The 57,188-nt window shown below is 37.0% G+C and overlaps 4 protein-coding genes and 1 long non-coding RNA gene across 7 annotated transcripts; 2 read left to right on the forward strand and 3 right to left on the reverse strand.

The window, feature by feature from the left end:
* Nucleotides 1–35: 35 nt before the first annotated feature.
* Nucleotides 36–6,607, reverse strand: LOC110856585 (6-deoxyerythronolide-B synthase EryA2, modules 3 and 4). 2 transcript variants are annotated; one of them, XM_022105070.2, is made up of 9 exons: nt 6,117–6,607; nt 5,746–5,890; nt 5,484–5,607; nt 5,313–5,421; nt 5,170–5,239; nt 3,419–5,104; nt 1,730–3,356; nt 350–1,665; nt 36–274 (listed from the first exon to the last, which is right to left on the reverse strand). In XM_022105070.2, exons 1-9 carry the CDS (start codon nt 6,257–6,259, stop codon nt 209–211), a joined length of 5,286 nt encoding a protein of 1,761 aa, XP_021960762.1. In that variant the 5' UTR covers nt 6,260–6,607; the 3' UTR covers nt 36–208. The 2 variants fall into 2 exon arrangements, with proteins under 2 accessions (XP_021960762.1, XP_035713031.1); XM_035857138.1 differs by having other exon boundaries at nt 36–288.
* A 2,280-nt stretch (nt 6,608–8,887) lies between these two features.
* LOC118437777 lies at nt 8,888–12,358 on the forward strand. The gene is made up of 2 exons (XR_004836337.1): nt 8,888–9,331; nt 9,846–12,358. It is a non-coding gene; the product is annotated as an uncharacterized LOC118437777 (long non-coding RNA).
* A 341-nt stretch (nt 12,359–12,699) lies between these two features.
* On the reverse strand, nt 12,700–22,030 carry LOC110856431 (phthiocerol/phenolphthiocerol synthesis polyketide synthase type I PpsD-like). The gene is made up of 11 exons (XM_035857127.1): nt 21,782–22,030; nt 20,589–20,733; nt 20,323–20,446; nt 20,149–20,257; nt 20,001–20,070; nt 18,256–19,941; nt 16,550–18,173; nt 15,146–16,476; nt 14,672–15,066; nt 13,789–14,222; nt 12,700–13,719 (listed from the first exon to the last, which is right to left on the reverse strand). The coding sequence occupies exons 1-11, from the start codon at nt 21,925–21,927 to the stop codon at nt 12,770–12,772; spliced, it is 7,014 nt and encodes a 2,337-aa protein (XP_035713020.1). The 5' UTR covers nt 21,928–22,030; the 3' UTR covers nt 12,700–12,769.
* A 1,427-nt stretch (nt 22,031–23,457) lies between these two features.
* On the reverse strand, nt 23,458–26,712 carry LOC118437835 (zinc finger protein 423-like). 2 transcript variants are annotated; one of them, XR_004836403.1, is made up of 6 exons: nt 26,182–26,712; nt 25,648–26,094; nt 25,546–25,567; nt 24,940–25,333; nt 24,256–24,508; nt 23,458–23,771 (listed from the first exon to the last, which is right to left on the reverse strand). XR_004836403.1 is itself a non-coding variant. In XM_035857226.1 (5 exons), the coding sequence occupies exons 1-5, from the start codon at nt 26,681–26,683 to the stop codon at nt 24,338–24,340; spliced, it is 1,536 nt and encodes a 511-aa protein (XP_035713119.1). In that variant the 5' UTR covers nt 26,684–26,712; the 3' UTR covers nt 23,458–24,337. The 2 variants fall into 2 exon arrangements, 1 of the variants encoding a protein (XP_035713119.1); XM_035857226.1 differs by having other exon boundaries at nt 23,458–24,508.
* Nucleotides 26,713–27,771: 1,059 nt separating this feature from the next.
* On the forward strand, nt 27,772–32,195 carry LOC110856622. The gene is made up of 3 exons (XM_022105114.2): nt 27,772–28,210; nt 28,371–28,396; nt 29,978–32,195. The coding sequence occupies exons 1-3, from the start codon at nt 28,121–28,123 to the stop codon at nt 30,429–30,431; spliced, it is 570 nt and encodes a 189-aa protein (XP_021960806.1). The 5' UTR covers nt 27,772–28,120; the 3' UTR covers nt 30,432–32,195.
* The last annotated feature ends 24,993 nt before the right edge of the window (nt 32,196–57,188 follow it).

Here is a 57,188-nt window from a genome sequence, read left to right on the forward strand (position 1 = left end):
CAGGTTCCTTGAGTTGAACACATGCTTTATCCAATAATATGTTTCAGGTACGCTCGTTTTCTCGAACTTCCCGCCGTGGCTATGACATTTGCTCCTACTATATTTGCAAATTGTACAGCTGCTAGTCCAACCCCTCCTGAAGCTGCATGAATCAGGATTGTATCGCCTTTTTTCATCTTGGCAACAATGTCCAGGCATAGATAAACAGTTAAGGCAACGGTAGGTAGATTGAAGCTTCATCATGAGTTAAAACCTTTGGTAACTTGCAGACCATCTATCACAGTTTAACTGCTTAGCGAGTTTTATCAAAGGATTAAAGTTTGTGACATATTAAAAAATGGTTGCTTACCTTCTCAGAGGTGATAACGTGTGAAGATAGCGCGACGTTTTGGCTATTATATCCAAACACCATGTCCCCAACTTGATAATTATGTACGGAAGTTCCAATTCGGCTAATCACTCCGGAGAAATCGCTTCCAATAATGTCTATGTTTTCAAAGGCTTTTGAAGGCTTTAGAACTGCGAAAATGTCACGAAAGTTTAGCGAATATGCATTCACTTTGACTTCCAGTTCGTTCACTTCCAGTTCCGAAATTGGTGGTATATCTACAAACTTTAGGTCTGAAATCAGATGTGAAGTTGGAAGCCGTAGGCAAAATGTGGGAGTACTTGGCAGATGAAGAAAGTTAGAAGGCTTAAGCTTCGTCAATTTTTGGGTTAGCCGAACTCCTTCTTTGTAGCAAATACTATTTCCGCCACTTTCGGCGGCTGAATTTTCAGAAATTTCGTGAATAATATTTTCAATATTCTCCTTACTTAAAGAATCCAGATCAATTAATTTACATTTTAGGGTAGAATTTTCGGATTTAAATGAACGAAACATTCCTATAAGTAAACCGGCCGTTGGCTGTTCGTCGGATTCCTCAACATTAATCGAGACACATTGTGTCCCCTTGGTTAGGAGCAATAGTTCCGACAAATTCATTGAGGATAACGTGATTGCTTGAAGTAGGTGAAACCACTTTTCAATTATCGACTGATCTAGCACAGTTTTCAATCCCCATGCAAAGATTATTCCGTCCGATATAGGAAAGTTCGATAAAATGTTCATGAATGCCTCCTTTGTGTTCCCATTCGTTTCAATATATTGGGCTGAAATGATTTCCTCCGCTCCAAGTATAATTAGTGTAACAGTTTCGCTGGATACGCTAAGTTGTTGCATTAAATCTTTTGTGAAGGTGTCATGAAATCCGAAAATCAGCCAGTTTCTTGGTTTTGAAAGTGGTTCAGAGACTTGTCCTCCCGTATAATTTTCTCTCCACTCCAGTTCATATACTGGACACTGGCTAATCGGATTGAGACTGGAATGAAGCTTTTCCTCTAGACTGGCCAAGCTTTGGGCAAGAACGTCAATTCCTTCCATTGATGCTAATATCTTGCCAGTTGAGTTGTACAAATGTACTGCTCCTGTCTCATAACATTTTTTGAGGTAGAAATGCAGGGACGAATCGTTTTCTGTATGTTTGTTCATGTTATAAACTGTAAGACGTCGAATGGCGACAGGAAGCATGATGGTACCTTCGATTGTTGCTCTTTTTTTCATGGACATTGCATGAAACTGTAGCATACTATCCAGCACAACAGGATGCAAGATGAATCTGGCATCTGGAAAACTTATACTTATAACCTGAGCAAACTATAGAACTAAATATGTTCGTTATGGATTTACCAAAGTCGGTCTGAACAAGTTTGGCTTTTGCATACTTGTTAAGTTTCTGATCTTCCCATCGGGACGTAATGCTTAGAAAGGATGGTCCAAAATTATATCCTTCTGTGGCGAAGTTTCTATACTGTTCTTCCATTGGGATTGATGAGGGTATTTCATTGTCCTCAAGTAATGGGAAGAGATCCTTCGCACATTTCAAATCCTGCGACCAAGACTCCTTAATCGTTCCTTGGGAATGTTGTAACCACGTGTCCGCATCTACAAGGGTAAAAATTTTAACTATGTTGCCCTCCAATACTGTATGATAAGTTGATTCCTTTTTTGTGACAAAGCTAGGGTTTTTAACACTAAAATTCTCAATCGTGAAGTGGTCCACATTTCTGGTGTCACTGTCTGGGGTCAGGTAACGTGACGCCAAAGTCATTTCTAGGAAGGCTGAGCCTGGCATTATAACGCATTGTCCGATGAGATGATCTCCCACCCATCGGTTTGAATCAACTGTTATTTTATTTTCAAATCTTTTGATATTCATTTCCGAAGCTTGAGGTTGTACCAGCTGTCTCCCTAATAGAGGATGAACGTCCTTCATTGAAGATGGGAAATAATCAGTTTCGTCTGATTTAAATGGAAACCAAAACGACTTCCTCTGGAAGGGATAGAACGGGAGGGACACTTTCTTCGCGTCATGTACTTGGTGAAAATTTGGAAAATCAATTGAAACCCCGCGAACAAACAAGTTTCCGATAGCTTCGAGGAACACCTCCAGCTCGTTGCCACCTCTCCTCATGGATTTGACGCATTGAGGAGCGAATGATAAATTTGAAATAATTAAACCTGAAAGGACCGGATGTGGACCGACTTCGAGGAATATATATTGTCGATCGGAATTATCCTCCTGGATTAGTTTTTCGATTGCTTCCATTGCTTGAATGAATTGGACTGGTTTTCTCAAATTCGAAACCCAATATTCTGGAGTTATGGTTGCCTTGTCGGTACCATCGACACAGGAAACGAATTTACAAGTTGGTGTCACGACGTCTTGTCTCAGGGTCATCAAAGTTTCTTTGAATTTATTGATTATAGAATCCAAAGCTCTCGAGTGAAATGGGTGGGAGGCATCTAAGATGGTAGATCTGACTCTATTGTTTCGACAAAATTCTGCAAAATCTTCAATTGCAGCAGGAGGTCCGGATATGGTAGTTTGTTGTTTCGAATTGCAGGCAGCAATATCAAGCCAAGCTGCGTTTGTTGTAGGCCGCTCCTTTAGAAATTTGCCAATTAGTGCTTGACATGCGTCGCTGTCAGCGCTAGCAGCCAACATTTTTCCACTTGGCAGTGTCTCAATTAGCTTGCACCGTGCTCCTACTATTTTCAATGCATCTTCAAGGGTTATCAGTGATGCGGCAGTGGCTGCAGCAAACTCCCCCAAACTATGGCCAAGTACAATTGATGGATGCACCCCAAGTGATACCCATAATTTAAATAGGGAGTACTCGATTGCAAAAATCGAACACTGAGAGTATAATGATTGCTTGAGACGACCGTTTGTTATCCCTTCTCCATAAAGTGCATCTTTAATGTCTAGTCCATACATTTTGAAAATTATTTGGAAACACAAATCGAATTGTTCCTGTAAATAAGTACAAAAAGTTTAGTAAGCATTATGACGAGTCTCATGGAAAATCTACTTACTTTAAAAACCGGAAATGTGTCATAAAGCTGGCTACCCATTCCTTTATATTGCGTCCCTTGTCCTGGAAATAGGAAGCATATCTTTGGTTCTTTCTGTACAATTCCACTTGACCAATTTTTCGTGTCTAATTTTTGCGCCAGTTCTTCGCTGTTTCTAGCAGTGATTGCAACTCTGTTGGAAAATTTTGCTCGCCCCACGTTAGCCGTGTAGGCGATATCACCTAATCTCATGTCTGTGTTGTACAACAAATGGGTCTTGTAATTGTCAACTAGTTCTGACAAAGCCGCTGCGGATTTCGCAGAAAGTGTTAGAATATTGATCTTCATTCCCGAACCAAATGTATGCTCATTACATATCGATTTAGGAGGTTCTTGTAAAATAATATGTGTGTTAGTCCCAGTAAACCCGAATGAATTTATTCCAGCAACTTTTGGCTTATCAAATCCAGGACACCAAGGCATACTACCAGCTGAAGGTATAATGGCAGGGATAGTTGTCAAATCAATTTCTGGATTTAAGGTTTGAATTGCGATTTGCACAGGAATCAGGCCATGTCTCATGGCCATTGTGATCTTTATGAGTCCTGCAATGCCGCATGCGCTTTCAGTATGGCCAATGTTTGCCTTCCCCGCAGTTATGATCAGTGGATCTGTTCGATCAGAGGTGGAGTAGGCGTTTGATATTGCCTTGATTTCAAGCGGATCCCCCTTAGCGGTTCCAGTCCCGTGTGCCTCAACAACTTGGATTTGTTCTGGCCTCATACCTGCATCACGCAAGGAAATTCGCATTGCCAACGTTTCCATTTCAATGGTTGGTGTCCCCACGCTTTTGGTTTCGCCTTCCTGTGCTGCACCAAACCCCATAATGACGGAATGAATCCTGTCCCCATCTCGCACTGCGTCACTTAGTCTCTTCAAAATAAGGGCAGCAATACCCTCTGCCCTCGCAAATCCGTTAGCAGCGGCATCAAATGTTTTACACCTATATTCCTTTGATAGGATGACGTCATTCTGGAAGGTGGGCTTGATAATAAGGTTTGCAGTGGTGGCGATTGCGAGATTGGACGCCCCACATCTTAGATCTTGTATCGCCTGACCTACCGCAACAAAGGAAGAAGTGCACGCCACCTCAGTTGTAAGGTTGGGACCTCGTGTCTTATAAATGTGTGCCAATCGTGCCGATCCTGATGCAAAGCTGTTTCCCATGTACCATCTGAGCTCACCGGTAGAAAGAGGTGCAAATTTTTGTATTAGCTCGTTATAGTCTTGTGTCCAACACCCTGCATAAATTCCGGTCATACTACCAGCGAGAGACTGCGGGTTGATGCCTGCATCCTCTAATGCTTCCCATGAAACTTCAAGTAGAAATCGTTGTTGTGGATCGGTGAAGTTACATTCGGCTCGACTCATTTCAAAAAAATCGCCGTCAAATTCGTCCACGGGAAAAGGTACAAAGCCGCACTCCATTACACTCTTCCCCATATTACCAACTTGCTCAGAAGTCCAACGTTCATCAGGATGTGGCCGTATTGCACATTTACCGTCAAGATATGTCTTCCAGTATTCGTCCACGCCGTTGGAATCAGGCATTCGACATGACATTCCAATAACGGCGACGGGTTCGGCAGCAGTTCCGGGTTTACAGTAAGGCGTTTGTTTAATTTTACTTCGAAACTCAAACAAGTCCTATCCAAAGAAACACGCTAGCATATTATAGAAAATTAAACATACAATGTATGTAAGTTTTTCACCTTCACTCTATCCGTTGTTTGTTTGCTTGATTCTCCAAGAAAAACAATTTTTGTCGATGGCTCAAGTTCACTGTTAATGTATTAAATTAAAATGATATTGAATCGTTGTTTATAAATTCCTAGGTACACGACATAAAACTCACAATTCTCCTTTTTTCATATCAGTGACAAATTGTTTCTTCAAATATACCGCCCTCGAATCATTAACCAACGCATCTTTTAGTTTATGAAAGGTTCGTCCAGATTCCAGCTCTAACAATTATGTTTGTATTTTAGCACATGATTTCTGTACAGACCATAGCAATATAAATTACCATTCTTCAAACAATTAAACAGGTACCCAGAAGCATTTGGGCAAAGGGGCAAGATAAACAATCCCGTTCCAAAAACAATTTTGGCAGGATCGTACGAAAATAGAGAGTCTGCATTTTTAAAAACCTGTGCAAGATTGTAGTTTATATGTATGTATGTATATATTGTAAATTTACCATCTGCATGAATAATTTAGAGAAATGTACATATATTTTTTAAACAGTATAAAAAGCATGCACACATACATTATTTTTATCAAATTACCAATGCTGAAGGGTCAATCAAACAAATCCGGTCAAAGTCCAAAATTGTTGCGCAAGTGAGCATGAGTTGACTCCAAAAATCCACTTTTAAGCCCGGAAATCTTATCAGTTGAACCATATCGTCAAACTGGTTAGCCAAATTGGTCCTAAAATCAGGTTAGAGACACATTAGAATTGTTCGATAAAACTAAATCAGTACTGCATTTGCTGATGGGTTTAGTTAAAATTGTGTGCTATATTCGTACGCTTATAAATTATTTATAAAAAAATCAAAGATCAGGTTAGCCAAAGTAATAAATAATTTCTGAAAATAATGGCTTTCACGAGAAAACGACATTTTAGTTTACGGAAATATAAAAACCTAACACTTACCAAGAGTCGATTCCAATTTCAGAATCGTACAAAATCAAAACCTTTTTAAAGGTTTTAGTTTCCTTGATGGATTTCAGCAAAATTAAGGCTTCTTCCACCTCACCCGTGTTGCGGGCAAATGTTGCGTACGCTTCTTTTTCCATTTTCCGAACAGCTTTAACTCGGTGAATATTTTTGTGAAAAATATGCACGAAAATATTTGGAATGATTGGTTTTGAAGTTTATTTCGAGTGAATTCAAAGTTATATTGCAAGAATGGCCCGACGTACTAATCGGATCCCGTATTTATTCAAAATTCCAAGGTTGAGCCGGTGACTTTTACACTTTTATTTAATACTTGCCAACTTAACCAAGGTCGCGAAAGGTGTGAAGTGTTATTTAAAAATTAAAATTAATTAAAATTTATGAAACTCAACTTGAGTAGAACGATTCATGTTCTTTTTAAATAAAAATGTGGATGAATACATACAATCTTAAAAATATTGTACTTCTTCTGCTAAATGTGCAAGCGCAGTTCGTATTAGGCAAACGATACCAAGTTCCGAGTAAATTTTGTTCTTTATCAAGTTACTCTGAATTTAGTATAGTTTACTTAATACAGAATTTTGAGTGGATTTACTTTTTAAAAGCATTGCAGTATTTTTTGGAGTGTATGAATAGGTCAGGATTTGGTATTTTTATTATTCAAATTTAAGGTACTATGTTTATTATTCAGTTTATATATTATTTTTATGTATTTATGTAACTTGCATTAAGCAAATTATATGCAAGGGTTCCGGATTTATGTTTACTCCCAGGTACGAATGATGCACCAAATCCATGTGCAAATTTGTAAATCACAGAGAAAGATATTTGTTTTCTGGCAAACATTGACGATCTGCATGAAATGATTGTCTTGCATTTTCATGCAATGCATTTTTCATGTGATGGCGCATCCCGTGCAACACTGGGGACTACGTCAACGTGTAATTTGTAAATTTTTAGTCACGGTCTCGTTAATGCTTTAATTTGTATTCTTATTCAACCCTGGAATTTCCAACAACACTGGAAATCGCGAAATATTAATACATACAAAGCAATGTAGAAACCCCAGGCTACATTGCATTTGTTGGTGTTCAAAAAAATTATTCTCATAGTTCGCGTGTAGTAGATTAATATCTATAATGGTGGACGATTATGACCACCCTTTACACAAACATAGTTGGGGTAGCTCCAAGTAAACAGTAAACGCACGGAAAGAAGTAGCCTTCGGTTTGACTTCACTTCGCCCCAATTATGTATGCCCAAGATATTGCGGGGACACTTAATTTTAGTGAGAGAATCACGATTCGAAAACATGTCATTGTAACCACACCCCCTGACCTCTTACCTCTGACCTCTGGTTGTCTGATTTACCGTAAAAGTTGATACGATCCTCCCGATGGGGTCATTATTTCGTTATCCCTCTGACGGACAAACTAGCATATGGACAGACAACCAAAGTTTGCGCATAAAGAAGCTTATACAATAAACCTTACCAAACGACTCAAGAAAAGTTTCCCTTCGAGTCCCCCTTCACCCCAGCCATTACAAGTACAGCGCGGGAATAATTTATTCCACTCTAATGCAATCTAGTGGGTGAATGTCTGCAAAAATTTCATTTTGCCCCGACCACACCCGCGGGGGGGGGGGGGGTGGCCCGGTTAACCCCGAAAGTTGATACTATCCTTCCCCTGGGGTCATATGTATGATGCCGCAAACCGATTTTCCTTCCTCCATTATCCTGCTGAGGACAGACGGACAGACAGACACAGTCTTCGCAAAAAGTAGCTGAAGCAACTTAACCAGTAAATCGGAACATCTGCATAGGTGGTTATCTTATATGGTATGTTGTACATACGTCGTAAAAATGTGAGGTGCTTAATTATTTGCTTAATTAGGCTAATCTGATGTCCCTCTTTGCGTAATTACTGTGAGCCACAAACTGTATGAACCAGACAGGTGGTAAAGCAAAACAGGGTCGGTGGGGAACCACGTGATAAAAACTTGAATATTTGCCATAATGTAGAATATTAAACATTCATTTCGTCTACGTTGGGTGTGTTGTTGTACGTTATGCAAATAAAGTCGTAAAACTCTGAGTTGCTTAATTAGCCTAATCTCGTGTCCATCTTTGCCTTATTACGTAGTTATGACGCACAAAGTTTGTGCATGAAACAGAGGACAAGAAACCACGTGAAAAATTGAAACTTACGTAATTTTGAAAATAAACCATTAGTAAATTTTGTTTCTATACAATTTTTTAAATTATGGCTAGGTTTCCAAATTTTGTGGTTATCCACACACCCTTTTTGCAATTTTTTATGTACTTATGTATTTTTAATTTTATGATTTTTAATTCGTTTATTGTGGCCAGTTTGTCTAACAATTGGGACACCTATGTATGTATCAAATTTGTGCTCACATTTATGTACGTATCTGTCAATAGTTAACAACATTTATGAACGGCCCCTCATTTATTAAAACAAAAGTGTATTCGACTAGCATGCACTTGTTAATGATTTTTAATTCGCTCATCTCGATAAGTTCACCGAACAATGTAAGTATGTAAATATGTTCGCATTTCCATTTATTTAAACATTGCATTCAATGTGTAACCGATAACAATCAAACATCACACCACCCAAAAAGGATGTACCTGAAACGTATTTATACACAATTGCCTAAAGTTGGCAAGCGTAACTATTTATGTATGTACATAAGTAAGAATCAGCAACAAAGTTTACGCCAGGTTTTGCCGTCCGTCTTCTTAATGAGGGAACGTTCATAAATTATGTCACGTAACAAATTCCGATTGTTCAGATACACCCTCATAAAGCATGTGGCCCAAATCGACCTTATCACGCTAAAATTCTACTCGCCATCTCATCTTAGCCGTGACATAATTTATGGACGTCCCCTCAGTAAATATTATGCAATTGTGTACGACCGGTTTTGCAGTCATAATTTTCCGTCGCAGTAAATAATCGTACTCTTATTTATTTAGTATCTACAGTTGTGTTTCTGGAGAAGATTTGGAAGGGTAAACATTCCTTTACAGACGCAACAAGAGTACGATTTTTCGCCATGTTCGCGCAGGTGGTGGTCGATCCGGAGGAGGGTGTTGCGGAAAACGCCCGGGCAAAATTGGCAAACGCACTCTGAATTTGCAGTCTGCAAAAATTTAAAAAAAAATTGTACGCACTAACGACACTAATTTTAATTTAAATCTAATGTCTTTTACAACTTTCTTTGAAAAATGGAGTCAAACTGAGCATGCTCCCGACAACGTATTACAATTATTTAGCATCGAAACTCAACAAAAAAACTTGCGCACAAGAAAATCTGTATAACTAGACGATTTCTGAAGTATGACGTCGCAAATTTCGAAGATCAGCTATTGTTTTGCACATATTTTGGCCTTGTTTTCACAAATTTCTATAATTTCTCTCGTTGGTGCTGAATTTACGAACCAATTTTTCGTAATCAGAACATGTCCATTTACGGGTAGAAAACAATATTCCCGCCAGAGTTAAAACTCTTGCTGGAAAACCGTATTGAAAATTTTACTCTAGTTCCCAATATTGCGAAATCTTCCAAAACTTCGCAATTTTCATATTTTGCTGTACTAAATTTACGAACCTTGACGTGAGGCTGGTCAGTAAATCGCATCTCAGATATACAATTATACAAATTTGCTTACTATTTTAGGGGATTCGCAACTCTCCAAATGGGTCACCCAAACAGCTTCCGAGTCAATCTTGGTCTCACATTCATACGGACAGGACGTCTTGTCCGAAAAATGGACCAATTCCACGTGCTCAGGCATGCTTGCCTTCCTGACGAAAGTCTTGGAGCACATGTCACAAGGAAATCGTGTCATTTGCAAACGCGGTCTGGGCGGCATTGGGGCATTGTGAAATTCCTTCATATCGCTTTTAAGCGATATCGATTTTAAGCGATTTGAAAATTCAAAGCATCCTCGCGACTAAACACGCTCAGACATAAGGTGCAATTCCTCTTAATCCCGCCATTTCGGCTATGAATGTGGTCGATTAAGGCGGCCAAAGTCGTGAAACGCTCATCGCATTCCAGACAACAAGCAGCTTTCGGATTTTGAGCTTCACATCTGTAAAAAATAGAGATTTTGAGGTTTATATCTGCATACAGAATTAAGATTTTTTGTAAAAACACTAAAACAGTAGGGGAGGATTTGATAAGACACGGTATGTGCGCATCACAATTAGCCTTGAAGATCGCGAAATATAGATTTTCACTCACCGCTCTCCCGCCTTTTTGGAAGCTATGAAAAAATTCTTTGATATACATATATAGTGTGCTCAATAATTTCGAGAATTTTTTCCCGCGTTCATATTACGATAACCAGTTACTTAAGATAAAAATTAAGTTGGATTCAAACTAGAAAGGTACATAAGTTTATGGCTAACAACATACTATATATGAGAAATTTTTGGCAGGTTGTGTAGTTTTCGCGATATCGGCATAGACAACCTGACGTGGCACAAAAATTTTCACCTTTACTACCTGGTTTTCAATATTTCAGAACTCAAAGGAATTATACGATCAACAGTGTATGACATCATGAAATATTACCCTGAGGTATCCTCCCTTACTGGCAGAAAATGATCCGGCCAATCTCCCACAGGAAGGCATAAACCACAATGAAAGCACTAAACATGCGAATTTTTAGAAATTCTCGCCGATCTCAAAAGAGTTCGAAACTACAATTGCAGGTTTCGCACGAGATTGTTCAAATGCCACTTTTAGAAGACCTTAGGGTTCCCCCAATAGGTCGATCCATATACTATATTTTGACACGTCAGTTGGAGAAGAATAAAGTAATCGGATTCCGAGTACTTATCCAGAGGCACGGTAGGAAAAATTACAAAAATATCATCTTAAGGAATCCTTTAGCAAAGAGGGTTATTTACCAGACCAGACTAGTTAGATAACTTAATTAAGAGCGTATATTTATGTAAATACGTTGTGTTGAAAAAGAAAAATATATTGTTTGTGTATTAGGATTATGACCTGTTGCTGAATAGTAGAAGGTTCATAATACTATGAACCAAACACATTTAGATTCATACTAATCCGTATTCACGACAAATCCAAAAAATTAAACGAAGGTTTATGAAATTTGGTAAATTTAATCGCAAAACTTTTAATTCGACAAGTGGATAATTCGTTTTTTACCAATATCTACTAATCACAAGCACAACCTTAACTCTTGTGTTCTGGCTTTGTACTTTTTTTCGTAAGTTTATCCTGCGTTCCCAAAAAACATGGGGAAGAGTAAAATCGGCACCCATTATTAAATTAAGGTGCAAACATTAAAAGAGGTGACTATTCTTTCCTGCTGGTCAAACAAAATCCCTCCTCCTGGAACTCGTTCGGGTTCATGTGATCGTAAAGTTACGGATTATTTCTCAACTTACATATGTACATGTAAAGCCCATTTAATCGTTAATTTAACGTCACATGATCGCCTTACGAGCTCACTGAGGAGGGATGATAGGTGACAAGTAGGCGTGAATTAGCCTCTTCTATTAATGTTCGTACAATACTTAGACCATAATTATCAAAGGACTCCGTTGATTATACTAGATTTTATAATTACAAAGGATTGTATTTGATTAAAATTTTCATGATTTTCTATAAAAGAAATTATTTTTCAACCAGTTTCATCTCATTGGAAACGAGCTAACAAGCTGATCAGAGTTAGCTTTAGGCTTTTAATTACAATTATTTGGTATTTATTTACATAATCAAGGGCAGGCTACATATGTACTATGAAGGTACACACATAGATTAGTTGAATATGATAGCATATGAATATATGCTTAGGTCACGTGTTCCGTTAGCTTTGGAGTATATGTAACAACAATTGCAATGCTTATATCTTATATCGAAAAGAGGAATAACGAGTTGCGGAAGTATGAAAGTGAACAGGTATGTAAACTGTACGACGTTAGCGTCTTTGGTTCTAAATTATGAAAATATGCATGTTTGCAACTGTAAAATCTTCCTAAGTTCGTGAATTCTGCATAAGTGCTAAGATAAAACACTAACCTTGGATATAACAAAGTTCATTGTTTTTGTAGTGCCGGTTTTTGGGAAGATCGTAAAGAAAATTGCATGACATGCATGGTTATAATATCGAAAATAATATTTAATAAAACAGCATTTCCCACCAAATTTAATGACATTTAATTTTTCAGAATTTTCATTTACATACTTATTTGTATATTTATGTGTATCATAGAATGAAATTTCTTTTATACATCATCACAAAACATATACTAACTGAGATAGTACTTAATTAATTTAGTTAGTATGTTTACCTACCGTGTACTCATGACCAAATTTAAGCAATGATTTATCAAAACAAATGGGAATTTATAGTGCATTTTAACAAACTTTAAATTTTCAATACTACTGATAAAATAGATATGTATCTAGTCCAATATATTAACTACTAAACCCAATAAAACTGATATCTGTGTCACTTAGGTAATTTTGTACTGTGCGTAATCCGATGTGCTTAATTAAATCATTGTAGGTTTTTTTTTACAAATTATTGCAAATTTTGAAAAAAAAACTTACAGTTTCTTTCAGATGTCTACCTGTTTTGGCGAGTCCTTAGATTCAACAAGTTTCGAGATGAAATTAACCAGGCTGTCAAGGTCCTCGCTATCAGCAAATTCGTTCAGACTCATCTGCACATTTGGGCCAAGTAAGGTGGATATTTGGTTCTTAATCTCAATCATCATTAATGAATCCAATCCAAGCTCAGAAAATTTGCGATTGATCCCACTGTTTGGCTCCAATTGAAGAACTGAAGATATCATCCTTTCGATATGGTTACGAATGACGGAACAACGATCAATTTTGCCATTGCAGGCTTCAAGCTCTACCCAAAACATTTCGGTGGTGACCAACTCAACTTTCTTTATCAAATCCATTTTTCTCTTTTGGCTGCCCTCTGAATCCAGTATATTTAGTAAAAAGTTTTCAATCCAAGGAATTCGTTGCATCAATTTGGGAACATTCATAGCAACTGGGCAAAGTTGGTTCGAATTTGACTTTAAGGCAATTTCTAAAGCATCCAGAGCTTGTTTCGTGGACATTGGGTGAAGGCCGGAAATATGTTGCCCGGCAGCAAGCCCGACTTCGGCCCAGTGACCAAAGTTCAAAGAAATCGCTGGAAGACCTAAAGCGTATCGGTAATGGGAGAGTGCATCTAGGAACGCATTAGCGGCTGCGTAATTCCCTTGTCCAGGGGTTCCAATTAGTGAAGAAATCGAAGAAAAGAGTACAAAATGCTGGAGATCTAAATGTTTAGAAAGTTCGTGCAGATTCCATCCTCCATGAAATTTTGGGTTGAGAACTTTGTCTAATGATTCTTTTGTCTGATTGACGAATGCGGCGTCCGATAGGACTCCAGCACAATGAAATATCCCTCTAAGTGGTGATTGGGGGAATTGCTCCTTTATCCAGGAAAATACGGATTCGCAGTCAGACAGCTCGCTTACGTCGCCACGCCTCCAAATTACATTGTAACCTAGATAAATAAATTAATGGCGTGGTAATGGAAAATGAAATGTATTATTCCGACACTAAATAAGCTCACCACGATTTTGAAGATCGTTAATCTCGTCTTGGCGTTCCAAAGTTGGAATACTTCTGCTCATCAAGATAATCCGATTTGCGCCACTTAAGAGCATCCATTTCATCAATTCCCACCCAATTCCGCCTAGCCCACCAGTAATGAGATAGCTGCTTTTGTCACTAAACAGTGTATTATCTCTACCAGGCATACTAACAACAACTTTCCCAACATGTTTAGCCTTTTCCAGGAAATGCATTGCGTCAATAATTTGCTGGGAATGGAAGCGAATGTAAGGTATTGGCTGCAATAATTCCGTTGTAGCATTTTTTAGATGAGATATTAGTGTTGAATTTTCGACTGAACATCTAACGTCTTCAATCGAGTATTTAACATCTGGTCGAAGTGAGAGGCATTCTTCTTCTGTCCAAATGTTGATTTTACTCATTTCGATGAATCTAAAAAATCAATCAAATACTGCAGACTTACAATGCTCATGTCAGACTTGTTGCACATATATCTTCTTAAAATCAGAGATAAAAAATTAACGAGCTCAACACAGACCAGAGTTTGTGTCGCACTTGAGCATTTCTGCGGTATTCACAGAATGGAAAAATTTTTAGTTTGGTAAATACGCGCATATTCACCATGCGAAAATTTACGGAGTTCACCTCCCCGCTGTCTGATTTTCATCAGTTTCAGTTTTTTTTAAGTTATTTGTCGGAGTTTTGATTTTTGGATTTAAAATATTTTTTTGGTACGGATCAATATTTAAAATATCTAAATTTAACAAACTTAAACTGAATTAACTTACTAACTAAATTTTCGGTGGTGGTTTTAAGAAAATCAATGAGAAACATATTTGACTGGTGCATTGATAGGAATATATTGCAAACATATGGGATACCTTCCCCCCTTCCTAAGACAGTTTAGTGAAGCTTCCTTGAATCCAGGCCCAGTCAAAGAGTTAAGAACGATATCGACTCCAGCTCGATCGGTTGCAGAATTTACGTCAGATTCGAATGACAAGTTCCTCGAGTTGAAGACATGTTTTATTCCAATAATATGCTTCAGGTACGCTCGCTTCCTCGGACTCCCAGCTGTGGCTATGACATTTGCTCCAACTCTATTTGCAACCTGTACAGCGGCTAATCCAACCCCTCCAGAAGCTGCATGAACTAGGATTGTGTCGCCCTTTTTCATGTTAGCAATAATTTGCAGGCATAGATAAACGGTCAAGCCAACAGTGGGTAAAGTGGACGCTTCTTCATGGGTTAAAAACTGAGGTAACGTGCAAACCATCTGTAGGAATTTAAACACCAAGCGGCTTTTAACAAGAGAATAAAATTTGGGCCATATTTCTAAAAAGTTATGTTTTTACATTTTCAGAGGTTGTAACATGGGATGATATCGCCACGTTTTGTGCATGGACTCCAAAGACCATGTCCCCAACTTGATATTTATCTACCGAATTTCCAGTTCGACAAATAACCCCCGAAAAATCGGTTCCAACAATATCTTCTTTCTTAAAGGCTTCTGATGGTTTTAGCACTGCGAAGATGTCCCGAAAGTTTAGCGAATAAGCACTAACCTTAATTTCAAGTTCGTTGTCCCCCAAATTTACAGCTGGCTGCATATCTATGAACTTTAGATCTGAAACCAGATTTGAAGTGGGAAGTTGAATTCGAAATCTGGCAGTGTTTGGTAACTGTAGGAAATTGGAAGGTTTAAGCTCCATCAATTTTTGACTCAGTCGAACCCCATCTTTGTAGCAAATACAATTTCCACTACTTGCGGCGTTTGGGTTCTCGTTGATTTCATGAATAATATTTTCAACATTTTCGTGATTGAAGAAATCTAGATCAATTAACTTGCAAGTTAGCATGGAATTTTCGGATTTAAATGAACGCATCATTCCTCCCAGTAAAGCCGCGGATGGTTTTTTCTCTGCCTGTTCTGCATTAATCGAAACACATTGCATCCCTTGCGTTAGAAGCAATAATTTTGACAAATGCATGGGTGATAAAGCTATTGCTTGAAGTAGGTAAAACCATTTTTCAATTATTGAATGATCGAACACCGACTTCATTCCCCAGGCAAAGATTACTCCTTCAGATTCAGGAAATTGTGAGAAGATGTTCAAGAATGCCTCCTTGCTATCCCCCATGGTTTCAATATATTCCGTTGTCATTATTTCCCCCGACCCAATTGTAATTAATACAACGGTTTCTCCGGCTATGCTGAGTTGTCGGATTAAGTCTTTTGTAAAGGTGTCATCCAATCCGAAAATCAGCCATGTTCTATGTTTTGGCGCACCGTCTGACGAAATTAGCTTAGTCGTTGGTGCTGAAATCAAATCCTTACGCCACTCCAATTCAAATAATGGGCACTGCCTAGTCCGATTTAGACTGGACTGCGGCTTTTCGTCCAAACTTGACAATGTGGTTGAAATCAGGTCAATTCCCTCCAATGATGCTAACGGCTTGCCCACAGAATTGTATAAATGTATTATTTCTGATTGACGACATTTCTTGAGGTAGAACTGTGAAGGCAAATCAGTTGGTTGGTTATCTTGATTCATGTTGTAAACAGAGAGGCGTCGAATTGTAACAGGAAGACCGATGGTACCCGGGGGGGACGGGTTTTCGATTGACATGATGAAAAACTGTAGCATACTGTCTAATATAACGGGATGCAAGATGAATCTTCCATCTGAAATATTAATTATTCATATTTCTAGAAAGTCTTATAAGTATGCAAATCAAGTTCCTCGTTTTGCATTTACCAACTATGGCCGGATCAATGTTGCCTTTTGCACACTTGTTTAAGTTCTGATCCTCCCAGACGGACGTAATGCATTGAAAGCATGGTCCAAAATTATATCCATCTGAGGTTAATTTTTCGTAGGGTACTACCCTTGAGCTTGATGGTGGGGTAATGTCTCGTTCAAATAGTGGTAGGGCATCTTTACTGCCATTCCCATCCTTTGACCAGGACTCGTTAATTGTACCTTGGGAATGCAATATCCACACACCCGTGTCGACCTGGCTGAAAATTTTAACCATAGCTCCCTCTAATACAGTGTGATAAATTGATCCTTTCTTTCCTAGAAAACCCGGGTTTTGAATACTAAAATTGTCAATTGTAAAGTTTCTAGTGTCATTGTCAACTAGCGTTAAGTAGCGCGACGCCAAAGTCATCTCGAGGAACCCTGCGGCTGGCATCATTGCATTTTGTCCGATACAATGATCTCCTATCCATTGGTTGGACTCGGTGGAGATTATATTTTCGAATCTCTCGACACTAATTTCAGATTTCTCAGGTTGTTCTACCCGTCTTCCTAATAATGGATGCACCATGTCCTTTATCGTAGACGGGCAATCATGAGTTTCATCAGATTGGAAAGGAAACCAAAACGACTTTCTCTGGAATGGATAGAACGGTAGGGATACTTTGTTTGTGTGATGAACTCGATGAAAATTCCCAAAGTCAACCGAAACTCCGTGAACAAACAGGCTACCAAGAGCGTCGAGGAATACTTCTAGTTCGTTGCCACCTCTCCTCATGGATTTGATACATTGAGGAGCAAATGCTAAGTTGGAACGAAGTAAGCTTGAAAGGACCGGATGTGGGCCGATTTCGAGGAAGATGTACTGTCGACCAGAATCATCACGTTGTATTTGCTTTTCGATTGTTTCGGTTGCTTGAAGGAATTGGACTGATTCTCTTAAATTTGAAATCCAATACTCTGAAGTTATTGTTGCTTTGTGAGTACCATCCACACAAGAAATGAATTTACAAGTTGGTGTCTCAGCCGTTTGGTTCAGGGTGACTAAGGAATCTTTAAATTTATTAATAATAGAATCCAAAGCTCTCGAGTGAAATGGGTGAGAGGCATCAAGTATTGCAGTTCTTACTCCATTGTTAACACAAAATATTGCGAATTCATCGATCGTAACAGATGGTCCGGATATGGTAGTTTGTTGTTTGGAGTTGTATGCAGCAATATCCAACCAGTCTGCGTTTGTAGTAGGTCTTTCCTTTAAAAATCTAGCAATTAACGCCGTACAGGTGTCGCTGTCAGTCCCTGCAGCCAACATTTTTCCAGCTGGCAGAGTCTCAACTAGCTTGCACCGTTTTCCAATTATCTTGATGGCATCTTCAAGAGTTATTAGTGAGGCGGCGGTTGCTGCAGCAAACTCGCCTAAACTATGGCCAATGACAATTGATGGATGTACCCCAAGTGATGCCCATAATTTAAGCAGACAATATTCTATTACAAAAATTGACCACTGAGCGTACAATGTTTGCTTGAGATGACCGTTTGGTATTTTTTCTCCATAAAGCGCGTGTTTGATGTTAAGTCCATACATATTGAGAATTAGTTGGAAACACAAATCAAAATGCTCCTGAAAATATGTAAGGAAATAAGGTTTAGTTAATGGAAGCATGGGAACGAGTATCAAGTAACACGTATCAAATTTAACTTACTCTAAAAACGGGGAACGTGTCATAAAGTTGTCTACCCATTCCACTGTATTGAGTTCCCTGTCCTGGAAATAGGAAGCAGATGTTTGGTTCTTTCTGAGTAGTTCCACTTGACCAGTTTTTCGTATCTAATTTTTGTACCAACTCTTCATTGTTTCTAGCAGTGATTGCAACTCTGTTAGAAAATTTAGCTCGCCCAATATTAGCCGTGTAGGCGATGTCATCCAATCTCATGTGTGTGTTGCTCGACAAGTGGGTCTTGTAATTGTGCACAAGCTGTGACAAAGCCTCTTCCGATTTGGCAGAAAGTGTTATAATATTTCTCTGCATAGTCGAATCCGTTGTATTCTCAATATATATTGATTTAGGAGCTTCTTGTAAAATAATATGTGTGTTAGTGCCAGTAAAGCCGAATGAACTTATTCCCGCAACTTTAGGGGTATCAAATGCTGGGCACCAAGGCATACTACCAGCTAAAGGTATAATGGCAGGAATAGTTGTCAAATCAATTTCTGGATTTAAGGTTTGAATCCCAATTTGTACTGGAATCAGGCCATGTTTCATGGCCATTGTAATCTTTATTAGCCCGGCAATGCCGCTTGCGCTTTCGCTGTGGCCGATATTTGCCTTCCCAGCCGTTATGATAAGGGGATCTGCCCTATCCGAGGTGGAGTATGATTTCGATATGGCCTTGATTTCAAGCGGATCCCCCTTAGCCGTTCCAGTTCCGTGTGCCTCCACAACTTGTATTTGTTCGGGCTTCATTCCTGCATCACGCAACGCTAGTCCCATTGCTAGTGCTTCCATTTCAATGGTGGGTGTCCCGACGCTTTTAGTTTCTCCGTCCTGTGTTGCACCGTAACCCATAATGACTGAGTGAATCCGGTCTCTATCTCGTACTGCGTCACTCAATCTCTTCAAAATAAGGGCTGCGATACCCTCGGATCTCGTGAATCCGTTAGCAGCGGAATCAAAAGTTTTGCACCTGTGGTCCTTGGATAGGACGACATCATTCTGGAAGGTGGGCTTGATAATAAGGTTTGCACCTGTCGCAATTGCAAGATTGGACGCCCCACGTCTTAAATCTTGTACTGCTTGACCTACCGCGACAAAGGATGAGGAACACGCAACCTCAGCTGTAAGGCTGGGGCCTCGTACCTTGTAAATGTGTGCCAATCGTGCCGATCCTGATGCAAATCCGCTTCCCATATACCATCTCAGGTCACCGGTTGGTCGAGGTGCAAACGTTTTTATTAGGTCAAGATAGTCCTGTGCCCAACATCCAGAATATATGCCGGTCATGGTACCAGCCAGACTCTGCGGATTTATGCCTGCATCTTCCAGTGCTTCCCATGAAACCTCCAGCAGAAATCGTTGTTGGGGATCGGTGAAGTTACATTCGGCTGGGCTCATTTCAAAAAAATCGCCATCAAATTCCTCCACTGGGCAAGGTAGAAAGCCACACTCTATTTTGCCCTTATCGCTTGTACCAATTTGCTCAGACATCCATCGACCTTCAGGATGAGGCCGAATTACACATTTGCCGTCCAGAAATGTCTTCCAGTATTCGTTCACGCCGTTAGAATCCGGCATTCGGCATGAGATTCCAATAACGGCGATGGGCTCGGCAGTACTTTCCGATTTGGAGTAGGGAAGTAGTTTAATTTTATTTCGAAAATCAAACAAGTCCTAGTTAATAAAGTACACTTATATATCAAAAAAATTCATGCAAAAAAATGCAAAGTTACCTTGACTCTATCTGTTGTTTCGTGGATGGATTCTCCAAGAAAAACAATTTTTGTGGGTGGTTCAAGTGAACTAATTAAATATTTAATTTAAATTGATAATAAATTATAATTAATAAATTCCTACTCAAGTATATAAAATAATACTCACAATTCTGGATTTTTCAAGTCAGCCAGAAATTGTTTCTTAAAATACACCGCCCTTGACTCATTAATCAACACATCCTTCAGTTTATGAAATGTGGGTTCAGATTCCAACTCTACAATAATATTCGAATTTTTAGTGTATACTTCATTACAAACAATACAATTATACATTTTCTACCATTCTTCAGATAATCAAACAGGTACTCAGAGGCATTTGTGCCAGGTTGCAAGATAAACAATCCAGGCCCAAAAACAATTTTTGCAGGATCGTGTGAAAAAAGTGAGTCAGCATTTTTCAAAACCTGTATGTATATATATTGTATAAGTAGTATATTGAAATTTGATTAATAATTACAGAAAGAAAGTTACTTAATTTGCTGATATATATTTTTAAGGTGCCATAGTAAAAAAACATGCATAAAGACAATATTTTAATCAAATTACCAATGCCGAAGGCTCAATCAAGCAAATCCGATCAAAGTCCAAAAGTGTTGAGCAAGTGAGCATGAGCTGACTCCAGAAATCCACTTTGAGTCCAGGAAAGCTTATCAGTTGTACCATGTCGTCAAACTGGTTGGCCAACTTTTTCCTAAAATTAAGTTATTGAAGTTTTAGAAGTAAGATGCCATAATTTTTCTGTGTTTGACGAAAACAAAACAGGGCTGAAATTTATAATTCATTTTCTCTTGTCTACAAAAAAAGACAGAGGAATGGTTAAAATTGTGGTGAGTTATGTTTTAAATTATGTTACTATGTTGTACATTCCTAGCAAAAATGAACTTAATATTTAAATTTTAACTTATTCATTAATTAACCGGATCTGCAGTACATTTCCTGTCGGTATTCAACACCGCAAATTTTAAATTGTTCCCGCACTTTTTTTCTACTTTTCAATTTTTAATTGAATTTCAGCTAAAATGATTACTTTTTCATAAGATAAATCAAAAGCCCAGAATAACAAAAAAATATCGATATTGCATCCCCAAATAAAAAAAAACACGTTTCTAAAACCTTTGACATTTTAAAGCTTCATGGTTATGTACATATTTTTAATTTTGACTTGACAAATGCGGAAAAGTTAAATTTTTGAAGATTAACTTTTTCGGAAGTCGATTTAAAGAATACTGAATTTTAATTTTTTTAATCGGGTTAAACTTGTAGCTTTTAGGACCTTTTGACATCTTGGTCTCTACACCCGGCTGGAGACCAGGGTATGCTACCCCGGGTTTCTGGGATATTGATGGGTTTTGTGTTAACAAATTTGAGCAATACCCGGGTAGTCAGGCTACTCGGGGTAGTCGGGGTTTTCAAATTTAAAAAAATTGCATAGTATTTTAAAGGAACATGTAACTGATAATTTTGTAAATTTATTAGATGCTAAAATTGAATTAATGAACTGCTTTGTTTCTAAACAGTTGAAAAAGCAGATTGTTTTCATAACATAATACATGAGGTATTAACTCAGTTTGCCCCAAAACCTCGAATACCCCGAGTACCCGCAAAACCCATGTAAAACCTCGGGGTTTTCAATATATGGGTATGGGTTTTCAATAGCAAAACCCCGGCTTACCCTGCTGGAGACCGGGTGTAAGTAGAATAGGGCAATAAATAGAGTATTTACGGTATGTAACACTTACCACGAGCCGATTTCAAGATTCCCCGAATCGAACAAAACCAAAACTTTTTTAAAAGATTTAGTTTCCTTGATAGATTTCAGCAAAATTAATGCGTCTTCCAGCTCGACCTCGTTGCGGACAAATGTTGCGTACGCTTCTTTTCCCATTTTCAGAATAGCTTCAACTTTTCGAATGTTTTTGTGAAAAATGTCCACGAGAATATTTTTCTGAGAGGGTTTTGAAGTTTATTATTTGAATGAATACAAGAATAGCCTTTTGTATCGAGCTTCTCCGCTATTTATTCAAAATTCCAAGGTTGAGAAACCGACCTTTGCACAGTACTTTTTAGAAGCCATGAAAATCCCCAAATCTTATTGGAAAACAATAAATTTAATAAAACTTATCAACCTTAAAGTGACAAGAAAGATTCATGTTCTTTTATATAAAAACTTACATGTTTACACTCTTAAAAATAACTTAACCCTTCTGCAAAGTTTGCAAATGCACTCTGAATTCTGTATTAAGCAAACTTCGCTAAATTCCATGTAAACTTTACCAAGTTTAAATACTCTGGATTTAGTATCGTTTATTGCAATGTGCATTTTCTTATTAAAAATGCTACATTATTTCTCAGAGTGGATATGTACATAGGCCAGGATTTAATATTTTTATTATGTGTTAATATTTAAGGTAGTCTATTAATTAACTTAATTTGTATTAAATTTGTAAGGGTTCCGAAATAATTTTTGCTCGCATGTGCGAATGGTGCACGAAATTCAGCAAAATTGCCAAATCGTATAGAAAGGTGGCATAAAGCCACGATCTATATGAAATGAGTGTCTCGTAGTTTCATGCAATATTCCAAACAAATGAAACACTGGAGACTACCTTAACGTCAAATTTTTAAGTAAAACTTTTAGTCACGGTCTCGTTAATTCGATGTCGGGGCGTAATTTGTAGTCTAATTAAAGTCTGGGGTTTCCATGGCCACTGGAAGTCGTTTAGTATACAAAGTAATGTATTTAGAAAGCAGGGGTTACATTTTATTTGGTTGTGTCACAAAAAATAATTTTCTTAGCTCATATGTAGATTAATATCTGAAATTCTGGATAGTCCTGCCCACCCTTCAAACATTTAAGGTTGGTGCGAGTGCAAATATATTTACAGTGGAAAACGCATATAAAAAAGTAGCTCGTCAGTCTCAATTCACCCCAACCATGCTCACGACAGTGTGGAACACTTGATTTCATTATATAAAATAAACTTCAGCAAAAAAAATCTCATATGTATCATCGCGAAAACCGATTTCGATAATTTCGATCTATTTTCCTGTTATCTTGATGACGGACATACATCCGGCTGTACGGACAGACGGACAAAGCCTTCACATAAAGAAGTTAGGTTGCGTAATAAATCATAAGTTCGTCTATAGTACAATGGGTGTGTCTGATTATGTTATACGTTATGCAAATACATAAAGTCGTAGAATTTCTTAATTAGTTGCTTAATTAGCCTAATCCCATGTCCACCTTTCCCTAATTAGTTCGACCCATAAAATTTGTGCAGGGGAGAAATAGAGAGTAAGAAAAAGGGTCTGTGGTATACCACGTGAAAAAATTACACCTTCATAACCGCTAATAGCCTTTTTCCAAAATAATGTCCTAAACTATTTCTAAGTTTCAAATTTTGTTCGCATACTTTTTTGCAACTTGTTTATTGTTTTATTCGATTAATTTTAATTCGTTTATTTTGTTAAATTCGTCTAACAATGTAGATGAATACATATGCATAAAAATGCTCACATTTATACATAGTAACATTTATGAACGGCCCCGTATTTATTTCCAAAACAAAAGAGTACACGAGCAGCATGCACTTGTTAATGATTTTTAATTTGCTTATCTCGACAAGTTTATCCAACAATGTATGTATTCCCATTTATGTATGCATACGTTGCATTCAATGTGCAAGCGATAAGAATAAAACATCACACCATCCAAAAAGGATGTACCTGAAACATAATTATACATAACTGCTTAAAGTTGCCAAGCGTAACTATGTATGAATCTTGCAACAAAGTATTTACGTAAGCAAATGTACGCCATGTTTTGCCGTTCGTCTTTTCAGTAAGGGAACGTTCATGAAATACGTTAGGTAAAAAACTCTGATTTTTCAGACACTCACTCCACCCATTCTTTTAATAAGTGTAGCAAATGGACTCTGTCAAGCAAATCGTTTACCCTCCCACCAATCTCAGTCGTGACATAATTTATGAACGTCCCCACCGTAAATGTTATGAAATTAAGACAGGTTTTTCAGTATTTATTTAAAGTCAGGGAACGTCCAGAAATTACGTGACGGAAAAACGACGATTTATTTTTCAGATCCTTCCTTTCCTCTTGTCACGTGTTACACCCACGTTTCCAAATGTTGCAAAAATGTTCGCGCAAAACTCTTACCCTTAACCATGACATAATTTATGGATATCCCCTCACCAAATATTACGCAATTCCGAATGGTTTTCCAGTCTTCATTTTATGTACATACGTTGGAGCTAATATTTATACTCTTATTTATTTAGTATCTACAGTTGTGCTTCTGGAGAAGATTTGGAAGGGAAAACATTCCTTTACAGACGCAACAAGAGTACGATTTTTCGCCATGTTGGCGGAGGTGGTGGTCTATCCGGAGGAGGGTGTTGCGAAAAACGCCCGGGCAAAATTGGCAATCGCATTTTGAATTTGCAGTCTACAAAAAAGAAACAAAATTGGTAAGCATACTTACGACAAAAATTTTACTTTTTCCAACTTGTTTTGAAAAATTTATAGTCAAACTAAGCGTACCCACGACAACGAATTATTTAGCAATTAGAAAATTGGCGAAGCTAAAAAAAATCTGTATAAATGTTGAGTGGATTCATAAATTTCAGTAATTTCTATGCTGGTGATGACTTTACGAAATAATTTTTCGAAATAAAACCGTGTCAAATTTCCTCAAAAAAATGATTTCCCAGCCACAGTTAAAATCCTTCCTGGAATACCATGGGATTTTCTGCTAAATTTCGTAGATAAAATTGTGAAATCTCGTAAAACTTGGCAAAAATTAATGATGCTATGTACATATACAAAATTTACGGACTTTGACGTGAGAGATATTTAAACTTAAGCAGGTTTTTTTACCGTTTTAGGGGAGTCACACCCCTCCAAATGCGTCACCCAGTCAGCCTCCGAGTCAATCTTGACTTCGCATCCGTACGGACAGGACGTCTTGTCCGGGAAATGGACCCGCTCCACGTGTTCAGGGATGCATGACTTTCTTGGGAAGGTCTTTGAGCACACGTCACAAGGAAATCGTGGCATCTGCTTCGGCGGTCTGGGCGGCATTGGGGCATTGTGACATTCCTTCATGTGGCTTTGCAGCGCACCCACGCGCCTAAACACGCCCGGGCATAGAGTGCAATTCTGCATAATTCCGCCATGTCGCCTGTTTGTGTGTTGAAGTAAGGCCGTCAAAGTCGTGAAACGCTCGTCGCATTCCAGACAAGAAACCGTTTTCGGATTTGGAGGGTCGCATCTGTAAAAAATAGGGATTTTATGTACGTGTAAGGCTCTGTCCGTAAACTTCGTAACGATGGGTAAAATTTGTAAGATAGGATTTTTCCCTAGCGTTGTAAAGTTTACGAATAACGCCTGAATAACGAATGAACTAAATTACCAATAATGCCAAAAACTTTAAAACAGTTGGATATTCGCCTTGAATATCGCTAAAAATTGATTTTTACTCACCTTTCTCCCGACTTTTTTGCGGCTATGAATAAAATTGTTAGATATGTATGCATAAATAAGTAATTTTTCAGCGCTACATATTTTTTAAGTACTTAATCTCACCGGAAATAATGGGAGCCGTAGTAACGTGATGTAAATCGTTCATATGATCAAGGTGAGTGTCATGCGTGGCAAATGTGACGTTAGGTTGACATATTTCGCACAAATATTCTGATTCAGCTGGAAAATTGGAATTTGCAAGAGCCGAGTCGTCCTCACCTTCAAACGCGGTTGGCTTCGTGGAGGCAGAATTAGGCGGGATGTTGACGCAGCCAGCGACCTCTCCGCAGGATTTATCGACTTCTCCACCGTAACTATCGACTTCTACGCAGTTATCGACCTCTTTTCCGCAGTTATCGACTTCTCCACTGTTATCGACTTCCTCGTAGGTTGGCTCAATTTTTACAGAGAATTCCTCTTCCTCCTCAACGAATCCAGTTAATTCTTGGTCGTCGTCATTGTTGGGAGCAGGAGAGCTAACCTCTCTTTTTATTATTCCGTGGGGAAATTCTATATTAAATAATTAAATGTGCTTATTATTTACTATAATTCAAATTTTACAATATTGCACAATCGAGTACGTAGCTTATTATTTACCACAAATTTTTCCCAATTCATTTCCCACTTTATTGAACAGTCCGTTCCTGCTGGAAATCACGGCACGGAGAGAAATGGTAATATTTTCAATCTGCATGGACAACTTGGCCAAGGTGTGGATCGCGGAAGTGCAAAATTTGCAACAAAATATTGCCGGATGATCTTCAGTTTGTAAAATGAGGGAAATTTGATCCTGATTTAGGACGAATTTGGCAAGAATTTCCATCTGTTGGACGGCGAGAGGACGCAGATTTGTCGATTCGGCGCAGATCGAACAGGACGATGTTAATAATTCTGGGGATGAGTTATTCTTCTCAAATTTCAGGGGAAAGTTGTGATTCGTATGGGGAATAAAATTTGACGTGTCGAGCAAAACCCGGGAGGAAAGTAAATCCTGCAAAATGTGCCCCGTCCCGTTTTTCAGAGAGCTGCAAAATCCGTCTGGTTTTAACATTTTGCCGGAAAAACAATATAAAATGTTTTTAAATAAAATGTTGTGCATGCATATTTCACATTTATTGCAATGTAAAATGAATTGTTGATTTGAACCTAGTATCCGTTTCGTTTAATCCAACACGTGATGAAATTTTGTATATATCAAAATTCGGATTGGTGACAGCAAATTGAGCAAAATTTAATTTTCATCGGATTTTACTCAAGTCTGTAGACTTATTTTGCTTTTGTGAGCTGCTGATTTGATCGTGTTTTGTAGTTAGAAGGCCCTCAAGGGTCGCCTGAGGGAATGTAGTTCATATTTTGTTCCACTTTCTCCTCGGGTACCTTTTTCATACGAGTTTACACATATAGCCTTGGGGAATGTAGTCTGCGACTGGGTATATACATCTAAACTATATAAAGCAGGCGAGTGTATCGCTGCTGGGTCGGTGGCTTAGTTGAGAAGTTAGCCTCTCCTTTGCTCTCTCAACTCTGCAGAGAGGACAGGAGAGGCTAACTTCACTAATGTTGGGGTAACGGGCTTACCTACGGGCCTATTTCGCACGTCGATTGATGGGCTTCTACACTAGTAAATAAATAAATCATACAACGCTCCTGAACGGCATACTTGCACAAGTTTATATTTCTGCAGTTACATACATGTACACATTACAAAATCCATTTTCCAAATTTGCAAAGTATCTACATACATATGTACATATGTATGTAATTTATACTTAAGGCTCAAAAATTGAAACTTTCATTTGAATTAAAATATCCCGATCTTTCATAAATAAGTTGGGCATTTGTTGGCAACCCTATGTTGGTTAGTAAAACAACATATTAAATGTTCTGTATTTGATCATAGTTCCATCATCATCATTAAATAAAACATTTGCATGCATGCAGACACGATACCTCCCGTTCCAGCTTTACCTCATGTAAAAGCTAAACTCACACGCGAACAAAGGGTTAATATCATCCACAACGTTTGCATCCGTCTCCAGGACGAGGCAGGATTAAGATGAGAAGTGCTATTCTGAAGGATAAAACATGAACCGTTAGGCTGCAAAATTATTTAGCGGCAGTATGACAAAATATGTTTTTAACTGATTATTTAGTTATCTCAATATGCAAAAAATTGGCAAATACTGTAGAGCATCCAATGGGTATGTGTACATGTTGTGCTTCGTTAATGAGCGTCCTTCGGGTTTTTGCGAGTTTTCTCGACTCAACCCGGGTATTTGCCACTTTCTCTTTCTCTGCAGTAACCTTGGTTTGCTCACTTTCTCCACAACTTACATTCATTCCCAGTTAAATTACGTTACATTGCTACTGGTTGCATGCTGTGCTGCAGAAGTATGCAACTGACTTTCTCGGTTCCTGAAAGGAAAAGAATGGCAGTAGAAAGTGAGGCGGTATTTCGTTCCGCAGTGGAACTTCTAGTGCGTCCAATATTTTTAACAAATTAAGAATTTAATTCATAAAGCTAAATTAAATCAAAATGGGTTCAACCATTTCCATCGTGAACGAAACCAACTGCATTCTCAACATTGCTTTGAAGCAGGTCACCCCACTCTACTACGAGAACAAGGTAATAAGTTATCCAGTTTTATGTAGATTATTCATGTAATGTATCCAGTTGAGAAAAAACTTTTTGGTTTAAACGTCACCACAAATTTGCAGAATTTGAATCACCAACTTTACAGAAATTTTGGCTAGGCTAAATTTTAAAGATTCTACTTTTATTTCAGGTTATGCCTGGCCAGGTTGTCAAGCGGTGAGAAAAAAACTATAATACACACTTAAAATGATGTTAGCCCTAAAATGCAGTCGCAATGCCATATATTTTGCTAACTATATATACTAAATCCAGAGTAACGCTGACAATGCAAGTCTTTTACGTGTACAATTCACAAGGGACACTCACGACCTGTCGTTTGAGTCCAGGGCACCCACTATGTTTTTTAGAATCTACTAAGACCCCAGATCAAGGATTCATTCTTATTTCCGTGTAAAACTTATATTTGGCGCCATGGCGTGGCGCCAAACTTAAAAATTTGCATTTTCGACCAATTTCAAACCCCCATAACTTTTGCAGTTTATGTCGGATTTTCACAATTTTATGCTTTAAATGATCAGAAAAGTCGAAATTTAAGAGAAAAAAATAAAAATAAAAAAATTTTAATTTTTGAGATATTTTTAGCATTTTTTCGACGAACCCGAAATTTCGAAATTTTGCGAAAAGTTAAAAGCGATAATTTTGGAAAAAATTTCATAGAATACTAAAGTTGAACTCCTTGTCATGATTTTTGTCAAAAGTTTTGAAAATCTGTCCAGGATTTCAAAAGCTATGGCGGTTTAAAAATGAAAAACCATTAAATTTGGCGAATTTGGCGCCACGGCACAACGCCAAATATGAGTTTAACACGGAAATATGAATGAATCCTTCATCTGGGGTCCTAGTAGATTCTAAAAAAACATAGTGGGTACCTTGGACTCAAACGACAGGTCGTGAGTGTCCCTTGTCAGATCTGGCTGGGACCAATTTTATTTTGTTCACCACAAAAAATAAGCATACCCGTATTTTTTCATTTTTCATAATGCGCTAATTTGAGCGCGAGGCGCGAATTTTAAAACATTTTTCAGCCAAAACCTCGGTTTTTAAAAAAACCGTAAATTTTCGAATTTTAGCGCGAATCCAAAAATTCGAAAACATATTTCTTCAGAATGATTTACTTGACTTATGAAAAATTCAAATATCTCGAAATTTGAATTTCAAAATTTTTTGCTAGTTTTTGAAATTCATTTAAATTATGAACTTTTTCAAATTTGTACTTTTTCAAAAAATAATGTATTTGGATTTTTCATAAGTCAAGTAAATCATTCTGAAGAGACATGTTTTCGAATTTTTGGATTCGCGCTAAAATTCGAAAATTTACAGAATTATTAAAAACCAAGGTTTTGGCTGAAAAATGTTTTAAAATTCGCGCCTCGCGCTCAAATTAGCGCATTATGAAAAATGAAAAAATACGGGTATGCTTATTTTTTGTGGTGAACAAAATAAAATCGGTCCCAACCAGATCTGAGTTGTACACGTAAAAGACTTGCATTGTGAGTTGATAAAGTTTACTCTGTATCTTTTAAATTTTACTTAATTTACATATTTCTAAAATTGGTAACATAATGTTCAAAAGTTATCTTTCCTGCAACAGGTGACGGTGATTTGGTAAAGAGCAAAGTTTAGCCTGAATTTAGTATAGTTGAAGTACATATTTAGCATAATTCAGCGTGCATTTAAATTGTTTTCGAAAGATTGACACCATTTCTAAGAGTGTGTCCTCTTTTTCCTTTTCCGCAGTGAAGTAGGAAAAATTTGGTTCACCGTCGAGGCCACACTTTGGTCCGGGTTTAACGACTACGACGATGTCTTGAAGGACTTGTCCCTTTCTACGGCTCCGAAGAAGGCGTTTGGCGCCTTCTTTGAAAGGACCGCGATGTTTAAGGAGATCTCGGAAGCAGCTACGGACTTTATGATTGAGCACAATACCTTGGAGGCGGACGAAAAAAGCGAAGATCCCATCGCCATGAGAAACGTTCTACTTCCGCCGGGAACTTCGGGAGAAAACCAAAAAATTGTGGCCGATTGGATCACAAAGTTTGTCGTGCAGGAACACGGAGTATACGCAAGTGCGGACAAAGTCATAAAAATTGTGGGTGGTCCGTCCGCAGTTATAGATCTGAATGGGGGCGAAACAGGAGAAGGGTCACAACTCTTGGAAAATGTTAAGCCATTCAGTATCATTCTATGTTAAAATATTTACAAGTGTTCCATCAGTTTTGATCATAATTAATAAAAATCTCAATCCCAAATCTTGTAGCTAATGGGGATTTTGGGACTTTTGCTTTCGAAAAATTTTCCTTGTAGCGTGACATTTACGTGACATTTACTCTGTATGTATATTAACACAAGCAGGACCTTTGCTATATGTACATATATACAAGTCACTACGTTTTCTGTGAACACTCCATTTTCCACTTTTTAGCGACTTCATCTGTGAACGACCTGTTTTGTGGCACGAGCTTATATGTACGTCTCTAAAGAGATGATAATTAATTAATTTCATACAAATGCTTCCGATATTTTCTCGAAGTGACCAAAATTAAGAATGATTGATCCAACTCAATAACAATTTATAATTTTCAATTCAATTTTATTTCTTCAAACGGTGACCGTAACCTACATCTCTAAATTAATATATGTACACACTTACATTTGTCCTTCATTAGTTACCGATCGGCATCTAATAAAGGAACATATATTTATAGGAATATGCATTAATATCGTAATGATATTCATAATTTTTGAAATATGTAGATTCGTTATGCAGATATGTAGATATGTTCAGATGCACAGGATAGAAATAATGAAAGTCTTGTTATGCTTAACAATTTTAAGAACAGATGTTATCCTGAATCGTTACTTAATGATACTAACAATAGGTTGGAATTATTAGATAATTACAGTGTACTACAGCCAAAGAAAGCATTAACTATAAGTAATTTTATTATTCATCATCCCGAAATACTGCACAATTATTACGTCAAAACCGAAACTAATTCTTTATTAGTAAATACCAATACAAATTCCTACATTGTAATGCCATTTTATAAAGCATTATCCAGATTAGGTAGTATCACCATCGAGTTCATTCGTAAGGAGGGAGAAAAAAGCTCCCATTTAGGACACAAAGAGATTTTAACCAAAATGAAGATTCACACAAGCTACAGTAAAGTTGGCAGCATTTATAACTACATAGTGAAACAGAAGCAGAATAATCAGTGATTGCCTCTCTGTCCTCACCATTACTTACATATAAACCCGTATATATGTATACATATATAAAATAGGTAGTTTTTTGACAACGTACTGAAGTAAAATTCAAAAAATTGAAAATACAATGTAAAATCAGGTAAATATATTTGTACTTGTAATAGCGATTAATCATAAAATATGTAACATAGATTAATACTTTTATTCTGTAACTTCACAAGTAATTTTAGCTCCGAACAGTAGAAGTGGATAACTTACGTCACTAACGTCGTATTTATATCATTATTATTATAAGGTAAATAGCTATATACTAGTCTTGATTGGTTACTTATATTTGTAATTTGTACCATCTATATTATAATTTCGAAAAGTCCGTCCCGTGAAATTTTCCGTGACATCCCAGCATTCTGATTGGCTGCCAGCTTCCTGTCTCCACCAATCAGGGAATAGATCCAATGTCTCAATATGATTATGATTATGACTATGGTTATGAATATGGTTATGAATATGGTGATGAATATGGTTATGCATATGATTCTCAATATGACTATGAATATGATTATGAATTTGATTATGAATATGATTATGGATATGATTATGAATATGATTATGAATATGATTATACAATTTATTACAATTTTGGGAACTATCCCACTATATCTCTTATCTAAGCATTATCAGACTTATCTAGCATTACATATATTAGCTAATAGATAACAGCTTTCAACAGCTTTCTACAATTCAAGCGAAAAGTGTAGTGCATTTTTTCAGCGCAAAAATCAACCTGGATTAAGTATTGGGTACTAAATTTATCTTCTAATTGGCATATACATAATTTGTGACTGGGTCGTTTTTTCAGAATATTTTCTATGTTAGCAGAAAAATTTGGCAAACGAGTAAACCGTAGTTCCCAAAGTATTGACAGGAATGCATATTTTCTAAAAAAAAATTGAATTTCTTCTTGCATACTTTTTCTGGAACATGACGATCGGGTCGGTCAAATCGATCGCCTTTCCTTTTTCCTTGACCAGGACGTGTTTTCTGACCATGGCCCAACCCATGTGGGCAGGCTGTCTCTAGGACTCGAGCATACTGCAAGAAGGAAATACCCTAGTGCAGGGGCGGATCTTCAGAAAACGTGTCTCAAAACACGTGTTGGGGCATGCACATGCTGTATGATTTGTTGAGGTTTTTTTTGAAAATTTATATAAAATATCAACTTGTCGGAAAATATTGATTTAAGGCCCCAGGTCATCAATTTCCAGGTCATAGTTCACAAGGATAAAAAATTTACCCATTTATCCCCTTTAAAACCTTAGTAGTTTTGATTTTTGTTAAATTAATGAATTGGGGATGACTTGAGGCCTTAAATCAATATTTTCCAACCAGTTATTATTTTATATAAATTTTCGAAAAAAAAACCTCAAAAATTCATACAGCATGTGCATGCCCCACCACGTGTTTTGAGACATGTTTTCTGAAGATCCGCCCCTGCACTACGGTATTTCCTTCTTGCAGTATGCTCGAGTCCTAGAGACAGCCTGCATGTGGGAGAAGAAGAAGCCGCGCTCGGCGTTATACGGGTCCGCGTGCGTCTCGGAGTACTTGTGGTTAACCCTGTGATCTCTCGCCCACTCGTAGATGCATTTCTGTAAGGCACAATTCCCTTGGCCAAACAATTAATTATGTACACACATATTTGCCTTGACTAACGTTTTTATGTATTTTATAATACACACGTGTGTCCGGCAAAAAAATGTCTCAAGATATTTGACAAGATATACATACTTAGGATACTTCTTTCAAAATTCTGGCAAACCAGGTCAATTTCTTACAAATGTCAGTCACTGTGACCAACAGCTTGTCGAAGCCAGAGTTTTGTTCATTTTTACTTTACGCTTTTTCAAATTAGGAACACATCTATGTATGCAATACATACATATGTTCAAACATTTGTTTAGTACCTAAAATACATACTTTCGTAGTACATATATATTTACATATGCATGTATGTATGTATTAATAACGTGGTCATCCGTAAAACCTCAATTTATAGTCCTATTCTAATTATAGCCGGTCTCCAAATATAGCCGGGTGTAGGGACCAAGATTTCTAAATTTTAGCCGGGTCTCTAATTATGGCCTGTCTTGTTCGCTGTGTCCCCGTTCATCACCCGTTCAAGAAAATGCTGTACATTTGGTGAATGCACGAATGAGGTCAAAATTTACAAAACTTTTAATTTTATTCGACCAAGAATGCATTTAATCATGACAAAAAGTCATTTTATCATATTAAAAATTAGCGCGGAACAAAATTTGGCTGGGTCTCTAATTATAGTCGGGTCTGTGACGCCCAGTTTTGGATTTTAGCCCCGGCTATAAATAGAGTATTTACGGTACATAAATGTGTTTGGTTATTACAATTATATTCCTGTGCAATTTCAGTCCATTGCTGCAATTCAAATGCAGTGCAAATTTAACAAATTAGCTCAGCTTGTTTCTAAACCCATTTCGTCTTCTTCTCCCCCTCCATTAATCTCGCCAATTTCATCAATCTCACTTATGATGTTGTTAATTACACCTTCCAGTTCCTCTGGTCCAGAGAAGAGGGTCTTATCTGCCGCTATGGCAAGCCCCATTTTTCCATTATAACTAATACTCACTACTCCAATGGAGTTCGATCTCTGCAGTAAACCAATAATTGGCACGATTCGCTCAACCGGATTTCCGCATAATTCGTATCGATCCTCCTTAAAAGTGGAAAAGTTGGAATGCATTATAGTTCCATAATTCTGAGGAAAACAGTACTTCCGGAACGTTCCACTGAGGAGTAGTCCCATGACTGTGAAATGAGAGAAATCCGAGGAGAAGAGGGGAGTTGAAAAGGTGGCGGAATTGGTGTGAAATTTGGGCCAATCTTTGATTAATTTTCTTCTCCGATATTGGCATTTTCAGAACAGACATGTTTTAATTGGTAGCTTTGTAAGAATGAAAATCTGGCAGCGTATACGAAATAAATTTGCTAACAGTTGGTAACAAATTATTCCCATGGTGGTCACCGCTAACACGTAATGCAGGTTATTAAAGGGTGTTGATTTAATTCGTCCCGATTTTTCCTAAATATTTGACACCTTATGTATAGCTCAAAGGCATTGAAATCTTGGATTCTATTGTTAAATGCTAATGATAAATACTCATGATTAGGATTTAACTATCATCGTTCTGCCGTTCACATAAAAATTTTAACATGTTTCAAAGCTATGCTTAAATGTGATTTTGTGACCCCAGAAAGGAATAATCGCGACAAATTAAATCAACACCCTTTACATTAAAGTGTAAGTAGCTCAATCTAAATAGTGCTCTGCACATACAAATTATTCGTCAAGTTTCCCGGGTGACTGAATACACTGGGTAGAACATACAATGATGTCGCGTCTTGGTTTAAATTTGCCCCTCTTTCCTTCACAATTCTTCTCACGGCACCGGTCACCCCGGCGAACACGATGGACGTGATATTAGTCCCGCTACGGCGGGAAATCCGTTTCAGGGTGGCCATATCCAGGGCGACTAGATTTTGACACCGCACCATTTCCCCGCTCGGAAGCTGGACGCTGAGCGGGTTGGAGTCGAACCCTTTCAAGACACGAAATATGCTTTCCGTCGGAGTAACGAATATCAATTGGAAGCAGGTCCACAGGTTCTAAAACGATTTTGAAGGCTTCGAAGGTTTAAAATGTTCCCTACATATGTACATGTACAGGAAGGTTTAAATGTCACGCTACATGCAATAGAAAATTTCTAAATGGGAATAATTCGTAAATTTTCATTAGTTACCAAAATTTTTAGAATTTATCGAATAGTTTTGTCAAAACTGATGAATCACTGATGACAAAATTCTTAAAATATTGAATTTGACACGCAAAATTTCGATAACTAATAGAAATTTACAAATTTTCCATTGAAGCGTGACATTTAAACCACCCCTGTACATAAAATGTTGGTTTGTAGTTGGGGCACGGACAGGGGGACGTTTTGTAAAGCTACACCAGGATTGTAAAAATAATTTTCATCCGATCGGATAAGTCCACTGTTCGGATTATCCGAGTCGGATAATTTCAGTGTTTCGCTTGGCAAAAACCAGATTGGCCAGACCGCCGGTCAAAAGCGGCCAAAAGTGGCTTTTGACCACCTGCCAAAATAGGTGGCAAATGGTCAAAAGTGGCCAAAATGGTCAAAATGCAAAAATGGGGAATTTTGCGACATGGAATAATGATAAGTTAATGATTTTACTAAGGACATTCAGGATTTCATCATGATCTAGCAGAACAAGTTGTAGGCTACTTATCGCTGCTTGATTGGATCTAAAATTTTAAAATTGGTTATTAACGCTACAAGTAAGGAATAAATTACAAATTGCATCATTAATAATTGACACAGGAACAATTAATAATTGACACAGGAACAATTAATAATTGACAGGAATAGTTACGACTTGACCAATGAGCCATTTAAATATTCAAGTATCAAGCAAATGTATACATTACTTACTATACATGTCCAAGTTGAATTTATTAGATTGGTAATTATTACAGACTATTTTAATTACTTTGTAAGAACTATGATTATTCTTTGTGCAAAGAATAAATAATACCGGCCGAGAGTCTGTTTATACCCGTCGGGCAGACCATTAGCCAATAGAATAATTTTGACCACTTTTGACCACTTTCTACCATTTTGGCCATTTTCGACCACTTTTGACCACTTTTTACCACTGGCCAACAAAAAACGATTTTAGCCGGCAAAAGCGAAACACTGGATAATTTCAGAAATATTATCCTATCCGATATCCGTCGGATATCCGACGGATAGGATAGGATAATCAAATTAATTAGCAAAATAAATACAAAAATTTCATATAATGCCAACAATTTTCGGCTATTTAATCTATGCTCTCTTAAAATTATGGTGTACTGACCACTACTATCGTTCATCCAGAAAGTACTGAGCAAGGGAATTCTCGGGAGGTGAAATGGCCGACCTCTCCATAAGCTATAACATGTAAAGTTTCGAAATTAATTGCACGGTCAGTTCTTGATGGATTTTCAAAATGGCGCCCGTTTTGGAAACCCTGGACCTTTGGGAGAAATATATATTTTCAGATTTTTCAAATTCGGCCCCACCCAACCCTGGAAAATCTTACAAAATTTTCGAAGTGTACTACTAACACGTTAGTAGTGTACTAGTGTGAAAAGTAGTATTTCTTGGCTAAAAATTCAGTTTACGGCCATGTAAGAGTGCGGAACAATGCACCCGTGGTGGTCCATATTTTCCTAACGACAGAATTTTTTAGACTCATTCTTGCCACTTATGGCCACAAATGAATGGTCCTACGAATGTTTCCAACGCATGGAACTTTGGTGTGTAAATGGGTACAAAAGTAAATCTCTAAGCTGAGGAGTCACCGTTAGACATCCCCGAAGCATGAGCTTCATAATTTGTCGTAAGACTGGCTTATTGCGTTGGGTTTAGACTTACATATGTAGGAGGTGGATACTACTGTGAAGTCCTTCCTAAGATGCTTCTACAAACTTTTTACATAAATATTTATATCCGACGCTGTGAAGCGTACTATTATCCAAATCACAAATCAGAGGTCCTGAAGCTTGTGAGGACCTACACGCCAGCATTTACATTTTCATTTAAAAAATTGACACAATTCTTTTTGCTTCCGTAAATTGCAAAATTTCCACAAACGTTCGTTCCATGAATTTGTGCAAACCGATTGGATCGCAGTAACGTTCACTATTGGAACTAATTAAAACAAGCGTAGAGTTCTGATAGCTCAATTCAATAGGTTTCCGAAAATGCTTCAAATATTATATTGAATCGTGAAATAGATTTGAGAGGGCAACATTTAAAATAGTAATTTATTGATTGAGAAGGAGAATTTTTATTGACTCCTTATTTTATTAAGCACGGGAGAAGTTAAATTACAAGTATTATTTCTTTCGTTTAAAACCAAAGGGTGTCCGAATAGTCAGTCAAGAAGGTTATTAGAGACTGAATTTTAAAAAACGATAAAAACCGCATCGATCAACAAAAGTATCTATCAGCAACGTAAGTAATTTTTTAATGACTTATCTCTCGTAACACATAAAGATATGAAAAACATAAAGATGCAGAAGTGATGAACGTCATTTATTAATGTAAAATCTTCAAATATGTATGATCCGAATGTTTGGGATTTTTCATATTCCCAGCCTCAAGACAAGATCTTTTGAAAATTTCTAGGAGTCAGCCACGGAATCGACAAATACCAGCGAGGGTTATTTTGAAAAAAACTTGCATTTGAATTATTTTCTTCAAGTCAATACTTCATGCGATTGGGAAGTGTCCCGGTGTAGCTTGATAAAGGGTTCCATCGAAAGTGAAATTTCGAAACAGTCAAGTCAACTCGAATCCATTCGTACAGTCCCTCAATAATCCGAACTCGCCCAATTCAGTTCTTCAATTCCTATTTCCTACTCGTCGAATCGATTTCATGAATACATTGACGCCCAATGACCCAGAAATGGATTGCGTAATTGTAAACAAATCAATCAATACTCGAACTCGTCGAATTGACTGTGCAACTCGATTCGAACTGGCTTCGACTTGAATTTACGGTGAACTCGAACTCGACTTGATCGACTTGAATTTCTATTCTGCTTTTTAGATTTGAATCCCCGGAATATGAAAGATGGTAAAACTTGGAGGCCAAGGTGTGTTCGAAGCCTCATAAAAATATAGAGGCTTTAAGAAAAATCTTACTGACTACGAGGCAATTTATCCAGGGATTCTGTGCGCACTTAAGTCTAGGTCTCGAGTCCGCTTCCTTAGCACTGCATTAATGTAGGATTTGGAAATTTTGAAAACTAAAAATTGTTCTCTACTCAAACATTAACTGGCTTTCCATTAAAATTTACTCAAAATGTGTAACACAAAAACAGTGGTAGCTACAGCGTTTCATTTCACTACCAGTTTGCCTGGGCCACATAGTACTAGTCCTTGAGGTGTAAGTTCATATACATTTGGGCGTCTCATTGAAATAAATCAGGGTATTCCGACCTGGGTTTTAATGGGTTGGGTTTTATTGGGTTTTAATGGGTTTTAATGGGATGTAAATGAATAAAACCCACTGGGTTTTACCATGTTAAGTGGGTTTTATTTGGGTTTTAATGGGTTTTATTGGGTTTTAATTTAGTTTTACCTTGAAACTAAATTCTAAAAGTTAAATACATCTCCTATACGTTAGAAGACGTTTTCTCAATTTATTCTAAAGCAGTTTATTTCATTACTATTCTAATATATGAAAATCCGGAACAAATCAACAATTGACTCCATCCTTTAGCATCACAGATTTCAAGTGTTATAAAATAAAAATAATTCCCGAATAGATACAAATTCCTAATTAGTTTTGTAAGTTATTACCTAAAACCTAATAAAACCCAATAAAACCCAATAAAATCCATTAAAACCCAAATAAAACCCAATTAACATGGTAAAACCCATTAAAACCCAAGGGTTTTATAATTTGTGAATAAAACCCTGGGTTTTTCCGAACCCTGAAATAAATCTATCTTCTATTTATCAGCATCGGCACACATATGTAGGACGGAGTACAAAGTCCTAATTAGTGATAAGGAGGATGTCTCAGTTACAGGATGTAACTGAGAAATCAGATAATTAGATTAAGTTTGAATGAGAGTTTTGTGCTCCTCATTCTGCACTTTAAGTAAAATTTTAGTCACTGGAAGAATAGTTTTAGATTCGGGAAGTCATACTTTCCATGACTCCCTAAATACACCTAAATTTAGTCACAAATAAAAATTCATGCTACAGCTTCCGAGTTCTTCAGTCTACTCGTTTCTGCTGTTCCACAATTCCTGAGCATTTTTCTCCACTTTTTATGGAACGTATCAGGTTATAGTAGTCAGAATAATATTTCGAAAAATAACACTTACAATGCACATGTCCGACATGTTTCTCACGAATCATCTTGCAACCAGCACTAAAATATCAAGGAACTAAACACTATATAGAGTTAACCTCTCCGCTTTCCGATTTTATCTCCCGCTTCTCCTCAGGTCATCCGTTTTCACATTTGGTTCAAAATTGACTATTAATTTCCCAAACAAGTTCTCACTCGATTTATTATCTCCGGATTTTAAATAACTTACTAACAATTTTTAACATTTTAAATGGATTCAATTAACTTCTCAAATGGAAATTATTACAGAATTTCTGAACTTCAGAATAGTCGACTCGATTTTTTTAAATTTTTTTCACAATGCATGTTTTCATTTGGAAATAAAACCAAATATACCAAGTTTCCTGTGTGATAAGGGCTAACATTACAGAAATTCATACGAGTTTTGTCATTCAAATCTATAAAAAAACACAACGCGATGCAAACAAAATCGAATCCACAATTCTGAACCAGTTCTTTTCAATTCCCACTGATAAGAAGCTAATTGAGTCCCTTTGAAATATTAAAATGTGTTAAAATATTATTTAAAAATCACAGACGAAAAATCGGATGGGAACTTGGTTCTGAAAATAGTAAACTACATTTTGAACGAAAGGCGAAAACCGATCACCTGGTGTAGAGAAGCACAGGAGAAAAGCGGAGAGGTGAACTCCGTATAGTTTCGCTTGGTGAAAATGCGCGTTTTTGCCAATTTAAAACCTTCGCCATTTTGCGAATTCTACCGAAGTGCTCAAGTGTCACACAAAATATTGTTTGTGTTTAGTTCTTTCATATTTTAGTGCTGGTTTGAAGAAGATCCGTGAGAAACATGTCTCACATGTGCATGGTTAGTAGTTAAGTGATCAAAAATCGTTACAAAAAAGGGGCGTAATTGGGCAGTATTTCCGAAAATTATTAATTAAGGCTTAGGAGTTATTTAGCCTCTCCAGAATGTTTCCTCCACCTGCTTTGATCGGCACCTTTTTAATGCTATTATTTTATAATTCATTGGAGTTAGTTAAATGCAAACTTGTAAAATCCAAACAAAAAAACAATTATTCAACTTTCAAATTATCGTGTCGGTCTTTAACCATATGTCTACTGCTAAACATATTTTGGTGGTCAATACAAGTTTCGAGTTGTCGAGGCGTAATTTCCTCCGATTTTCGGATTGATGCGCGTACTGTTAACCACTTCAATGTTTAACAGTAAGCATTGATAACCAGGGTATCCATGAAGGGGTTTTCGTGGGTTTTGGGGTAGCAAATTAGAGCAATACCCACGGGTAGTCAGGCTAGTCTTTCACTCGGTAGTGTATTTTTTCTGATTTTGTCTTGGTCGAGGTGTACTTTCATTCAGTAGTACATTTTTATCTGATTTTGTCTTGGTCGAGGTGTACTTTCATTCGGTAGTACATTTTTATCTGATTTTGTCTTGGTCGAGGTGTACTTTCATTCAGTATTACATTTTTATCTGATTTTGTCTTGGTCGAGGCGTACTTTCATTCGGTAGTACATTTTTATCTGATATTGTCTTGGTCGAGGCGTACTTTCATTCGGTAGTACATTTTTATCTGATTTTGTCTTGGTCGAGGTGTACTTCCATTCAGTATTACATTTTTATCTGATTTTGTCTTGGTCGAGGTGTACTTTTATTCGGTAGTACATTTTTATCTGATTTTGTCTTGGTCGAGGTGTACTTTCATTCAGTAGTACATTTTTATCTGATTTTGTCTTGGTCGAGGTGTACTTTTATTCGGTAGTACATTTTTATCTGATTTTGTCTTGGTCGAGGTGTACTTTCATTCAGTAGTACATTTTTATCTGATTTTGTCTTGGTCGAGGTGTACTTTTATTCGGTCGTTTATTTTATCCTGTTTTTGTGTTCGAAGTGTAATTTCTGCTGAATTTATCTTAAGCGTAGTGTACTACGTCTATCAAGCCATGTGCATTTATATCGTTATATCGAAAGAAGTGTACTACATTTAACGACCTTCTACTAATTTTATAATCTTTGAAATGTATGTACTACTCAAATTTAGTAGTGTGTATGTATCTTCCAAAATTTGTGTATACTAGTAAACAAGTGCTAGATTAGGTCAAAGTCATGATGAAAGATGATGAAATAATACCGGAGGATGGATTCAATCGTTTAGCGACAGCATCAGTTGCGGAAATTGAAAAGAGAAAAATCTCACTAAAGGGAGAAGAAGTAGCCAACGAGTTACAAAAATGCATGGACAAAGGAATTACCCCCAGATTTGTTCATCAAACGTCATCCCGCTTTACTGGCAGATTCCGACAGGGTCAATTTCCTCCTCAAAATAATGGAGCAACACGAAATCAGACTTACGGTGGACGTGGTACAAAAAGGACCGGAAAGAATTCTAGCCAAACCCGATCCACTGCTCAACGTGCCTTCTACAACACTAGGTATTTTCGGAATCAGAGCCAAATTCCACAAACCGCAAAACAGCCCGATTCCCACCCATGCCACAACCAAACGAAAGTGGACAACATAAAGTCTACAATAACAACGAACGCCAGCCAAACTTTCAATTGTTTCACCTGAGGAAACGCCGCTGTTAGGAATTGTAAGTCCCGGAAATTTTATAATATGCAAAAAATTTTGGGATGTAAAAATAAATTAAATACTAAGCAGAATAGTGTCCTGCTCCAATTGTACAGAGACTACAAAGTTCAAAACAGTTGTATCCACAATTTAACGAAGAATTTAATCATTCCTGAATATGTATTATTTATCTTATCACTAGGATTAAAATTCTGTCTGCTTACAGCTTATAATTTGAAGGATTTAGCTTATTGCATAAATGAAGCGATTAGAAAATTAAGTTGGATAATATTCTTTAAAGGCCTAAATGAAGAGAAAGAGCTATCAGAATTAGACCACTTCTTCATTAAAATTAGAAAGAAAAATAGCTCCAAATACAATAAAAACATTTGTCCTCTCCAAGAAAAGTTATTTAGTGATACAAATCTCACCAAAAATTTTCTGAAACTTGTAAAATCCAAATATAGAGAAGAAAATTTTCTTCCTCTAGAAGTTTTAATTAACTTTCAATACTTTATTTCCACTAATAATCTAATTGTTAAAAATGCGGACAAGAATGCAGGAATATGCGTTATGCATAAATCCGAATATGATGACGAAATATTTCGACAATTAAACGATGAAACAGTGTATTTTCCAAGTACAGCAGCCCACTTTAGTCAAGCTTGTGATAAGTTCATTGATAAAGTAAAATCTCTAAAAATTATTTTCCCTAATAATGTAAAACTAGACACTTTAATTAATTATAATTACAAACCTGCAAATTTTTATATTTTACCCAAAATGCATAAATCGTATGATAACTTTCCATTAGGCAGACCTATAAGTGGAACTTGTAACACAATTAATTATCAAATCAGTGCCTTTGTCGAATTTGTACTCAAGCCAATCTTGGCGTTCATACCAAACTTATTAATCGACACCAATCATTTGTTATTAATTTTGGATAATCTGGAATTGGATAAAACTCGCAAATTTGTCTTAATTACCTACGATATTTGTAGTATGTATACTAATTTAAAGTTATCGAAGTGTAAAAAATATTGCTTGCAAGCTTTTGGTACATTTCGCTCAAAACTCAACCTAACTTATAAGTTCACAAACAATCAATTTTCCCATTTACTTGATCTATGCCTTGATTATAGTTTTGTTCAATATGATGGTAATTTTTATAAGCAAGCTAATGGTATCCAAATGGGTAATTCGGCGTCCGTATGTATCGCAAATATTACAGCGGCATATGAAGTGAATGATATGTTTGTAAATACCTCAGAAATTAGACTCAATTTACGGTTTATTGATGACGGATTTTTAATTGTAGATAAGACTAATATTACGTCAATTCATGAATGGTGTACAAATAAATTTAAGCATGAATATTTAACATTTACATTTGAGGTCAACGAAGAGACCATGAACTATCTAGATGTAAAAGTCTGTATTAAACCTCAAAACACAATCGTTACAACCTTGTATTCCAAGCCAATGGCTAAAACACTTTTTTTACACTACAAATCCAATCATCCAAAGTCATTAATTAATTCAATACCATATGGTCAATTTTTAAGGGTGAAAAGAATATGTTCGAGTGACGAAGAATATAAATTCCATATGAACGATATGTTTCAAAAATTTATCACTAGAGGATACCCAGAAGTACTTCTCGAAACAATAAAATCTAAAATTACAAACATGGATAGGAATGTCATTTTAAGACCCAAAACTAATCTTATTTTAAACTCATTGTCCAATAATAATCCCAACATTTTATGTAAATATCCTAGTGACTTGAAACTGAACAAAATGGGACAAGAAAATGTATACCTTGTAATGCCATACTACAAAAATATGTTCAAGTTCAAAGATATGCTTATTAACTTTATTCATAAGGAGAACGCGAAAGGTGATTCGGATGAATATAAGCATTGTATATCCAAACTTTCATTCATTATTTCTTATAAGAAAACCAATAGATTAGAAACCTCCTCCAATTCTAAACCAAACTCAGTGTAAATCCATTCATCACATTAACCACACTCACTGTTTAACTAAAAACTACAAGAGAAATAATTGTAAAACAAAACACGGTAATTTAAATTCCTAGCAGCATTTTATATTTGTTAACTTACATTTAGGGGCATTTTGTAATTTAATTGTAATTTAATTTTAATTTTGTAGCCTGATGAAGCAGAAATAAATTGCGAAACGCGTCGCGAGTTTTTTCAACTACCTTGGGACTAGGTGTACTACTAACCTAGTTCGTAGGTAGGTAAGATTTTCCAGGGTTGGCCCACCCCCTCGAAATCCAGGTCACAAGGTCAAAAAACAAGTAACACATCTTTATCGGATTTTAAAATTTTACGACTGGATTTGAAGGACCTGGGGGAAAATTCTTGGCCGAAATAGGCAGGTCATCATATTCAGCGGCTAGTGGGCCTCACACCCTGCTTTGGAGTCATTGTGGGGGTGGTCAAATATCAAATCAACACACTTAATGTACTAAAAAATTCCCCCCCACCGTAGTTTCCGAAATTCAACGTCGCCAATACACGTAATTTTACCAAGGCCCCCTATGTGAACGACATTCCATTGTCGTAGACCCCATGGCGACAGGGGGTGTGGTTATCGGCGCTTCTGCCAATACCCTACCAATGCACGCCATGCGACATATCATTTTTCTCAGGCCGGTAAGGAGATTCCAGTGGCATACTTCAAACTTTAATATGCCACACCCCCTGTGGGTGTGGCTATCGGTATCTAATAGATAAGTTTAAACCTGGTCATGTGACATATCAATTTTCTCAACTCGCCAAGGGGATTTCAGTGACGTAGTTAAAGTTTAGTAAACCACGCCCCCTGTGGGTGTGGCCGTCACGATCCAGTCAATCAACTTAAACCTGGTCATGTGACGTATCAATTTTCTTCGGACGTTAAGTGGATTTCATTGAGGTAGTTAAAATTTTAAAAGCCACACCCCCTGTGGGTGTGGTTATAAGTATTTGGTTAATCTAACTAAACCTGGTCATGTGACGTATTAATTTTCTTCCGACGTTAAGTGGATTCCATTGACGTAGTTAAAATTTTAAAATCCACACCCCCTGGGGGTGTGGTTATAAGTATTTGGTGAATCTAACTAAACCTGGTCATGTAACATATCAATTTTCTCAACTCGCCGGGAGGATTTCACTGACATAGTTAAAATTTAGTAAACCACACCCCCTGTGGGTGTGGCCGTTGGTATGCAGTGAATCAGCTTAAACCTAGTCATGCGACATATCAATCTTCTTAGGACGTAAAGTAGATTTCATTGACGTAGTTAAACTTTAAAAAGCCACACCCTCCGTGGGCGTGGTTATAAGTATTAGGCGAATCTGGCTAAACCTGGTCATGGGTCATCTCATGGCTGTTGTCTCAGCTCGCCAAGGCTACCGGGAGGCTTAACATATGATAAACAACGCCCCCTGTTGGTGTGGTTGTTAGCTTCTGGCGGATTTTGCGAAACTATGTCATGTGATCTGCAAATTTTCTCACCTCCTTAGGTAGAACAAAGTTACGTAATTCAAAGTTAAAAAAACCACGCCCACAATGGCACACTGGTCCGGATTGCTTCATTTGTTTGGCAAAATCTATAGCTCTTAAGCAATTTAATTTTTTCGAATTCTGTCTTCGGGAATCGAGACATGAAGTTCCAAGGAGTATAAGTTATGCAATATTCATTGACAACCACGCCCTCTTGGGGGTGTGGTCACAGGTCAATAATTACCTTCTCGCATTACCCCATCAAATGGGGTGTCATTTGAATGGTCTGTTCAAGCTTTAAACAACTCTGGCTAATATTGGGACATTATCGGCACAACCACTGCCAGTGGGTGTGGTCGAAATATGAATTTGAAAGTTTTGTATTTTCAACAGATGAGTATATTCTATAGATTTATGAAGTATTTCTGCCCTCTGACTTAATTAACAAAGAAAATAGGACCAAAGTTAAAAATTTCGTCATTCCTGCTCATGGGGTCACGAGTTCATAAAATTCCCCCACTCGTAATAAATTTTTCAGAGGGGTGGGTTTTATCATATTTCCTCCCCCAAGGAATGGGCAAGATATGTTGAAGCGATTGTGTTATTTAGGACTCTCAAAAATTTCGTACATGTAAATGATTGATGAACTCCCGATGTTGGGGATGTTGGGTCCCAACTGGGGTGTGGTTTTTGTGAGAGTTTGAAGTGTGATGTTCAATCGTATGGATGGCAACAGGGTGGAGATGAATACTTTTATGAGAGATTATGGTGTAGTTGTAAACTGAGGCAAGTTGAGAATAATCAGGCAGAGACGAGTGCACAATGGTTTAAGGTTACTTCAAGTCAGGATTTATGCAATTTAAATATTGTTACAAGTTTGATAAAAATGGGAAAGATTGACGCTACTCACAGCAGCTTAGGTAAAAGAATGACAGCGAGGTCGACTTGTCGACCAATATTTATAACCTTATTTGAGAGTGAATGACCAGTCAAATGCAAAAATAGAAACCTTGAGTTTGGGTTGAAAACTGGAAGAATACAGAATACTGAGAAATTTGACGGCTAAAAACAATGTTAGAAACTGGTCAGATTCACAAAGGTAGGAGGCTTGCATGAAGTACAGATAATTACATTAGTTAAACGAATGCATGTGCGTCATAGTTAAGATATGTAAAAACTCGGAAGGAGACAAATTTAGATAAGGAAATAAACTGAACAGAAAAATCATGAGCATTATACAATTCTCAACACCCGATATTTTGATTATGCAATTTGCCTTTGAATAAATTCAAATTTCTCTGTCTATTTGCAATAGGTGCAGCTGGGTGCAGCAGTTTTTGTAGCTGAGATATGGGGGATTAATAATATATTTTCGATTACTCGAAGTACCGCAGGACTAGACAGTATTTTCTACTTGAAGTTTTGCCCATTTAGCCCAATATTATCGGCCAAGTTTGGGCATATGCCACGCAAGGACCACTGGAACAATTCAAATGAAACTTTCCACAATTGAACGTCTATGTCAAAGGTACCAAAGAGGGTAGTTTGTTTTCGAATCGGTGAGAATAGGTTTTGGCCAAGAAATTCAATATTCCGGACCAGCGTGAATGGGTGTGGATTGAACACATGTGCAAATCTTGGAAACCAGGTAATGCGAATTCATTTCCAAGGTAACCACTAAGTGCAGAGACTTGACCACAACCCCTGGTGGTGTGGTTTCAATTTTAAATTTGCTTGAAAGCGATGACCATGGAGGTATAAAAATGACGCTTTATTATGACTCATCTCGAAAAGTCGCTGCTGTCAACACACAGGGACGCAGTTCGCGAATTTTAATTATTCTGCAAAATGGTGGAGATTCTGCATTAAATACTAATAAAATCGCTTTTCACATCGGTTGGTTTTGTAAAACTCGGACAATCAATTGGAATTGTGCCTTTAAATTACATAACTTTAATCGCCGTAACGAGCTTGGAAAATTTACACGCCGCGCGATGATTTGTTTCGCCATATTTACGGGGAACAGAAAACCACACCCCTCAAGGGGGAGTGGTTTCACATATTTTAATCATTTGGTCGTGGTCCCTCGGCGAGCTGACAAAACTGATATATCGCATAACCCAGTTGAAGAAGATTCCCTGGATACTGATAGCCACACCCACAGCGGGTGTGGCTTTTTAAATTTTAAGTCTACCACTGAAATCTAGCCAACGTCATAAGAAGATTGATATGTCGCATAACCTGGTGTAAGTAGATTCACAGTATACTTATAACCACACCCATAGAGGGTGTGGCTTTTTAAACTTAAACTCCGTCAATGAAATCTACTTTACACATATTAAGCCTCTCGTCGCGGTCGCCTTGGCGAGCTGAGACAACAGCCATGAGATGACCCCTGACCAGGTTTAGCCAGATTCGCCTAATACTTATAACCACACCCACGGAGGGTGTGGCTTTTTAAAGTTTAACTACGTCAATGAAATCTACTTTACGTCCTAAGAAGATTGATATGTCGCATGACTAGGCTTAAGCTGATTCACTGCATACCAACGGCCACACCCACAGGGGGTGTGGTTTACTAAATTTTAACTGTCAGTGAAATCCTCCCGGCGAGCTGAGAAAATTGATATGTTACATGACCAGGTTTAGTTAGATTAACCAAATACTTATAACCACACCACTGGAATCTCCTTACCGGCCTGAGAAAAATGATATGTCGCATGGCGTGCATTGGTAGGGTATTGGCAGAAGCGCCGATAACCACACCCCCTGTCGCCATGGGGTCTACGACAATGGAATGTCGTTCACATAGGGGGCCTTGGTAAAATTACGTGTATTGGCGACGTTGAATTTCGGAAACTACGGTGGGGGGGAATTTTTTAGTACATTAAGTGTGTTGATTTGATATTTGACCACCCCCACAATGACTCCAAAGCAGGGTGTGAGGCCCACTAGCCGCTGAATATGATGACCTGCCTATTTCGGCCAAGAATTTTCCCCCAGGTCCTTCAAATCCAGTCGTAAAATTTTAAAATCCCATAAAGATGTGTTACTTGTTTTTTGACCTTGTGACCTGGATTTCGAGGGGGTGGGGCCGAATTTGAAAAATCTGAAAATTTATATTTCTCCCCAAGGTCCAAGATTTCCAAAACGGGCGCCATTTTGAAAATCCATCAAGAAATGACCGTGCAATTAATTTCGAAACTTTACATGTTATAGCTTATGGAGAGGTCGGCCATTTAGCCTTTTGGATTTATTAACATTGGCCGATGCTCACAGAGCCGTACCGTGAAATTTTCAGGCCTGGTATGAGCTTCAGTGCCGGGCCCTTTCACAAGTTCAATATATCCGATATTACGTAATAGTTTTTGCTCCAGAATAATAATAGTATTTTGGAACGAAGTCGTATTGTACGTATTAAGAGCATACTATGTTCCAAGGGAAAATAGTGGCAATTTACTTGCACTTTTAACTCCGTAATATTTTTGACGACATCGGCGGGACGGAGAAAATTCAATTATAGACACCTTGACGTTACATAAATAAGCGAATATGGCGAACTTTTCGCTTACTTCCCAACGCCTCCCAAAACCTTCGAGATTAATTACTTTTCTGTCCGTTGTAAAAGTTTGAAAAATTAAGAGAAAAATTTGGAATTTGTGAAAATGCAGGTCCGGAAACTCAATTCAATTTAGTTCTTGAAACACGTACTTTTTATTTCTTTAATTCAGGTACAAATTCAAAGACACAATATTTTGAAAAGCTAACGTCTCGGCTAAAAATTGGGTGTGTTAAAATTATTAAAATTGAACCAAGTGGTAAGAATATAAAAATATACAATTGTACACATTTGGGCCTGAAGCCGTCAGACTACAGCCTGACTAACAATGAGATGACGCCAGCAGTTTCGCTTCGATTTTGGCGAAATCACGATAATTATGTAACCTTAGACAAATAATTGAACACGTGTTTCAGGATTTTACATAATGCTCAGCTTAAGTGAAATTATGACGGAATCAGGGAGCAAGAATTTCAATTTTTACCGTGAAATTTTTCTTGCGAAGGAGAAAAATACAGATTCTCACATACGAAGAAGTATTGAACTTTTTGGGTGCTGGCGGGCCACGGCTTCTTATTATTTAATTTTGGAGATTAGCACAGGGCCATAATATCGGGCCATCGGGTTGCCAGCGGGAGAGGTCGGCCGCTGAACAATCAGGTCGAACATAAAGAAGCGTCGTCGTCTTCAGAGATTTCAAATTCTTTCAAATTTTGAAAACCACTTGAAATTTTGAAAACCAGTTGAAATTTTGAAAACCACTTGAAATTTTGAAAAAAATTGAAATTTCTTCAAAATTTCAAAATTTTCTCAAAATGTTTTCAAAATTTCAAGATGTTTTCAAAATTTGAAAGAATTTGAAATCTCTGAAGACGACGACGCTTCCTTGTGTTCGACCTGATTGTTCAGCGGGACCTCTCCCTCTCTGGCAACCCGATGGTCATGCGCTCGTCACAAATATCGTCACTACGTGACGAAAAGTGAATTTTACACGGAAATTCCTTCAGTTTGTTGAATAAGTCATGTATTGTGGTCATTTTGGTATAGGTGTCGACCCTTAACTCGTTGGACACCTCGGTATGTTCCTTGTTAGACCTGAGGCTAAAGATATTCCCCTAGGTCATCGACGTGGTCCTGGTCCTCCCAAAAAATCGCCCCAAAAAGCAAGGCTTTGTTAATATTGCAAATCTAATAAAAACATGAAATAAAAGCTGTTTTTATAAAACTTTTTAAGAGTTAGTTATAAATTTATGTGAGACCAGCAAAATAATATTAGGAGACATTTTCATGTAGATATTTCAAATAGTTTTTATGAGACGTTCCATAGATATTTATGAGACGTATTAATTGCATGCCATTGCTAAATAACATAAAGTTGAAAAAAGTTGCCTCCAACCACTTTTGGGGCTCGAAAACCGAAGATCGGGACAACTTGGTTTTTAAATGCTTCCTGGGGCAATATTTAAAAAACGGTAACAAATCTCTGAATTAAACCAATTCGGAAAACGAAGGTACTTATGTACATTAGGTCAATAAAAAATCCAACCCTAATACATAATCTAATACGGGAAGAAAAATATTTAAATATAGACCACATTTATTGAATTTTTCAATTTATTTATGTAATTACTTTTGAGACTTTTTGTTAAAAAACTGTGGAACCCCCATGCGCGAGGAAGTCAATAGTTTAGCCAGTGGCGTAGCCAAGGGGGGCTAGGGGGGCTTGAGCCCGGAAAAATTAAAAAAAATACTTGACAAATTACAAAAAAATTAAAAAAAAAATTGAAAATTAAAAATTAAGTTACGTATGAAGTTATATGTTACACACTAAAGGAATTCGTTATTACTTCGTACCCTAAGTATTTTTTGTGTCGAAAAATAAGTTAGGAGGAGATTTTGTAAGCGTAGTAAAACTCATTTTTACAGCGCTTGTATGTATGTAGCGTGATTTTTTTGCACAGTTTTAAAAACTGTACTAAAAAATCACGCTACATCAGTACGTATGTACATATGTATGGGTATGTATGTATGTATGTAAGCACCAAATTGTTTTATCCAATTTTAATCGGACGAATTTTAAATTGTTAAGGTACCAGAAGAAAAACTTCCCCTAGAAACGGGTTGGGTTTGTCCCCCGATTTCGACGGTTTGCGTAATTTTGAAAATTTAATCCCGGAGCAAAGTTAAATAAGTTAATATTGAATAATTAAGCAATTAAATATTTTTTTAAAAGTAACACTAACTTGATCAGGTCAATGGTAGTCTGAAAATTTTACTGCAACCGAAAAATGATTTAGTTTCATTCAAAAATTAGCCACTCACGAACCGATTATCCTAAAATTATGATATGGTACTTAAATTGTGCCTAGATAAATAGCGCAGACATCGGTGGCAATCGGGTTTTAAATGGTGATCGAGTCTGTCGATGATAAATAAAAATACAATATTCGAAGTGGAGAAATCAGGATTAATCCTATATAAACGGCATTAAATCTAATTCCCACGACAAAAGATTGCCACCGATGTCTCCGTAATTTATCAGGGCACAATTTAAGTACAGTACCATAATTTTTGAATAATTGGTTCATGAGTGGCTAATTTTTGAATGAAACCAACTCGTTGTTCGGTTGCAGTAAGAAGTAGAAGTTCTTCTTCTGGTACCTTAACGCACAAAAATTAAAACATGTACACTTTTGTATTTGAGTGGATTTTGTAGCGGAACTTTTAACCAAAATCAAAATCATTCAAAAATCTATAACTTTTTCAATTTGAAACTGATATTAATAATAAACCGTTACAACGCATGTAACCAAGGGGTGAAAGGAGTGTCATACCTGTGACGTCGTCACAGGTAACGATGTCACAGTGTCCATCTTCGAACTCGTCCTGTCCCTTGACGTTAGGAGTTTACGTTCAAAATTTCAAGTCTCTATGTCTTTTCGTTCAAAAGTTATCGGACCAACGGACGGACGGACATAACGATCTTATAAAGGGCTTTCACCCCTTAATAACTGATATTCAGATATTAAAGAACCTTAATAAGAAAAATGACCTTTAAAAAAGACGTAATGTTAAAAAGTATGATTTTTTTGCGTTTTTCAAACTTCCAAAGTAGAAATCAAGTGTCAATTTTAAAAGTTTCTAGTAAAGTATTTTTTATGTTTTTTAATGTTTGTAATCGGGTAAAAATTGGAAAAGTTACAGCGTTTCCAAAAATCCTGATTTTGGTTAAAAATTGTGAAAAAGGGAAACTAAATAAACTAAATTAACAAAGATGCTTATTTCGGCGCACGAACTGTTTAAAATTTGTTCGGTCAAAATCCGAGAGAACCACTTCAGGTCTCCGGATTGTAACCTCACGGTTTTATGAAGCTTGACGCATCGTTTGCGATTTCTATGCTATTTTTTTACGATACCAAGGATCCGAAGAGAAATTAGGATACCAGTTTTGAATTTGAGGCGTGTGTATTTAATTCGTCGTTTAATTTTTCGTTCAAATGTTTGACACGTTTTTTAATAAAAAATATTATACAGGGTCACAGATCCTATTTGCACAGTGAGAAAAACTGACCAAACTCATTGCCGATAAAGTTTTTTATACTTCCGCAATTTTACACTCAAAACGTAGTTATTTGGGATGAATTCGATGTTTAGTTGACATAGATCGGTGAAAAAATGATAATTACCAACCGAAATCGTCCATCTCATAAACTATTTTTCCGAAGGAAGATTGTCACAAAGGAAAATTTTGGAGTTGAACTTATCCGGCTGCAGTGTTGCTCGTTCGTCAACATATGTATCGTGAACTTAATTCGGCTTTAATTAGATCAATATCTAAATTAGCGGGACTGGCATCCCCAATAAAGTTATAGCCCCCAAAAAAGTTTTCGCGTACCGTTTTTTGAAAAATCGACGCCCTGACAAGGTGAGAAAATCTTCTGACGCAAACCCAAATTGGAATAGTTGTTAAAATATGTCAGCTGCGTGTGAATTGCGCCATCAACAACAAACTTCAAAAAGTGGTCAAAAAAGGGCCAAAGTTTACGTGGTAAACTCCAAAATTTATAAAAACTAACGGATTCGTGAAAACGGCGATATAGGCTAACTAACGAAAGGTCTGAGGAACGCATTGAACAATCGCAACCGAATTCTTCGACGCCGACTGAAGGTTTGAGGTCAACTTTAAAACCTTTGCAAATACGATCTGTGATCCTCTGTAAGCTTCGTTGCCAAGGTTTCTATTAGACATGAAAGGGTATAAATCTGATCGGGTAACATTATTCACTGCAAAGCAAATGTTTATTTTCTAAACTGCAGGGATTACAAAACTCATTTACGAAAAATGTCACGTCATTCTTCACGTTATCAAATTCTCACTTTTCCAAAGGGTAGACGTAAGTTGAACGCGGCTGTCAATATTTTGTGGGGCACATGATTTTTCCGATTATGTAGGTGTTCTGCGACCATGTAATGCAGATTATTGGACGATAGTTTATTCCACTCGGATGAATTAGATAGACACAACTTACTACAGATATAATAAAGTTTATAGGTCAGGCATTTTATACGGCCTGCTGTAGTTAGTGGCTTTTGACGCTTAAAGGTAAGATGTGTGTAACTATACATCTACACCCTGTGTAAAAGCAGTGTGAGTGAGTGAACGTAGGAACTTTAAGCCTAAAAAAGGTAATTGAAATATTTTTTGGGCTGGCCCCCCCATGGCCCAATCCTGGCTACGCCGCTGAGTTTAGCCTAAATCAAGTGCAAAAAAATCAATGGCCCACCAGCCCCCAAAAAGTTAGCTTGTCCTATCAATCATAATTTCGTCACACCTTAAAATGTTTGGGCATGAAATGGTTTCCTGATATTTTGACCGCCAAATTTTAAATTGCTCACACAAGGAAATAGGCGGAATTGTATTTTTGAACATATTTTCCTGCATAGCCCGTTTCCGCCTGTTTTTTTTATTACATTTTCAGCCAAATTTGAATTTTTCAAAGTGATAAATTTTGATCCTATTTCAAAACTGAAAGAACATTTTTGCACGGAATTACATTGAGTTTAAAAAACTTTTGATTTTTCGAATTTTCTGGCCTGTGGCATTTTTTTCAAAATTAATTAGGCATATCAATTTAATTTCCCTTTTAGCTGAATTTTTAAATGAAGTGGAAGCGTGGAAGTTTCAGCTAAAATCAGAATTTTGTATATTAAGTAAAATTTGAAAGTCAAACTATTAACATTAAAAATTATACATTATGTTTGCTCTAAATTCATACAAAAGTGTAAGGCAAAGAAATTCATACAAAAATATTTACATATATAAAACAAATAAGATCAAGTAGTTTAATGTTACATGTAAGAAAATTTATTTGCGTGGAATAATTTTTTTGTAAAATCCTCAATACATAAAAAGTCCATTATATCTAGTGTAAAGCTAGGGACCTGGCCCGGGCCCCTACGGGCCCCGGGCCTGGTATTTGGTACCACAATATACCACGGTTGGTACGGTACTGGATGCTCAATACTTTTAAGATGCACCATAACAATGCAAGTCTTTTACGTGTACAAGTCAGATCTCAATGGGACCAATTTTATTTTGTTCACCACAAAAAATAAGCATACCGTATGTTTTCATTTTTCCTAATGCGCTAATTTGAGCGCAAGGCGCGAATTTTAACACATTTTCCAGCCAAAACCTCGATTTTAAATAATTCTGTAAATTTTCGAATTTTGGCGGGAATCCAAAAATTCGAAAACATGTGTCTTCAGAATGACTTAGTTGACTTATAAAAAATTTGCATTCACCATTTTTTGAAAAATTAAAAATTTGAAAGAGTTTATAATTTTAATGAATTTCAAAAACTGGCAAATTGGCTTTCTGAAATTCAAATTTCGAAGCGATTGGATTTTTTATAAGTCAAGTAAATCATTCTGGAGAGACATGTTTTCGAATTTTAGGATTCCAGCCAAAATTCGAAAATTTACAGACTTTTTTAAAATCGAGGTTTTGGCTGGAAAATGGTTTAAAATTCCCACCGCGCGCTCAAATTAGCGCATTAGGAAGAATGAAAAAATACGGGTATCCTTATTTTTTGTGCTGAACAAAATAAAATTGGTCCCATGCAGATCTGAGTTGTACACGTAAAAGACTTGCATTGTAAGATAATTGTAGGAATTAGAAGTCATACATATGTATGTAGGTATGTATGTATTTGACAAACGTCTTTCTGTAAGTCTCCACTTTTCTTTATTAGTTTGAATATGTATGATACGCAATACACAATATGTAATCAGTTTAATTTATTACAATCTCAATATTCAAATTAATTACTTTAAAGCACCCGCAGAACTAGATTGATTCTCTAAGCAATGGAAAAATAACCTTATAATATATAAGTTATATATTACCACAGAGGAAACCGTTTTGTGTCTGGCATGGTAATAATTTATAACCAAATAGCAAGGAATTTTTCTCGCAATTGTATTACAGTGTGGAAATAAATGTTTACCAGATTTTAGAAACAATTATTATCGTTGCAGTAGAGCCAAATATAATTTGGTTATAATATGTTACCCCACTTGCGAGTGTGAATTATCTACCGAATCTACCGAATATCTAACTACCGAATGCCTTAAAAATTTTGCATTAGTTATGTTTTGTTTTACCCACAAATTCCATTCAAACATAATTTTTCAATAAGGCCGACGACGACTTATTTATCCACCTACCACGACTACAATGTCAATTACCTTCTATTTTCCACCTTATTCATTTTCATTATTTTACTTAGAGAATGAAATTCTAATAATTTTACATCTACTAACTTTACTAAGATTTGTCTGGAATTACTTACTTCATGGATGAAAATGAAATGCAATTGGAGATGGAATATTTACTTTACTTTCGCACATACAACGTGTCCAAATTACACTTAACTCGTCATTTTTAAATTATCCGATATCCGTCGGATATCCGACGGTCAACATCGGATAATCCGAGTCGGATAATTTGAAAAAATTATCCTATCCGACGGATATCCGAATCGTATTTTTCCCTATCCTATCCGACATTATCCGATCCTATCCGATCGGATAGGATAATCTCGGATAAAAACGGCAACCCTAGAAAGATAAGTGTCACATGATCCCTAATTTTTGGCATGATCTTTTCATATAATTCGCTAGAAAATTTCGATATAGCTTGATACCCTTGTTACTTACTTTAACTTCTTTCCTGAGTTATCATTGTCAAAAAAATCATTCCACAGCGAGATAAACGCCAAACCGTCAGCCACAGAGTGATGAATTCTCCAAACCATGGCGGATTTGCTGCCATATTTCCTGTTGGAATAGTTCGGCAAGGAGATACATTCCCATAACGGGGCGCCTTTTGTGAAGGCTTTTTCCGGGAGAGAATCCAAATATTTCTGAACTTATTCCGGGTCGGATTCTTGATTTGTTATGACATGTTCGGAAAGTTGAAAAGTCGAGGATGTCTTCCAAAATAAAATTGACATCCAGGAATGTAAGCTGCACGTGAGTTCCGGATACTAAATAAATAAGATGGAGGACGTGATTAAAATCGATCTAATTGAATGAAGAAATATGAATATTTTGAACAGCTCTGATTTTCAATACAGCAATTAAATAATTTACACACAATTTGAATATTTTCCAGCCTACGAATTACTTGACTCGGTTCGTGTGTGTCTTTCAAATAGATACTGACGTTGCAACTAGGTTTTCCGTACATATCGTCCCAGCCAAACGTACCACTGCCGATGTTGAGGGGAAGATAAATATCACTTTTAAACGAGGCCAGAAATATGATAAGTTTCCGATATAAAATTAGTGGAAATATTAGAAGTAACAAAATTAGGGGAACGATGAAAATAAGGATAAAAATTAAGACGAGAAACAAGGAAAAGTTTCTGAATTTTTGATTCATTTCGGATTCTGAATAAGTTTGCACGGGGATGAAATCTCAACTGGTGTATGGCCACTAAATTTGAGATATTTTGAGACACTGGGAAATCCTGTCAGATATGTTGTTGCATAATTTTTAAGTGGGGAATTAAGGTA

This window comes from Folsomia candida, unplaced genomic scaffold, assembly GCF_002217175.1.
Source record: "Folsomia candida strain VU population unplaced genomic scaffold, ASM221717v1 Fcan01_Sc016, whole genome shotgun sequence".
Classification (NCBI taxonomy): domain Eukaryota; kingdom Metazoa; phylum Arthropoda; class Collembola; order Entomobryomorpha; family Isotomidae; genus Folsomia; species Folsomia candida.

Coding starts and splice junctions, on each gene's coding strand:
- LOC110856585 (XM_022105070.2), bottom strand. CDS start 6,259: ATGGAAAAAGAAGCGTACGCAACATTTGCCCGCAACACGGGTGAGGTG. Junction 3,357..3,418: donor ACACATTTCCGGTTTTTAAA/GTAAGTAGATTT, acceptor ACTTATTTACAG/GAACAATTCGATTTGTGTTT. Junction 1,666..1,729: donor ACTTGTTCAGACCGACTTTG/GTAAATCCATAA, acceptor TAAGTTTTCCAG/ATGCCAGATTCATCTTGCAT.
- LOC110856431 (XM_035857127.1), bottom strand. CDS start 21,927: ATGGGAAAAGAAGCGTACGCAACATTTGTCCGCAACGAGGTCGAGCTG. Junction 20,734..21,781: donor AATCTTGAAATCGGCTCGTG/GTAAGTGTTACA, acceptor ACTTAATTTTAG/GAAAAAGTTGGCCAACCAGT. Junction 16,477..16,549: donor CATTGATCCGGCCATAGTTG/GTAAATGCAAAA, acceptor TTAATATTTCAG/ATGGAAGATTCATCTTGCAT.
- LOC118437835 (XM_035857226.1), bottom strand. CDS start 26,683: ATGCACAACATTTTATTTAAAAACATTTTATATTGTTTTTCCGGCAAA. Junction 25,568..25,647: donor TACGGCTCCCATTATTTCCG/GTGAGATTAAGT, acceptor TTTTATTCATAG/CCGCAAAAAAGTCGGGAGAA. Junction 24,509..24,939: donor GGTGTGACTCCCCTAAAACG/GTAAAAAAACCT, acceptor TCTTTTTTGTAG/ACTGCAAATTCAAAATGCGA.
- LOC110856622 (XM_022105114.2), top strand. CDS start 28,121: ATGGGTTCAACCATTTCCATCGTGAACGAAACCAACTGCATTCTCAAC. Junction 28,211..28,370: donor CACTCTACTACGAGAACAAG/GTAATAAGTTAT, acceptor CTTTTATTTCAG/GTTATGCCTGGCCAGGTTGT. Junction 28,397..29,977: donor CCTGGCCAGGTTGTCAAGCG/GTGAGAAAAAAA, acceptor CCTTTTCCGCAG/TGAAGTAGGAAAAATTTGGT.